The sequence below is a fragment of the Zea mays genome, chromosome 2 (genome assembly GCF_902167145.1).
Source record: "Zea mays cultivar B73 chromosome 2, Zm-B73-REFERENCE-NAM-5.0, whole genome shotgun sequence".
Lineage (NCBI taxonomy): Eukaryota > Viridiplantae > Streptophyta > Magnoliopsida > Poales > Poaceae > Zea > Zea mays.
The window spans coordinates 113,405,868-113,477,956 of record NC_050097.1 but is presented as its reverse complement, the minus strand read 5'-3'; the positions used below and the strand labels follow the sequence as shown (position 1 = coordinate 113,477,956).

The 72,089-nt window shown below is 44.2% G+C and overlaps 1 pseudogene; it reads right to left on the bottom strand.

The window, feature by feature from the left end:
• Positions 1–23,665: 23,665 nt before the first annotated feature.
• Positions 23,666–45,147, bottom strand: LOC103648861 (alpha-L-arabinofuranosidase 1-like; annotated as a pseudogene).
• Positions 45,148–72,089: the final 26,942 nt, after the last annotated feature.

Sequence of the window (72,089 nt, the reverse complement as noted above, 5' to 3'; positions counted from 1 at the left end):
TGAAGCCTTTGAACTGTCTCTCGAGACTGCGGACAGCCGCGAGGTACTGTGCAAGTGCGAGGTCCTTTGCTGCGTAATCTTTCTCGACTTGGCCGACAACTACTTTGGAGTCTGTTCTGATTATGCAGGTGGTGACACCAAGTGCCCGTAGCTTGCGAAGGCCGAGGATGACAGCTTCGTACTCTGCTACGTTGTTGGTGCATCTATCGGACTCCAAAGCAAAGCTAAGACGTGCTTCATATCTGTGCTTGACTCCTGTGGGTGAAGTAATGACTGTCGCTGCGCCTGCCCCCGCATGGCACCATGCGCCGTCGTAGTGGATGGTCCACGCCTTCTCTGTAGACATGTCCGGTTGCGTTATTGGCCCGGTCCAATCGACGATGAAGTCTGCCAGGACTTGTGACTTGATGGCTGTCTTGGGCTTGAAGGTGATATGGTAGCCGGAAAGCTCGGCCGCCCACTTGGCGATCCAGACAGATGCCTCCGGATTTCTGAATAATTCGCAGAGTCCCCTGTCCGAGGTGACTCGCACCTTGAACACTTCAAAATAGTGGCGCAACTTGCGCGAAGCCATAACGACTGCGTAGGCGATTTTTTCCAGTTCCGTCATGTTGCATTTGGATGTCATGAGTACTTCGGAGACGTAATAAACTGGACACTGCCTGGTCGTGCCCTCTCTGTCCTGCTCTTGAACCAGCGCTACGCTGACCGCGCGCGGCGAAGCTGCGACGTAGAGCAACAGGGGTAGCGAGGGGTTGGGGCTTGTAAGAATTGCCAGCTCTGACAGGTGCTGCTTTAGTGACGCGAAGGCCGCCGCTTGCTCTGGTCCCCATGCAAAGTCTTTTGCACCGCGTAGCGTTTTGAGGAAAGGTAGGCTTCGCTCGGCGGACTTGGAAATGAATCTGTTGAGGGCGGCCAATCTGCCTGTCAGTCGTTGGACGTCTCTGGCTGACTGCGGGGGCGTCATGTTGATGATAGCCTGGATCTTGCTCGGGTTGGCTTCGATCCCGCGGTGCGACACCAGGTAGCCCAGTATTTTCCCCTGGTGAACGCCGAAGACACACTTTTCAGGGTTTAGGCGAAGTCGTGCGTCCCGCATGTTCGCGAATGTTTCTGCGAGGTCAGTCAGGTGGTCCTCTTTGCTTTTGCTGGTGACGACGATGTTGTCTACATACGTAAATATGTTTCTGCCGACTTGGCTCTCGAGCACTGTCTTGGTGAGGCGAGAGAACGTGGACCCAGCGTTCTTTAGTCCCTCCGGCATTCTGATGAAGCAGTACATGCCGAAGGGTGTTATGAAACTGGTGTTGGTCTTGTCTTCCTCCTTCATATATATCTGGTGATAGCCGGAGAAGCAGTCAAGGAGTGACATGACTTTGCAACCGGCCGCGCTATCAACGATCTTGTCGATCCGAGGCAGGGGGAAATTGTCCTTGGGGTAGGCCTTGTTGAGGCTGGTGAAATCAATGCACATTCGCCACTTGCCGCTCTTCTTTTGCACCATGACTACGTTGGCGAGCCACGTAGGGTAGGCAACTGGTTCGATGAAATTGGCCTCAAGCAGGCGGTGTACCTCGGCCTTGGCGGCTTCTGTCTTCTCATCTCACATTTTGCGCAGCCTCTGCTTCTTCGGCCTCACCGAAGGGTTGATGCCCAAGCTGTGCTCAATAATAGTGCGACTGACTCCGACCAGGTCGAGGGCGGACCAGGTGAAGACGTCCTTATTTTTGGAAAGACAGGAGATGAGTCTCTCCTCGTCATGCGAAGTAAGGTCCTCGCTTATGATGACTGTTTGCTTGGGTGTTGCCTGGTCAAGGGGAACTGTCTTCATCCCATCATTGCTTTGCAGCTGTGCCTTTTCATGCCCGTTGGTGGTTGGGCGGGTAGCCTCGGGGACCTCACGCTGCGCCGTGAGGCAATGCACGCTCCTTTGCCCTGGAACGAAGTCTCTTTCTATGTTGCGCGTGGCCTGCTGGTTGCCATGGACTGTGATCACGCCTTGCGGGCCCGAGATTTTCATGCACAGGTAAAGTTCATGAATGGCTGCCTCAAACTTGTTGATGGAGCCCCGACCCATTATGGCGTTGTACGGGTACACCATGTCGACGATGTTGAAAGTGACCTGCTCACTTCATGCATTGGGTGCTACACCGAAGGACAGGGGTAGCTCTATTTTGCCCACGGGGAAGGTGCCCTTGCCGCCGAAGCCATATAAGGGGTTGTCCGAAGGTTTCAGCAAGCTGTGGCTGATGCCCATGCGGTCGAAGGCGTGGAGGAAAATGATGTCTGCCTGGCTGTCGTTGTCAACTAAGACTTTGTGTAGGTCCCAGCCTGCCACACTGCAGTTAATGACCATGGCGTCGATGTGGGGTGTGCTGCGTAGGTCGACATCTCTGCGTCAAAAGTCCACGACACATGGGACCACTTTGTCTACACGACTAGACCTGTGACGGTGACGTGGTTGACGCTGCGGTAATGGCCCCTCTTCTGTCGCTTCGTGTCGAAGTCGACGCTGGACCCCCCAGTGATCATGTGAATGACTCCGCGATACGGCTGATCAGCGAAGTCTTCTTGCTTTGGTGCTTGAGGGTGGTTTGGGTGGTGGATGTTTGGCTGCTGCGGGGGTGGAGGTGGGAGTGGGGGAGGTATGATTTGTACCTCCTGGTGGTGTTGGTATGCGTGGTTGGGTGGATGTTGTGCGGGGCCGTGGTTGTATGGTTGTGGGAGTTGCTGATATGTGTGCACGACAACTCTTGGGTTGTCGGCTGGTTGTGCCCGAGACATCCTATCCCTAGTGGCCTTCATTTTCGAGCAGTCCCTTGTTGGGTGCGCACAGTCTTCACCGTGAAACAAGCAGTAAAATCGGCGCGGCTATTGCGCTCGTCCTCGGCCCCGACCACGAGTTCCATTGCCGCGGCCCTGGGGGGATAATCTTGGCGGTGAGGGGCCTCACCAGCGGGTTGCTGGTTGGTGATGTTATGTACCTGCTGCTGACTGTGGCCGTCCCGACCGAAGTCTGACTGCGAAGGTCTTGTCGATGTTCGGCTGGACTGCGGAGGGTCCTTTGGTTTCCTCTGGGACTCGACCTTGCGTTGGTGGAGCTCTTTGGATCTGGCATATTTTTCAAACAACTGATACAGCTCTTGGAGGTTCTTGGGTGGATCCCTGATGTAGTGGCTGTAAAGGACGCCAGCCCGAAGGCCACTGATGGCGTAGTGAATGGCGATTTGGTCATCAACCGAAGGCAGTTGTGACTTGAGGGTCAGAAACTTGTGGTAGTACTCCCGTAGAGTCTCTCTCTCCAGCTGCTTGCAGAGTGACAATTCGACCAAGGCATCGGTGTCTGGGCGGTACCCTTGGAAGTTGAGCAGAAATTTGTCCCGGAGACTTCTCCAGGAGTCAATGGACAACGGGGGCAACCTGGTGTACCAGGTGAGAGCGGGGCCTTCGAGGGCGATGATGAATGACTTGGCCATCGTGGCGTCGTCCCCTCCGGATGATGCAACAGCGACTTGATAGCTCATGATATACTTTGCTGGGTCAGTGCTGCCGTTGTACTTGGGGTAGGTCCCTGCCCTAAAGTTGGCAGGCCATGGTGACACTTGCAGTTGCGGCGCCAGGGGGCTCCACTCGTCAAGGTAATTGATGCCTTGGAAAGCTGCAGCGTGCGGGATGAAGGGTCCGCGCTGAGGAACGAATAGGTCTCCGACTGGCGCGCGCTGCTGGAGGGGCAGGCCGTGTTGCAGATCATGTTGGCCTTCGCGCTGTAAGAGCGCAATCTCCTACTCAAGCTCCTGAGCCCTCTGCTCCTCATCTCGTATCATTTGGCACACCTTGGCCTGCGTAGAGTCACGTTGGCGCTTGGCCTCGAGGATTTCCTTCTGCTTCTGGAGGTTGCGGTTTTTGAGGCACAGGGCCCGTAGCTGTAATTGTTCTTCTGCGGAGACGCCGAGGACCTCGTCGTCCTCTGCTGCGTCCTCGCCCTCTGGTGGTGCGAAGCCTAGGGGTGGCACTTGTGGCTGCCCTTCGGAGCTGCAGGTGTGAAGGGTGCCTTCAGGAGTGTGTTCATCTTCGCCAGCTCCTTGGTGGGTGTTATCGGCGAGGGCCTTGCCCTTTTTCTCAGCTAACGCTGCCTTCGCTGCTTCGTCGACGGATGGGGCTGCCTTCGAGTTAGCTCTTTTGGTTGCCATCGCGGGTGGTTTGCTCGTAGAACAAACGGTGGGCGCCAATGTTGGAACTTGTGTTCCGGGCAGGTTGATTCCAACGGGGGAGTGAGAGAGATGTGAACACAGTTTAACTTGAGGCGGCAATTGCTCTGTTAATCCAGCCTCTCAAGGGCACTATACGAGGGTATTTATAGGTGCCTGAGTGCCCAACGTCTCAATGTAAGGACGCATGTGCCCTCAGGCACCCGGTCTATCCCCAGAATATTCCTGTAAAGGAGGGTTACAGACTGTCATTACAGAAAAGCTGTTACAAATCGGGCCCATAACACACTTATCCGAGCGGGGCCCGTTACAATGGGCCGAATCCCACGTGGGCCTCCAGGCAGAGTGAGGACGTGGGATGGGGCGACATCGCCGTAGGCCTTTGTCCTGTAGCGTAGAAGACGAAGGGTGGACCTTGCCGGTTGTTCTGCTTCCTGTCGGTGCAGCGAGACAGACGAAGGGTGGACCTCGCCGATCTTTCTGCTTCCTGTCGGTGCAGCGAGATAGACGAAGGCTGGAACGGAGGGTAGCGTCTTCACCTTCGCCCCAACATCCATCAAATGTGATACCTTATGAATATTTCTCATGAGTTTTGAGGTTTTAACCTATTTGGGCTTCACTTACATCCCTAAGCCCTAACTCAGGGTTAAGTACTCTACCCTAGGGTTAATCACCCATCAAGTCACCTCATCACAACTTCTTTGAAATTTTACCTAGTGAATGCATTATAGGTGTAACAATCAATATGAAATGCCAATGCACATGATGTCATGCTCAAGTTTTAGTGCCAGTAACACCAGTGGTGTTACAGCCCCAGACCCAAAAAGGGAACGATTCTATCTGGGTTATAATTGACCGTCTTACCAAGGTAGCTCATTTCATTCTAGTAAAAACTACCTTCGGGGGAGCCACCCTTGCCCGGATATACCTCAAAGAAATAGGCAGACTTCATGGCATTCCACGAAGAATAGTGTCAGATAGGGGAACGCAATTCACCTCAAAATTTTGGTTGAGCCTTCAGCAAGCTATGGGCACCAAGCTAGACTTCAGCACCGCCTACCACCACAAGTCAGATGGACAGACAGAAAGAGTCAACAAAGTCCTCGAGGATTTATTGAGAGCTTGTGTGTTGACCTTCAATAGAAACTAGGAGTCCAGTTTGCCGTATGCAGAATTTTCATATAACAATAGTTGCCAGGCCAGTATCAAGGTCACCTTTTGAAGCCTTGTATGGAAGGAAGTGCTAGACCCCTCTGATGTGGTCTAACGTAGGGGAAAAGACCCTAGAAGGACCTGCCTTCATTAAGGAGGCAGAAGAGAAAGTTGCCCTAATCCGCAAAAGACTACTCGAAGCTCAGAGTTGGCAAAAGAGTTACGCAGACAACAGAAGGAGAGAACTCAGTTTCAAGGAAGGAGATTTTGTTTACCTCAAGGTCAAAAGATTCCAAGCAAAAGGGAAGCTAGCTCCGTGATTCGTCGGCCCCTATCATATCATCGACAGAATAGGGCCTGCAGCTTATCGCCTTCAATTGCCAAAGTCCATGTCAGATATCCACAATGTATTTCATGTATCTCAGCTCCACAAATGCTTGAAAGTACTAGAGAGTCACATCGCAGAAGTGTTAGTTTAGATTCAGAAGGATCTGCAGTATCGAGAAAAGCCAGTGAAGATTCTTGATTCAGCCATCTGAAAGACCTGAAACTCAGAAGTAAGGCTCTGTAAAGTCCAGTGGAGCAGAGAAGGAGAAGAGGAGGCTACTTGGGAGAGTGAGGACTCTTTGAGGAAGGAATACCCTTACCTTTTCTCAGACCCAGTCTGAATCTCGATGGCGAGATTCTTCTAAGTGGGGTAGGTCTGTAACATCCCAATTTTGATTCCGAGGTTAGAAACCCTAAACTCCTAACCCCCCTTATTATCTCCTAAGACCCCATCTCACGAAGCATCTTACTCATCATATGCATGCACCATTATTTCTAGTAGCACTTCACATAGAATATTTCATTTTGGACACCTAGGAAATTTATAAGAATTTTTGTTTAAAGAAAAAAGGGGTTAAATAAAAAGAAATAGGAAAAGAAAAAGAAAAAAAGGGAAATTCCCCCCTCGACTGGGCTGAATCCGGCCCAAGCCTCCTTCCCTTCTCTCTCCCGCGCGCCCACTCCTCCCCCGCCCAGCCCACGCGGCCCATCTTCCGTGTGCTCGCCCGCGCGCCGTGCCCACCCCTCCCCCGTTGACCGCCCGAACCCACCCGTTAGCTGCGCCCTCTCTTTCTCCCTCGCACCCGCTCTTCCGCTGACAACCGAGTCCCGCTCGTCAGCCCCTCTCTCTCGCTCGTGATAAGCCAACGATGCGATCGTGGCTGGCCACCGCTCGCCCCGTCTCCTCGCCATTACTCACCCACCAGCAAGGTTTGGTGCCTTGCGTCCCCACGCTTGTGACCGAGCCATCCCGTCACCACCGCCTGCCTGAGCCATCCCGTTGCCACCACTGTGCGCCATCATCGCCATCGCAAGCGTTCCTCGCCGGTGCATGCCACCTCCTCCTCCCCCCTCTCCTCAGTCGCCTATAAAAGGACCACCCCGAGCCCTTCATCTCCTCGCACCAGCCTCAGCCACTCCCTCCCCTTCCCTGGACCCAATCGAGCTCGGCGCCGTCATCTTCCCCCTCTCCGGTGAGCCTCTCTTTCCCCTCTCTAGTGTCTTCAAGTCTAATTGTTATAGTTCATGAGCTCTGTCACTTCGCCACAAACACAGCGCGCCCTTCTCCTTCTCCTATCGCGCCCAGAAACCCCACCGACGACCTCACCGCCGCGTGAACCCGCCACCTAGCCGTGACCGGCCATCCCAAGCGCCTATCGGTCAAATTTGACCCCTCCACCATGACCCCCTACCCCTACCCGTGCATCGCCACCTCCCCAACCACTCGGAACAGGATCACCGGCGGAGAACCGCCGTCGAGCTCCGGCGACCGATTTTCCCTCCTGGCCAGACCCCCCGTCTCGTCCCCCCTAACGTTGTTTCCCCCTACCCCTCGCTGGCATGTGGGCCCGCGCCCACAGCGCCGTCCCCGCGGCACTCCCGCTGGCAGGCCGAGTTGGGCCGGCCGCCCGCGTGGCCACACGCGCGAGCGCGCTCGCTGGGCCGAAATCCCCCCGGCCCAGCTAACCAGGAAATCTTTTTCCTTTTTCCTTTTCCCTTTTTCTTTTCTTATTTTTCATATATATGTTGATATTTTATGCACCAAAAATAGTCCAAATATTCTCTAGGTCACATAATAATAATATTTGAAACTTGACACACTTTGCTAAGCCACAATGATTGATGTAGTGTTTATTGCCTATTTGTGCTAGGCGAAGAGGGATCCGACCCTTCAGAAATCGTAGCTCCGGAAGAAGGACAGGAGCCCGACCTCTCGGAAATAGACCTTTTGTGCCAAGAGAACTTTGACGAAGGCAAGTCCATTCTTCCCTTGATGCATGAATTACCTACTCTTTCTACCACTGCCTAAGACGGGAATAAGGGTTGGGTCCTTTGCATTGTGAGTCGAGAGATGGCCTACATTGAAGAATATCTTTTGGTTACAAAATGTGGGTTGAGGAAAATGGTGGTTTTTCTAAAAAGGAAAATATTTTAAAAAGTGTACGATGAAGGGTATTCACCCTTATCACCTTTTGAGTGGGATAGTCAGGGACTCCCTAATTTAGGGGAGGGCCTCAAGTGTTGGCTCAGCCGGGTTAGGTGTGAGCAGGAAGGATTGTCCCCTCATATAAGGACTAGTTTGTCATCCTTCACTACCTGTACTCATGACAAGTACAACCACTCGAGACTGTATGGGCAGTCACTCAATCCGAACTTGTACGGTCCAAACCCCAGGGTTATGATGGTTGGGGAACACCGGGAGGATAAGGAGGGGGAATGTTTTGTCCGGTTTGGGTATGGCGGTGGCCTGACTTCTTCCGGTATAACCGTTAAGGTAAGGACGTGCAAGGAAGGAAAGAGATTCGGATTCGGGTCTCATTGGCCATGAGACCGTAGAGCCAACTAGTGGGTAAAGTGTACCCCTGTGCGCAGAGTTTGAAACCTATTCGAATAGTCCATGTCCACTGGTATGGATGAGTCTGGTGTGGTATGGCAATTAGTGTTTTTGATCTCCGTAAACAGGGAAGTGTGTGTGGGTGTTTTTGGAAATAAAAGTAATACCACGGGAGCGGGAAGCTCAGTGGTGGTTGAGTGTGAAAATGTGCTACTTCTCTCTCTAGGGTAAACGATCAAAGTATAGCCTTTCTCTGAAAAAGAAAATAGTGACTTCAACTCCACCATACCAAGCACGTATTGTATAGGTCTCTATCTCTTTACGGGCGGGATGGGCTTGAAGAATACCTAGTGTATTCACCTAGATTTATTTATTTATGTTTTTCAGTAGCTGAAGACTTTTTTCCGCTATGTTCGACTAGAAGGGGGCTGTGTCTGCACCCAGTCTGCCTGTGGCTTGGGCTAGATGATCTTCCATTGTGCCTTTGTTTCCAGGCTTGCTAGAGCTTGTATTTTGGTATTGTAATAATTGTTATCCGAAACTCTGTACTATTTGAAGAAAGGAATGTGTTTACTAGCCTCCTAGGACTAGTAATTGTTTCACATTTGAGTCCCAAAGGATCGGGACGCTTCACGCCGCGACCGCCGTCAAGCTCAGGAACGCGAGCAGGAACTAGCCGAACAAGATGCTAGGCTCCAGCGGGAGAATCTGGTCCTCGCCCGAAACTTGTACCCCGACTTCGCACGAGCATTGAACACGCCGAGCGAAGTTGGAGGAGTACTGGCGCAGATAGCCGATGGCCTCCCGTGAACCCTAGACGCGGAGGGCTATCGACGGGTGCTTACTCGAGCGGCCAATCATCTTCTACCTCACCGAGGATGAGCGGGCTCAAGACCTCATAGGCAAACGATGAGCTCATAAGCAACGAAATTGTAAATATCTCAAGTCAAAAGATTAGCTCGTAAGCAAGAACCAAGAACCTTTGAATCAATTATTTCAAAATCAACTCAAAGATTGGGAGCTTGTGGGGGTGGATATCCCCCGGGTCCATTCGAGGGCAAAAACTTCGCTCGGGGCCACATGACAGTCGCCCCTCTATGACATCCCGCCGTGGGCCGGGCAAAGGGAAACGGTGGAAGCGGGCCGACCCAGGAGCATGATGGGTAGGTGGAAATAGCCAATGGGATGATACTTGATGCACTTAGGAAAAAGGTGTCCGACAATAGCAAAAAGTTTGCAGCGAAATGGATCAGAGAACTACCATATGTAGTTTGGAGCCTGCGAACCCAACCAAGCTGGGCCTTGCATGGAAACACTTCGTTCTTCATGGTATATGGATCAGAAGTAGTGTTGCCAACGGATTTGATCTTTGGAGCACCTAGGCTAACATTTGAAAGTATAGCTAAAGCAGAAGCAACCAGACTGGATGATGTTGATATATTAGAAGAAGAATGTCTGAACGTTGTCATCCAATCAGCTAGGTACCAACAAACCCTGAGGCACTACCATGACAAGGTATTACAGTACCGATCCTTCGCAATAGGGGACCTAGTGCTCCGCCGGGTGCTGACGGAAGAAGCACGACACAAATTGTCACCTCCATGGGAAAGACCATTCATCATTGTAGAGGTCACTTGGCCAGGACCCTACCGACTTACCAAGATGAATGGAACTAAAGTGGGAAACTCGTGGAATATTGAGCACCTCAGGAAATTCTACCTGTAGCACTACATCAGAACTCCACCCGACAAGCTGCACTTTGTAAACAAAAGGTTTCATTATCAATAAAGCTTCTGTGTTTGGCCACACACAAACTCCCAATTGGCAAGCAGTTTAAGTCGAAAATGACTTAAATCAACACAAAATACTTGCATATACATAACTCTGGGTGATTACTATACCCTACTAACGGAGCAATTAGCTTAAGTCAGAAACGTCTTAAGTCGGTGCGACATGCTCACGCTTACATAACTTAGGGTGATTACTATACCCTACTAACAGAGCAATCGACTTAAGTCGGAAACGTCTTAAGTCAGTGTGACATGCTCACGCTTACATAACTTAGGGTGATTACTATACCCTACTAACGGAGCAATCAACTTAAGTCGGAAATGTCTTAAGTCGGTGCGACATGCTCACGCTTACATAACTTAGGGTGATTACTATACCCTACTAACGGAGCAATCGGCTTAAGTCGGAAACGTCTTAAGTCGGTGCGACATGCTCACACTTACATAACTTAGGGTGATTACTATACCCTACTAACGGAGCAATCAGCTTAAATCAGAAATGTCTTAAGTTGGTGTGACATGCTCACGCTTACATAACTTCGGGTGATTACTGTATCCTACTAACGGAGCAATCGGTTTAAGTCGGAAACGTCTTAAGTCAATACGACATGCTTACGCTTACATAACTTAGGGTGCTTACTATACCCTACTAACAGAGCAATCAGTTTAAGTCAGAAACGTCTTAAGTCGGTGCGACATGCTCACGTTTACATAACTTATGGTGATTACTATACCCTGCTAACAGAGTAATTGGTTTAAGTCGGAAAAACCTTAAGCCAATACGACACACTCATACACATATGACTCTATCGTGTGCCATCTCAACAAAAAATACCAACTCAATGAAAAGTGTTTTCTGTTCGAACGAATCAAAATTTGTTTTCACTACACAATTATTGTGCAGGAGCGTTCTCGCAAGGGACCTTGCCAGCAGGATCACCAGAAGGAGAATGTTTACTCGTACCAACGGATGCAGCGAGCACGTCAGCAACAATGTCTTCAGGCACCACGACGCTAGGTCCCTTCATCAGTATTCGACCGACACGAATAGCTTTGTCCATCGCTTTGTCGCACGTTGCTTTCATAATACCACGGTCATCCTCTAAGACCTTGATGTCGCGACGAGCAATTTCCAACTCCTGTGAAACAAGTTTCTTTGAAGCACACAACTCTCTGATGACAGAATCTCTTGAAGATAGTAACCTATTAAGTTGTGACACTTCATTCTGAGAAACCTTCAACTTGTCCCTATGGCGGTCAAGCTCCGACATAGTAAAGCGATGACTCCTCTCCAAAGTAGTAAGGGAGTCGCTGGCATCATGGTACAGTTTGTCCAGACTATCACAGGAATCAAGAAGTCTTTGCATCTCCTCCTACAGAGAAGAAGAGTACTAAACATCCAAGCAAAAGCGCAAAATAAAGGTATTGTGAACAATCAAAAGAATCTACCTTATGGGCTCTCTTCTCTGAATCAAGCTGGGCATTCAAGGAAGAGTTCATGGTTCAGGCACCATCCAAGAATGCAGAAACCTAATTCAAATCGGCTTGACTCTGAGCACACCTCTCCTCAGTGTCGGCACATTGTCGAGTCAGAGCTAGGAGAGCAAGGGGAAAAGGTACAAGGGGTAGAACAAGGGAGCAACGAACACCAAAGAAAGCTATCAACCCACTAGCCGATGTTCCAGTCTTTCCGGTCATCTATCTATTTCTGAAGCAGGATAGGATACCACTGCAGCAAGGATAGAACCTGATCGAGGACTAATGTGACCATACCAGCATCGTCAACCTTGTTGAACATTCCTACTGGACCTATCACTCGAAGACGAGCAAAACAGATACAACAAGAGGTGCACGTGCTACTTTACAAATTTAAATTAAACACTAATGATAACTTTATGCTACCTAAGTCGTGTATGTTGATTTTGCTTAGGTTCACCAAAGAGGAAGGACAAAACATATCAAGGGCGAATCAGAGAAAAGAACTATGTTTGAGTCAGTACAGCGTGATAGAAGCGTCTAGAAGAAACAGTCATATCTTTTGATTCCCAAAATCTATGAAGGCCCATAAGTACATCTTGGAAAGCTATTGAAGTCTAGTTTCCAATGCTTCTAAGGCCGACTTAATCAGATCTCCCAGCAAGGCAACCGACCTACTTTAGTGGTGACTAGTCAGATGGTCAACAAACTGCTTGATGACCAAGTTTCAATATTAAACTGCATCATTCTACGAAGTTTCATTAGGCATGCTATACATGGTGAGAAAGCTTATCAAGTTAGATTTCCAACGCATCCAGCCCCACACCATTTGGATATTCCTAGGAGAAGTTATTATCAAAATACTGAAGGCTGTGCAGAAGTCAAATAGCCACGCGGAATCTAGCTCTAGACATCTCCCGAAGAGACCCCTTCACATTAGCACGTTAAAATACTTTCTTTTCATGTTTATACCTATCTAAAGCTGGTTGTAGCTAGTATAAATACCCCCTATGTCTATGATGTAATACAACTTTGATAACCTTTGATGATTTGATAATGCAAGTGATTACCGCAACCGAGTTGCTGAGTGTTTACTCTACCCTTGTTCTTCCTTGTTCTCCTGGACTTGTGAAGAGATTCCTCTGGGATCCACTAGTTCGTGCCTTATGAGTTCTAGTACGGCTGCCTTGCATTGTGTGGATTAGCTCTAGTTGTGTGGATTAGCTCCTCATATCAATAGCATCAGAGGCAGTCCTCGCATGCAATATAGTTTTTTTTACCAATGATAAATGATGCAACATCCTCCTGCACACTTCCTAGATATGCAGACAAACCATCAACAGTCTCCAACCTCCTAGTGATCACCCGAGTGATTAATGTTTGATATATATTGGAATAATGGACCACAAAATCCTACAGTTGCTACCGGATCTCTTAATGATCATGTAGTTCAGATGTTTAACTGAATGAGGCACCAATCCTGATACAAAGGCGCTAGGGCCACCAACACACACCAAGATCCTGCAGTTGCTACCAGATCTCTTAATGATCCCACAAGACAACCCTTTGTTTTCACATCTCCTAAATGATAGTTTGGAACTAATACAACACAAGAAGACAGTTTTACGTGCCTAATACATAGTTTGCAACTGATAACAAAAGCACTTAAACCACTGTGTAAACACTATTATATTTTGGACATAATAGTAAGTACATACATGAAAGTACAGTTCTAATCTCCCAGTAGTATTTTCTCTATTGTTTTTCCTCTAAAAACAATAACAAGATGATTACCAGGCCATGATTGAGAACTATGATAAACGACTTGTCCAACTTCAATACCAGTTTCCTCCCATGTTTCTCATCTCGCTGCCTCTTGTTTATACTCATAAAGAAGATAATGATCTTATTAGCTACAATATAGACAACACACTAGCTTGCATTAAGGATATGCTTCTGGTGATATTTAATAAGAAACTAAGCTCTCTTTTAGCTTCAGAAAAGGAATTGCTATACAAAGTTGTTTCTTTCAATATAAAAGTTACAACAAGAAACCTTGAGTTGTGTTGGGATATTTTAGTATATCACTATAAAGACTTGCCTTCATCCGCTTTACAGTGTCAATTGCAGGTTCTGTGAAGTAGCTATCATCTCTATGAAGAGCCACTGCATGCCCAATGAAATCTATCGTGTTATCATCCAAACCATATTTTATGAAAAAAGAAATTAGAACATAGGAGTATGACTAAACTGAATCCTATTTGGGTACCAGAACTTTTTAAGTTCTGAATAGATAACATCGTATATGAAGATAGGACCCCAAAATTTACTAACAAAGGGATAAAACAGAAGGATGCTCCTAATAAATAATTATTCATAGTTATATAGCATGTAACTGAATTGCCTGAATTCTAATGCCTATTTACTTAAGCAGTCAAAGGATGGCAACAATTGTCTAAGAATCACTTACTACATAGTAGAGTTTTGGTAGATTGCCCAACAGACATAAACGTTGCATCTCACTATTATGATTGGCTAAAGAAACGAATCCATGTCATCACTCCAAATAAGAAAAGCAAATTCATGGCCACTTGATAGGGTAATAATTTTGTTGATCATGTCTTTTTACTGAGAATGTTCTCTGTTTTCACATTTATTTGATAATAGTTTTGGTATGGCTGTTATATGGTTACAGGTTATCGGAACATTAAATAGGTTGAACCAAAACTTTGCTAGACTATATGGTTATAAGCTGTGTTCCACTCACGCATGAAACCTACATTATGCAAATGCGTACAGACAAGTTCATGTTAAATTAAATCCAATTACTATCAGGAGCAAAAATAACTTTCCCTGGCCCAACTATCCAATCCAGTTGACAAACTTCTTAAGTCCGCCATGCACTACACGACCGCCTTCCCGATCAAGGACCAGACCAAAGCTTGCTGATACCACCAGGCAAGTTACAAATCATAGACAACACCCGATAACCAAGCTATAATTTTAGAACAAAAGGTTGCTATAAAAGAAAAAACACTAATAGTGTGACTGCTGGGGCGGGGTGCTTGGCGGCGGATGGGCAACCACAAGTTGGCGAGTGCGCGCGAGACAGAACGGGGCGTGGGTGCGGCTACTGGCATGAGACCGTGAGAGGGTTACCCCGAGGTTGTTCATCTCCTAGATCTTGTGAACTCTATACTCCACAGCCTACAAACGACAGACAACTGATTAGGAATCAAAGAGAGAACCCTTGGGGGATCTGAAAACAGAGAGACTTTCCTGCCAGCAAAGTTATCCATGTGAAAAAAGGAGGACGAAACTAACATCCACATGGAATAAATAATAAATTACAGAAAATAAAGAGGAGCATTACAAAAAAACACACCTGATCATGTGGCTGGTAGGAGAATACAAACCACGTGAGCAAACCAAGCATCTAAGACTTCACACAATCACTCAATAGGTATATGCCCATGCGTTGCTACAGAATTAATATGATAAAACACAATAAATAAAACATCAAATGTTAATACAATATTGGGTCAAACCCATTTATTCGTGGAGCCATTTAGTGGCGACCTCTTCGAAGAATTTTAAAAAATATGATGAAAACTATTTCATTTGATTATTTACAAGAAAAATAACATGGTATATTGAAAAAGAATTCCATTAACAGAAAGTACACGAACTCATACACGCTCACGGCCCTAAAAGAACATGTCTCCGGGTCCATTGCTTCACACCATCATTCAATAGATATCACACTCACTAACATAATCAACATTTGTAATGCTTTAAACATATAACAATCAACACCTCAACAATCATTCAATGATTTTTTACATCGTTTAGTTAAAATAAAGAACATAATAGAAGAGCATAGATTGTGGTCACCTAGATTTGCCTCGGTCAAATAGTGGTGTTAACTGAGTCAAGCCTTGTGGTCTACAAACAACAAAACAATTGACAATACAATAGTGGTAGGTCCTCTGAGAATTGAAGGTGGACAACATGTCCACTGTCTGCCCATTATACCACAGCAGTTCCAAAGTTGAAGAAAAGAGTTTTAGGCAATCTGTGGGGGACATATATCCCTCGGGTCCACTAGAAGGCAAGAAGGCCTCGCGAGAGGCTTTGGGCCTGTTACCTTGCAAGGCCACCCCTTCGTGAGCCAGGATAGAACTACTGGCGGAGTGGGCCGACACGAGAAAGAAGCAGACTCGGGCCCAAGCAACCCGTCAGACTTGAGCGCTATCCATAGCATCCACCCGACTTTCCCGCATGCAGCACCCTTGAATGTCGGGATGGATTAGGGATAAGTCGACAATATTATAGGAAGATTAGTTCAGTCGGTTCACTATTATTTAGGTACACATCATCATCACATACGCATGTAGTGCCCCATGGCCGAATATATAAGGCCTAGGGGGTACCCCATCATTTCAATCAACCATCTACCTATCTCACTAGTCTTACTCCATCCTGGAGACTTCCCTTGTAACCTACCACATAAAGATCCACACCAAGAAGTAGGGTATTATGCCTCTCCAAGCGGCTCGAACCTGTAGAAAATTGCCTGTCGTCTCTCGTGCATCCCGCACGAACCATTGAGTTACAGTCAACAACACTGTCCTACCCAAAAGCACCGCGAGGGGTAACCCTGGGTGTGCGGTCGGACTCTAAACACTGACAGCTAGCGCGCCAAGTAGGGGGTGTGTCGTTTACCCAAGCTAGCTCAATGGTCGTTACTTCCCAATGCAAGATCGCTCTTCGCCCTGGATCCGTGTTCTGCTTTAGAACCATCTCGTCCATAGCAGATGAGAAAGGAATTCTGCACCACGTAGCAGATCCGCTGGAGAAGAAGTTTTCCCCAGAAATCCCCAGGAAAGTCGGAACAAGACAACGGATAGCGTAGCCTCCTGCGCCTCAGGCGCAGACTACTTCTTGCAAGCCAAAAATCAGGAATTTACCTACTCGAAGAACTCCACTACCCACTTCGCCCATAAAGGAGTGGACACGGATTACAAGAAAGAAAGAAGCAAGCGTTCCTAGAAAAGGGACGGAGCTCCGCCGAGTTATCTTCCAGCACCTTCGCCCTCAAAGGAGGACGGAAAGGAGCTCACCATCACAGCAACTCCTTTCTACCCCGACATCCTCTTCATTGGGGGGATATTGGAATCGTCTCCCATCTCCGACGATGAGCCGACTGTGCAGGGGGAAGAGCCTCCCTAGCGTGAAGCATAGCGACGAAGGAACATGCGCCGGAATATTCGGCGACATCATGAGGCTAGGGAGCGGGACCCAGCGTAGCCCGTATCTCGGGATGAAGTTTCAGAAGTGGGAGAAACCTCCGATGAGCGAGTATACCGGGAAAGGCAGAATTCTTGCCGACGTGATCGCCGACAAGCTCAGGACCGAGATCGAGAACAAGCCGAGCAGGGCGCAAGGTTACGCCGAGGGAATCGCCTCTTTGCTCGAAACCAGAACCCTGACTTCGCCCGCGCAATGAACACGCCGAGCGAAGTCGGAGGAGTGCTGGCCCAAATAGCTGATGGCCTCCCGTGAACTCCAGACGCTGAAGGCTATCGGCGGCTGCTTACTCGGGCAGCTAACCACCTTCTGCCTATTGCTCGTCCCCCGAGCGACCTATGACACGCCATCAACAGTCGGCGGGACGCGCAGAGCTCCATCAACGCTTCACGTGACCGACGACACAAAAATGAGATAAGGCGCCATGAGGAGTATGATCAGGACCACGACATCTCGGCTCAAAGTCACACCACCCGAGTTGAGTCGGCTGCGGCCTCAACTAGTGGCCCGATCCGAGAACGGTTGAGACGACACATCACCGACTCCCCTCCCCGGGACCGACACCATGAACACCGACAGGAAGACACATGTGGAGTCTCCGCGCTTACTCCGCGTCTCTGAGCCATCCAGTGGCCCCCCTAACTTCAAAGTCTCCAACGTCGACAAGTACGAGCCTAAGCAGGACCCCAGGGGCTAGTTGGCCGTCTACACGACCGCCGCCCGGGCCGCTGGGGCAATAGAAGACGTGATGACAACATATTTGCCCATCATCCTTGGGCAAGATGCACTACAGGGGCTATGACATCTGCCACAACACTGCATCGACGATTGGAGTGACTTTAGTCGGGGTTTCATTGCCAACTTCCAGTCCCTCTCTGACAAGTCGGCGCAGCCATGGGACCTCAAATCCATCAGGCGCCAGGGCAATGAAACACTTCGGTCATACCTCAAGAGGTTTCAGACCGTGAGAAATCGCATCCCCGAAGTCACTGAGGCATCAGTGATTGAAGATTTCTACCGGGGATCCAATGACTCGGCCTTCGTCCGAGCCATACTGCAGAAAGCGCCGACCACCTCCGAACAACTGTTTTGAGAGGCAGACCTCTACATCACCGCTGACGAGCGGGCCGAGGACCTCATCGGAGGAACGAAACCTACACCACCGGCGGCACGACATGACACGAACCAGCAACCTGACAGGCTCTGGGAGAAGAGGCCTCGTGAGGAGGTCCACGCCGCCGGACCACCCGTCGCTCGAGCCCGAGGTGCGCCCTGTGGAGGCGAACGGACACTGTATGACATCCTCGACGCCCAATGCCCATACCACAAGGACATGCGCCACACCCTGCGAAACTGCAGGGACTTCAAGCATTCCGTCGGACACGGCCGACCGTTCCAGCCTCTACCACCTCCCCCACCACGAGGAGGGCCCAGCGAGCCTAGGCAGCCTCAGCAACTAGAAGGGGGAGGGGGTGGAGCATTCCCACGCGTTGACAGGGAGGTCAATGTCATTTTTGGAGGACACTGGTCGCAGGAGAATAGAAGGCAGCAGAAGCTCAATGACCGGTAGGTCCTGGCGGCAACCACCAGTGCCCCAGCTCCTTATCAGTGGTCAGAGCACGCGATAACCTTCAACCGGGCGGATCAGTGGCTCAACTTCGACCACCCCGGCAAGTACCCGCTTCAGTTGATCTAGTGATCCGAGAGAGCAGGGTAAAGAAAGTACTAGTGGACGGGGGAAGTAGCATTAACGTTACCTTCCCTCGGACACTCCTAGCCTTGGGGGTTGCACTCAAAGACCTCACCGAGTCAGATACACCCTTCTTCGGTATCGTGCCGACCGAAGGGGAGTACCCACTCAGGCACATCTACATGCCCGTCACCTTTGGGACTCCGGAGAACTACAGAACTGAGTTCCTGAGGTTCAAGGTGGCACGTTTCGACTGTGGGTACAACGCCATCATAGGCAGGCTGGGACTGGCAAAGTTCATTGTCATTCCACACTACTCATACATGATATTGAAGATGTCGGGACCTCAAGGAATCATCACCGTGCGCGCTAACTTCCAAGGCACCGCAGAGTGCTTTCGGGGAGCCATCGAGGCAGCTCTCACTGCCGGATCCCCAGCAGCTCCCCCCGTGCAGGCGGACACCAAGCCGGAGGAAGACCTCACAATACCCACTAACAAAGCTCAAGCCGTGACCTCTATATGGCTGACTGAGGAGACTAAAAGGATCAACCTAGGATTCGCCGATGAGCGCAAGACTGCCATCATCAGTTCCAGCCTTGATGACAAATAGGAAAGCACGCTCGTCCGATTCCTACAAGATAACTGAGACGTATTCGCATAGCAACCTACGGATATGCCAGGAGTCCCGAGAGGACTGGTCGAGCACAAATTGAAGGTCTATCCTCAAGCAAGGCCAATTCGACAGAAGCTACGTCGTTTCACGCCTGATAAAACAGAAGCTATTCGTGCCGAGCTAGCTCGCTTAGTGTTGGGGACTTGTTCTCAAATGCTAGGAATCAAGAACAAGGCAACAAAGAGATGTTAAATATTAAATACCCTTCGTCCGCTGAATCATTACCTCCTCAAGGGTTTAATGAACTTCGGACGAAGGTCACAAACATAACATTATGAAGGTAATAAAAATAATATAGAACGATGCGAAATGTAGATTATTAAAGATAAATACGTTGGAGATAAATGTCATCATTCACATATTTATTGTTTGAATTTGAAATGTTTGGATACAATGATCAAGGTATGCTTATACCTTCTCCTTGACAAGCAATAATTCCCGAGTGATGCTCTTGCAATTACAAAAATGTGTGAACAGTAAAGGAATACTGTTCACTATTTATAGGCACATGACACAGCCTGTGAGGAATTACAATCATGCCCTTCATAAAAGTTTACAACAATGACTCGGACCCCTACAGGCTAAAAGGTCATTCTATCTTTAAGTCGGTTCGACCCTTCACCTTCGGATATGTTATATCCCCGAAGCTTCATGAACAATACCTTCGTCGTCAGTACGAGCAGCTTCAGCCGCAGCTGTTTCTTTCTGCAAGACCTTCGACGACGAAGCATGGTCCCAACACTTAGTGACTGCAGGGTTCATTAGGGAGGTGCTGCATCCTGAGTGGCTAGCAAATCCTATTCTTGTACTAAAAAGAATAAAGTGGATTGGCGCATGTGCGTCGACTATACCGATCTCAACAAGCATTGTCCGAAAGATCCCTTTGGCCTCCCTAGAATAGATCAGGTAGTTGACTCGACTGCTGGCTGTTCTATGTTGTCCTTCCTAGATTGTTGTTCTGGATACCATCAGATCAGCTTGGCAAAAGAGGACGAGGAGAAGACTGCTTTCATCACCCCGTTTGGAGCTTTCTGCTATACCTCCATGCCGTTCGGCCTCAAGAACGCGGGAGCAACTTACCAGAGAGCCATCTAAACATGCTTAGCCGATCACTGGGGCAAGCGGGTGGAAGCCTACGTCGATGATGTGGTAATCAAAACAGAAAACTCAGAAAACTTCATCGAAGATTTGCAGCTGGTCTTCAATAGCCTGAGGCGCTACCGGTGGAAGCTCAACCCAGAAAAGTGTGTTTTCGGAGTACCGATAGGGAAGTTACTCGGATTTATTGTAAGCCACCGAGGATTGAAGCTAATCCGAAAAAATTGAGGCCATCATGAGAATGGAAGCGCCACGATCACAGAAAAAGTTACAGAGGCTTACTGGATGCATGGCAGCCCTAAGCAGATTCATATCAAGGCTAGGCGAGAAAGGCATGTCATTCTACAAGTTGCTCAAAAAGATGGACAAGTTTCAGTGGACCATAGAGGCACAAGAAGCTCTAGAGGCACTGAAAAAGTTCTTGACTGCACCACCAGTACTCAAGCCACCACGCCGAGCTACGCCGAATCAGCCGGCGGAAGATCTGTTGTTATACATCTCCTGCACGACTCACGTGGTAAGCACCGCGTTAGTAGTCGAGCGGACGGAGGAAGGACATGCATACCTGGTGCAGCATCCGGTCTACTTCATTAGTGAAGTCCTTGGGCCCTCAAAGATAAAGTATCCTCAAGTCCAAAAGTGTCACACCCGGTTCCAGGGGGTAGAACCGAGCGCATAGCATATGTCTGCCAGGATCCATTTCCACACATATGTTGACGTCACAATCAAAAGACAATGCAATAAAAGCGTAAAGAGAGTAGAATACTTTATCACATCATCTGAATCATTGTATCTTTAACAAGTATCACATCAAAGTAAAGCGGAATTTAAATAACAGGGGCAATCTCCCACAGGAAGATGACCGGCGTATCGTTAGACTTAGAATTCATCATCGTCAATATCTCCATCAAAGTCTCCAGCATCACCCTCTGATCAAAATATTAGCAAGGGTGAGCTCACTTATGGTCGGGGCTCAGCAAGTGGGGGAAAAATAATGCAGGTATAACAAGGTGAGGCTAAGGTTGAGCAGTAAGCATTTTAGTTGGTCAATATTTTATTAACAACACCTGTCTTACTAATAAGTGTGAATCCCAAATATCCCATTTAATCAAAGGAATATGAATATAATAAAAACACTTAAGTGCACCCACTTAAGCAAATCATTGGCTGATCATTGTATCTCAATTTAATTCCATCTTCAAGTTCAATTGTCATGTGAGGAGTCTAGGTCGCTCTTAACCGGGAGCACGGTTGATATATCAGTTTTACACTCTACAGAGGTGGTACAACTTTACCCACAAGCCATGTATCCCATCTAGCCCGGGTTGATCGGACCCTTAAACACTGTCGAGGTGAATGGCTAGGGATCCATTATGAGGCTTTCACAAAATACACTTAATACGAAGCAACCCGCTAAGGTTTCTAAAGCCGGTGGTGGTGACCCCCTGGGTGAGGTACCTTAGCCAAGAATACGTCCCCATGATAACATGGGCTGCCAGCACCACCGCTCCCCCTCTTGCCCATATTTCAGGTAAGGTTGCGAGGCACTAAGCATATAAAGCTAATTACCAAAGCCAGAGCCATGATAGCACTCGTGGTTGCACTGTTATCCTAGGTGGTCACTCCATGTTCCAATTAATATGAAATAATGCCGTTTTAACCATCGGGTTAACGCCATAATTGCCAATTTCAATTTTGGAACATTAATACCAATTAATGAGTGACATTAAAATCATTAAGTTGAGCGGTAGCACAAATTTGCAAAGCTTAATAATTTCTCAGGGTAAACAAGGAATACAGTTGGTAAATCTAGGAAATCCTTAATTAGGTAAAACCCATCAAATTATGCAGTATATCAAAAAGTAAACATTATTATATGCAATGATTGGGTACAAAAAGAATATGCAGACGGAGAATCCACTTGCCTTGCTCAAAAGCGTCTTGCGGATCGTCCTCGAATGAATTCGGATCCTCTACCACAAAATCAGCTTCTAATAACGTCGTACGTTGCCATACAAAGAGAAAACATACACCAATAAATAAATATGCACCATTACATAAACATACACCATTACATACACATTAACACATCACACTTATCACACCTTAAATACGTCCTAAACGCGTAAATACTTATTAATACAACTAGGTGTGTGCCCGTGCGTTGCGATGGAAGTTAAAAATTAGTATAAAACATAGATATAGAACGATAAACATCAATATGATAGTTAGGTGCCCGTGCGTCGCAACGATTTCACTGAGATCGCAAGTCACCCACAACAAGATTATCATGTATTCCTAGATATGGTTGCTTCATATCACTTCATTTACCAATGCAAAGAAATTTCTAGACATCCTCATCAACATACCCATTCATATGAACTCCATAAAGTAAATAAATTAATAGCAGGAAAGGGCAACTTAAGCAAGTGTCAACTTTTGTGCTAAACTTTTGATGATTTATGTGTAATAGCCAACAATTGGTGTGACCTTTAATGACAAGGAACACTGCCGCATCTTATCGTCACGTGCATTGAGCATGGATAGAATAGCGTCCCTTTTGAGGATGTTGGTTGGCACACCTTTTTCTTGAAAGATGTTTTCATTTCCTGACTAACTGTCTTTTCCATTCAACATTTAATGATGAAAATTGTTGTATAATCAAAAATTTCATACAATTGTCCCGTAATTAAACTACAAAAATATAAAAATTTAAAAATATATAGGTATATTTTATTATTTGAAAACATGTTAGACATAACAGTACATAACCGTACCACCCTATTCAAAATCAGGGATTACAATTTCGTTTTGTATTTTTCAAATAACGTTTTGCTCTTATATTTTAAAATTTTAAATCGAAAACCAAACCGGTTTTTGTTTCCCATTAGTAGCGGGAATTACCGGAAACACAATAGCGGGAATTACCGGAAACCGGTTTTTCTCGAGCGAGAAACTCATCCCTGTTTGGATTATAAGGATTTTAGAAAAATTATACAAAAATTTTCCAGGAATATTTGAGGGGTATGAGTGTGTTGTTTGAAAAAAAAATCAGATCAGTTCTGCATAGGTATACTGTACGTGCTCTAAAAAAGAAGAGAATGTCAGAGTGCCGAAACTGAGAAGAACATAAAAGAAGTTTCCATTGCCAGGGCTCGAACTCGGGCAGACTACAACAGATGTGTGATATCCGAGGAAAGGTTCTTTTATACCTTCACTACAGTTGTAGAAACCATTTTTTGAATCTCATGTACAACGATCCATACACTGATACAAATAAGCAGTTGTACGTACTTCATAGTAATTCACAGATATCGTATTTTGTATTGAAGCCTTGGGGACCCGTATCGGTATTGAGTATTGTGGGCACGCACATCTCACACTATTCATAACCTTGGATGGAGGCTCGACCCTGAGACTGAAGGCATCGTCTGGTCTGAGTCCAAGAGGAGATCAAATGAGGTCAGGGAGTATAAGTTCAATATAACACCCATTTGCTTGCCCACGTTGGTTATTGGACTGCAGCCGGCACCACCTATAGCACAAGAATTCAGACATCACAACACAACTAATTCAAGGGGTAATCATTACCGTATTGCTCTTAGTTGCCATGCATTGTATCAAATCAACAGTATCAAACCTTGTCGGGCTGTTGGAAGGAGTTCTCATCCCGCAGCCAACCCGACGTGAGAACTGTCTTTATAGATCCAAATGTCTGAATATCAGTTTCCAACCTAGTTACAGATATATTCAGACTAACAACTTTGCTTCCAAAATTTACATCCTGCAAAAGAAATTTTCTTAGCCGAGTTATTTTTTTCATTTTTATTCGCAGAGCTAAGGTCCTAAGTAAGAGAAAGAGATTACCTTTATTTTCATGTAAGTGTTCCCATCATGTGGGTTATTCCAAGTGATAGCAGATGTGACCAGTTGGTCGTAGTTCGGTAGTTGAATAGTGGACGGATGAAGTGTAGCGCCGCTTGAATCTTTGAAGAAGACCCGCATCCAGTAATTTGGACATCCATAGTGCTGCCATGAGTTAAAGACTATAGCATCTGGGTTCCACCTATCAAGCGAGCAGTATTTTTTGTTAAATATTGATGACATCGTCAAGTACACACACAGTTACCATGTAGAAGTAAACATTCACATTTACCTTTGGTCATTGCCGTTTACAAAGAGTGGAGCACAACTTGCCATCTCAACCACGTCGCTGCATAAAAAAAAGATTCAAATCAAAACAGATAAGTCTGCAATACAATCTACCATCAAGCAGGAGCCAAACTAGAAATAACGTTACAAAAACCTATTCCTTTCTAATCCAATGAGAAATGCAGCTTCAGCTAAAGCAGCTATTAGTGTTCCTCGGCCAGCATCATTTCCAGTTACAGCATATTCACTAACAATTGCATGCAAAATACGAATTATGTAGGACATTACTAGCCAGTTGTAAAAGGATGACAACTGAGGTAGCAATAACAAAGCAAGTACCTTGGGCCCGGTACGGGCTGTGTGATCAAACATTCTAGATTTGGAAAACATATCACCTGATGAAGAATAGACCTGAAGCATAGCAAATGTTGGGGACTTGTTCTCAAATGCTATGAATCAAGAACAAGGCAACATAGAAATTGTTAAATATTAGGGTCCTTCGTCCTTCGAAGCATTATTTCCCTCGGGATATAATGGATTTCGGACGAAGGTTATGAAAGGTTATACCTTCATAAACACAACAAATAATGAGGAAGGGTAAAAAATATATAAAATAATTTGAATATATGATTATCATTATTAACTCATATCTATTTCATTACTGTAGAAATGATAACGAATTACAAATGTACCTTTGGCTCGAAGAAAAGCAAAAATATCAGCGTGATGCAAAAACAAATGCCCAATGCGTGATTACCGGAGAGCACGTGAACAGTACTGAGGTACTGTTCACCTATTTATAGGCACAATTCACAGCCTGTATATAATTACATTCATGCCCTTTACAATGAACTATAATAATGACACAAAATATCATGGGTCTTTAAGTCATTTCATCTTTAAGTCGGTTCACCCCTTCGTATTGAGACATGTCACTGTACCGAAGCTTTATAGTTGATAGCTTCGGCGCTGTTTTGGAGAGGATCTGCCGAAGGTGTTTATTTCTTTAGGATCTTCGGCTACGAAGCATACCCCCAACAGTAGCCCCTTTGCGGCGCTAGATCGTTTTTCGTAACGAGCTTGATCCGTGAAAAATCTTCTAAGCTTTGGGATGCCGAAGATCCGAAAAACACCTTCCCTAAGCTCGTTGACGAGAAACGATTAAAATAATCGTCGGACGCGCGACCCATCTTGCACCGATTACACTCTTGCCAGCGATTCACCTTCTCGAGCTATGTGGCCCACCGTTCAGTGAGCGCGGGTGACTGTTTGCCCGGTATTGGAGACCTTGCCAATTTACCTTCTCACCTACAGCACTATATAAATAGACGGGTAGGTGTGAAGTTACCACAACATTCATTGGTATTGTACTGTTTTGCTGCCAAATTTTTAGTCATAGCCGAAGCTTGATCATTGTGCTCACACAAAATCTGCTTCGGCGCAAGTGTAAGAGCTTCGGAAGAAACAAAAAAGCCAATTCAAAAAATTTCAAGTAAGTCATAATCAAATGGTCAGAGTTCGCTCTACTGCAAGAATCGATCACGAGGGAGACGAAACCGAAGCTGTGGAAACTGTTCCTATCTCGGAAGCAATGAAGCGATCTAGGCAGGTAACACCGGAAGACGTCCCTGCTGCTGAAGCAGAGCAAGCAGATATTGAAGAGACCGACTCTGAAGATGATTACAACATCGCAGTGCCGAGCAAGCCTAGCCACCTAGACTTCGGAAAGTCGACCATCTCCAAAGCTGATTTTCCTAAGATGGTGAAGTCGGGCTACTTTAACGAGGATAAGAAAGGGTTGATTCGCTTCGGTGGAGAAGAAACTACTCCGAAGCCACAGAAAGATGAAATAGTGATTTTCAAGAGTTTCCTCAAGGCTGGTTTGAGATTTCCTTTGAATAGAATGATTGCCGATGTGCTAAAAAAGTTTGGGATCCATTTTCATCAACTAACTCCTAACGCTATTGTTAGGCTTAGTGTTTATATTTGGGCTCTCCGAAGCAAGGGGGTGGAACCGTTTGCCGAAGGTTTCTGCCGGGTGCACGAGCTACATTATCAAACCAAGGCCAGAAAGGATGGGTTACATGAAAATTTTGGTTGTTACAATTTTGCCTATCGGAAAACTACAAAATTTCCTGTGATCAGCTACCGAAGCAAGTGGCCGGCAGGCTGGAAATCGGAATGGTTCTACGTCAAAGTTGATGACGACAAGGAGAAGCTGGTCCAGAGTCCGCTTGAACTGATCTTCGGAGAAACCAGACCCCACTGCAATATGACACCAGAAGGTCCAACCCAAACTGCGTTGACTGAATTTAGGGTTATCGCAGAGCATATTGGCACTAGAGATTTAGTGCAGGAATTTCTGGCTTACAAAATATTTCCAACTATGAAGGAATGGGCTATGCCGAAGCTTGAAAAAGAGAAGAAAGAGGGGGAGCTTGTCCGACTGCCCTACCACTATAAATTCAAGAAATATTTCAAAACACCCTGCCAAGAATGGCTCGAAACAATCGAAGCAATGTGCACTGAAATTCTTGGGAACTATTCTAAAAAGGAGGATCAATTGATGACAGCATCCTTCGGCACCCGGCCGAAACGAAGGCTAAACAGAGTGCTTGATGCTATAGGTTTTGAATATCCCGATTATGAGCGACTCGACAAGGGTGTCGAAGGGCAGAAAAGGAAAAGAGTAGCTGGCGCTTTGATCCAAGACGACGAAGATCAATCAAAAAAGAAGAAAGAAAAATTTGAATCAAAAGTGTTAACTTCGAAGAAAAGAAAGGAATCAATCCCGGAACAGAAATCAATTGATGAAGAAGAAAAGGCTCCTGCGACATCTTCTGATGCTGAAATAGAGGAAATTCTAAAGGTAATGACTGAAACTTTGCCTGTCAAACTAAGTCCATTGGGGCTTCATCTGACGAAGCTTTTTCATAATGAAAAGGAGCCCGCACAGGCAAAGGCATCTAGGCCAAAAAGACAAAGGATTGTTACCGTGACCGAAGTGATTGAAACGACACCACCAAGAGCTCCAACTCTGAAGATGCCAGCAATTGAAATCATGACAGATACTGAAGCTGTACCTTTAGAGGCTGCCGTAGAAGAGGCCGGAGCCGAAGATGCTAACTCCGAAGGTATTAATTTAGAGAGCGTAGCCGCTGATATAGATAAAATGCTGCAAAACATGGCCGCTGAAGAAACTGTTGCAGCCACCGAAGAGACCACGGCTGCCAAACCCGAGAAAGGAGGAATAACTGAAGATACCTCGGAAGATGAAACTTTTGACTTCCGATACCTAGTTGGCTAGGAGCTGACTGAAGCTGAAAGAGAGGAACTAAAAGAGTATGCTCTATCTTGTGGATATCGGTCGGGGGCGCTTCTCTTTGGTGGTATTGATGATGAAGGGATAGGCTGTATACGAGACCAAACCGGTGCGAAGGTTGCCGGTACTTTATCGAAGAGTATCGGCTTCCCGAAGCTTGAAGCAGATATCAGCCGCTATCGTCGACAACATATTGTCAGCAGTTTATTCTATTCTAATTTCAAGGTAAACATTTTGTGTCTATCTCTTATTACTTGTGGTACGAAAATATTTTCTAACGAAGGCTATTTGTCCACAGAGCATGCTTTTGAGCAAGGCATTAAAAATGCAACAAGATTTAGAGGATAAAAGGCAAGAAGTTATAATTGAAAATTTAGAAAACAAAATAAAGGAGCAATCTGCTGCTATTGAGAAAAAAGACCTCGAGCTACAAACAGCCAAAGGCTTATTAGTGGATGCTGAAGCAAAAATAACAGAATTAAATTCGAGGCTTCTTTCCCAGTCAGAAAATTTTGAACAAGAGAAACTGAAGCTTGATGCAAGGCTTGAAGCCGAAACTCAAATAAATTTGGAATTGAAAGAATCTTTGAAAAATCTTCAAAATAAATACTTGGAGTTCTGCACTCGATGCATTCATCAGCTAAAGCAAGTGTTCCATTTTGTCGGAGCTAGTAGTGAAGAGTTTACTCCTTCAGCCGAAGACCTGTCTGGTGCCTTCGAGCACATTGAAGGTGATATTAATGACCTTGATGAAGTTATAGCTGGGCATAGCGACTTTTGTGCCCTGGCAGCTTCTCGGGGTACAACTGTTGCTTTTTTGAAATCTAGCTGTGAACACGGCAAAATTGTTAATAGACCCAACTTCAGCCTGTCACCGGCAGACTTAGATGATGTTCCAAATCTGGCTCGAAGTATTGCAAACAGATTTATAAAGTTAGTATGGACAAAGGGTGGTCGGAGCAAAGCTGGTGACGCAGCTCGGAGTCACCTCAAGCTGGTAACAAAATCATACCTTATTCTTACCTTTTCCTTTGAATTTTTGAATTTGGCTTATAATACTTTCGTACAGATTGACCAGGCCGAAGCTACAGCTGCAGAGTAGAAGAACGAAGCTCCAGAGATAGTGTCGAAGCTTGCATAGTCTTGTAAAAGTAGCTCAAAAAACTCCTGTAATAACTTGGATAAAATATGATGTAATCTGAGTTTTACTTTGTAATATAATCTTACTTTTCCGTCCATGTATGAAATGCTTTGGTGTGTGTAATACTCAAAAGTGCAATAATGAGAATAGAGATAATCTCAGTAATTTGTGACCTCTACTTATCATCACATGTGATCAGCCCTAGTTATAAGTGGATAATTAACACAAAGAACACATAGATAGCCTGTGCATCATGCTGGAGTTTATTTGATTGTGCATTTGTGGATGATAAAAATAAAAGCATCAATAGCAATGTAATAATGTGCTCATGACATCCAAACCCTAAATTGAAAACAAAACCATGAAAATGGAGAAGGAAAGGAATAAATATTGTACAATGCAAAATAAATATATAAATAAATAAATTCCTCTCATTTTTGGGTATGATAAAATTGCACTTATGATTTGTGGATAAAATTTGACACAAGGGTGGAATTTAAATTTGAAATGGAAATATGAATTTGGAAAGGAAGAAAAGAGATTAGGAAATAAAAAGGAAAAGGATTAAAACCTGCCTGGGCCACGGATTCCCCCTTTTCGGCCCACTATTCATTCACACCCGCGCGGCCCATTCCAGCCTCCGCGCGCGCGCTCGGACCCGCTGCCACAGACAGCGCGGCCCCACCTTGTCAGCCGCCTCCAGCTACGTTGCGCCCGCGCTTGGTCATCGCCGTGGTGCGCTGCCGTGTGGGCCCCCTCGCTGACGGGTCTTCTTCTCCGTGGGACTCGCGTGCGGGCGCAACAGAACACTGTCGTGATCCTCGCGGGCGTGGGCGGCCTTCCTCCAATCCGTGCCAGGGTTTGCGGGGGGATAAATTGGTGCCCCCTGTGCCCCTCTCCACTTCTCCGTCGACCTCGTGAACCCTCTGGTTCGCCTCGCCATCCTCCTCTCCCTGCCCTCGCAACCACCGCCGTAGCAGAGAGAGAATCGCGTGCCGCCGAGTGAAGGGAGGTGGCAGTAGGAGCGCTGCCGCAGAAACTCGCCGCCGGCTAGATTCAAGCGCCAGCGAAGACATTCGGGCGTTGTTCTACTCTCGCGGCAGCTGGGGGAAGATCCAATTGGAGGGGCACCAGCTGCAATCGGGGGAATTGCTTGCTGACTGGCCAACCTCGCCACCATTCGCGACTCGCCCCGCATCGAGTGCTTCACGTCGTGTCTGCTGGTAACCTCCATCCCTTAGCTGCGTCATGTTCCTTGATCGGTGGAGAATCGCCTCGCGCCCAAATTTTACGTGAGTAGACTCCGGTATTGCTCGACGTCGTTACAGCCCGCCGTGAATTCGCCACATCCGTGGCCGAGAAACTCCATGGCGGGTAGCTGCGGGCAAAGCCCCGTGGAAACCCCCCCATTGCGCCCACTTCAGTTTGCACCAGGTTGCGCGGGGGATTAGCTCCGGGAAGCGGGGGATTGGATCCGGCGGGTGCGCCACCGCGCGGCGGGGTTGAGGCAGGGGTGACAGGGCACCGTTGGATGCACGGCGAACGGCCCAGATTAGACATTGGGGACCGGTTGGGTTAGGTTAGCGTGAGCCGTCCATTTTGGATCGGATGTACGAAATTAGAACACGGGAGCATACGTTTTAAACCGTCCGATGTGAATCCACCGTCTCGCGCAGCGTACCGGTTCGCTTAGACTTAGTTTTAATCTGGCGCGTCGGTCGTTGATCCAACGGCCGAGAATCGCCCGTAGCCCTTCGCCGTGGCAATCTTTGTAAAGAGCCCCTTTATGTTTTCGTAAATAACCCGCGGTCCTCGGTCCTGTTTCCCTGAGTCTAGGGAATAATTGTAGAATAACCCCTGCGTTTTCTGATAATTGAGGCCCTGTCCTGAGAACTCGAAAACCAGAGAATATAAATGGAAAATAGATTTTTAATATGAAAATAATTACTAGAATTTGATAAATTCATAGTAAATTCATTTTAGCTCCAAATTAATCCATTCCACTTCCTATAATTTTGTAATATTATTTTCTATCATTTAGTGTCTCTGTTTTGACATGAACTCAGTTAGAAAATTAATTTCTCATCTAATCCTATTTTAATCACATTAAACCTTAGGAAATTCATAACTTGAATTCTATAACTCCAAAATTAATGATTCCAGTTCCTGTGATCTTATTTTAATGTATAGTATATTACTGTATATTCTATTTCCATGTTTGATGTGATGTTAATTTATGCTATGCTATGTATGTATTGTGTTGATGCGAGTAGACGAGCAAGCCACTGTGGAATCTGAGGTTCAACAAGTTGAGATAGCTGAGCAGGAGCTCGTTGAAGGCAAGTTGTGCCCTTGATCACTTCTTTTACCCATTCATGTTCTTATTATTCATAATGATCTGCATAGGATAATTTTGCTGGGACCCAATAGGATACCCTAGATTTTGACTATCTTTATACCTTGCTTCACCACTGGTTTTACTACTAAGTTTTTGGGTAGTACATGCTATTGCTTTATGTGGATTTGGGTATAGAGATATTCATCACTCATTTTTACACTTGTTATTATCTGTTCATTATTTTATGTTCATGATAAGATCATTATGTTAATGGGAACATGGAGAACCACCCGGGAAAACAGTGCTACCACAAGGGTATAATGGGACGCCCTTGGCTGATTAACTAGGAAAGCTAGTGGAGGGCTGCCTTACCCGAAAGGGGCAAGGGCAGTAGGGGAGTGGTCAGTGTAGGGAGGTCCTTGGGTTGATTTTGCTGCGATGGCGGTCAGGCAAGAACCCTGCACTGGAGCTTCCTATAAACTGTAGCGGGTAGTCTGAAGCTAGTGGAACTTTGTAAAGGCCTCGTAGTGGTACCCTGCCTCGCTTCCTTGGTAGAGGTGTATGGAGTCTGATCAACTCCGTGGCAAATGGGTAACACGACTTGTGGGTAAAGATGCGCAACCTCTGCAGAGTGTAAAACTGGTATACTAGCCGTGCTCACGGTCATGAGCGGCTCGGACACTCACATGATTAAATTATGGAACTTAAACTTAACCTGTCATTTCATTGCATTTGAGATTATTTTATTATTACTTTTACTTATTATTACTATGGTTTGGTATTCACTTACACTTAGTAACTGCTAATAAAATTTTGACCAACTTATAAAAGCAATGCTCAGCTTCAGCCTTTATTTCATTGATCAGCCTTACACTACATGAACTCCCACCTTTGGCGAGTTCATGTCACATTATTCCCCACAACTTGTTGAGCGATGAACGTATGTGAGCTCACCCTTGCTGTCTCACACCCCCCCACAGGAGAAGAACATGTGGTTCAGGAGGAGCCACAAGGCGAGGAGTATGATCTGATCTAGGTGGCGTTTCTCAGTTGACATTGGCGCCGACGATCCTTAGTTCGTTTTATACTCATTATTTTTATTTTGTAATAAGTCTTCCGCTATATAATAAATACTCTGATTATTGTGACATTTATCTCTATACACTCTGTTATTATATATGTTGTCTTCTTGGCGCATGTATGAGATGCACCCGGCTTTGTTCCTTAAAACCGGGTGTTACAGAAGTGGTATCAGAGGAAATGTTGACTGTAGGACGAAACCTAGATAGAAATGGACAAAACCCTTAACTACTTATCTCATTCTGATTCATTCTATACTTACCTTACTCTGATTCTCTCTATACTTATCTTGATCCTGTCTCACCTTCTACTGTTCTACTCTGATTATTCTTACCTTCTCTACTCTGAGACAAGATGGATTTCACATCCTACATTTATGATCTTCTTAAGAGATAGGGAACCTAAGATGAAAATTAAAACTATTTTCTCTATTTAAAAATGTTGGTTGATTGTTCTGATGATCAATGCCTGATTTGCTTCTTTGATTGATTGAAATAGTATAGACAGGCATCTTAGCATGTACCACCATAAGGCAATGTATTAGCTTTAGTGGATAACACACTAATCTACTTAGCTAATAAATCCCCCGCAGTAACATTTCTCGTAATTACTCGCCTTGTCTACAATTCTTCCTTTCTTACCCTATATTCCTAACCCAAATGTGCTACCCCTATACTGTTAGAAGAGAGCAGTATAGATTTGATCCTTGGTATGTCATGGTTAAGAAAGGCAAAGACAGTTTATACACTGTGCTAAAGGAACCATAGAACTCACAAGTTCCAAAGGAGAAAGATTTGAAGTTGGAATTGCAGTAACTACCGCCACCAGACTAGCGGCATTCTTAGTAGATGGGAAGTTTGTTGGTGTCAACATCCATGTGGTTAGAGATTTTCCGGATGTCTTCCCAGAAGAGTTACCAGGGATGCCACCATATAGGAAAGTTGAGTTTGTCATAGATCTCTTACCTGGGACTACTCTTACTTCCAAACGGCCATACGAGATGTCCGTAGAAGAGTTAAAGGAACTTAAAAAGCAGTTAATGGAATTAGAAGAGGCCGGGTACTTTCGTCCGAGTTCTTCACCTTGGGGAGCGCCGGTTCTGTTTGTACAGAAGAAGGATGGATAACAGCGGATGTGTGTGGATTATTGGTCCCTTATTGATGTTACCGTGAAGAACAAGTATCCGTTGCCCCGTATTGAGGATTTATTTGATCAGATGAGAGGTGCTAGAGTATTCTCGAAGATTGATCTCCAATCCGGTTACCATCAGATGAGGATTAGACCATCGGATATTCCTAAGACAGCATTCTAGACTCGATATGGATTATATGAGTTCACTGTTATGTCATTTGGATTAACCAATGCACCAGCTTATTTCATGAATTTGATGAACAAAGTGTTTATGGAGTATTTGGACAGATTCGTCGTGGTGTTTATCGACGATATTCTGATCTATTCTAGGAATGATAGTAATCATGATATTGGAGCTACAGAAGCTACGATCAACTCTATGTCAAGTACAGTAAATGTGAGTTTTGGATTGACGAGGTTCCATTCCTTGGATATATCATTTTTATTGGAAGGATACCAGTGGATCCTGCTAAAGTTAAGGAGATAGTGGCGTGGAGCATACCCACTATAGTTACGAAGATTTGGAATTTCCTGGGATTAGCAGGGTATTATTGGAGATTTATTGAAGGATTTTCTAAGATTGCTAAGCCTATGACTTCGCTTTTGGAGAAGGGCAGAGAATTTAAGTGGGACGAGAAGTGCCAAGAGAACTTTGATCAATTGAAGAAGAGATTAATGTCGCCACCAGTATTGGTTATGCTAGACCTACAGAAAGGATTTGATATTTATTGTGATGCATGTGGCCAAGGCTTAGGATGTGTGCTCATGCAGGAAGGACATGTGATTGCATATGCTTCTCGTCAGTTACGGAAACATGAATTGAACTACCCCACACATGATTTAGAGTTGGCAGCAGTTGTGCATGCACTGAAGATTTGGAGACACTACATTATGGGAACTAAGTGTCAAGTATATACGGATCATAAGAGTTTGAAGTATATATTCACTCAGAAGGATCTCAACCTTAGGCAACGCCGTTGGTTGGAGCTTGTTAAGGATTATGATTTGGAGATTCACTATCATCCAGGCAAGGCGAATTTGGTTGCAGATGCCTTGAGTCGGAAAGAGCATGTTCACTCCGCTTTTGTTGTCCAACTACCTGATGAATTAGCAAAAGACTTTGGGAGACTCAATTTGGGAATTGTTACACACACTGAAGGAGTCACCAGTGAGTTGGAACCTACCTTGGAGCAAGAAATTCGTAAAGGTCAGATTGGAGATGCCAAAATTCAAGAGATTAAGGATCTTATTACTGAAGGTCGAGTTCCGGAATTCACGGAGGATGAGCAAGGTACTATATGGTTCAAAGATCGGATATGTGTTCCAGAGATCGATAACCTCTGTGAGGCTATATTGAAAGAAGCTCATGATTCTGATTACTCCATCCACCCTGGAAGCACTAAGATGTATCAAGATTTGAAGCAAAAGTATTGGTGGTATGGACTGAAAAGAGATGTGGCTGCTCATGTGGCTAAGTGTGATGTATGTCAAAGAGTCAAGGCCAAACATCAAAGACTCGCTGGACTATTGCACCCATTGAAGATTCCTGAGTGGAAATGGGAAGAAATTGGTATGGATTTCATTGTTGGACTACCCCGCACTCCAGCAGGATATGACTCTATTTGGGTAATTGTGGACAGATTGACAAAGGTGGCTCATTTTATACCTGTGAGGACTAATTATACGGGAGCCAAGCTAGCAGAATTGTATATGACTCGGATAGTTTATCTACATGGAGTGCCTAAGAAGATCGTGTCTGATCAAGGATCACAGTTTACTTCTCGGTTTTGGAAGAAGTTGCAAGAGAATTTGGATACAAAGTTGAATTTTAGTTCAGCCTACCATCCCCAGACTGATGGACAGACAGAGAGAACTAATCAAGTGCTGGAAGATATGTTAAGAGCTTGTGCCCTTAAACATGGTGGAAGTTGGGAGAAGAGCTTACCCTATGCTGAGTTTTCTTATAATAATAGCTACCAGGCCAGTTTGAAGATGTCACCATTTGAAGCTCTGTATGGTAGAAAATGCAGGACTCCACTGTATTGGGATCAGACTGGAGAAAGATAATTCTTTGGGCCTGAACTTATACAAGAGGCAGAAGAACAAGTTCGAATGATAAGAGAAAATTTAAGAATTGCACAATCCAGGCAAAAGAGCTATGCTGATAATAGGAGAAGACTACCGGAGTTTAAGGAGGGTGATCACGTGTATCTGAAGGTGTCATCGATCCGGGGTATGAGGAGATTTAAAGTTAAAGGAAAGTTGTCCCCTCGCTTCATTGGACCTTTCTTGATCTTAAAGCGAGTGGGAGAAGTTGCATATCAACTAGAACTACCCGATCACCTGTCAGATGTACATGATGTGTTTCATGTGTCTCAGCTAAAGAAGTGCCTCAGGGTACCTGAGGAGCAGCTACCACTGGAGGACCTTAGTGTTCAAGATGATCTGACCTATGCTGAGTACCCCATCAAGATTTTGGATACATTGACTCGAGTCACGAGGAATAAGGTTATAAAGATGTGCAAAGTGCAATGGAGCCACCACAGTGAAGATGAAGCAACTTGGGAAAGAGAAGAAGAGCTTCGTATAGATTTTCCCCACCTTTTCCCTAGTTCTTCTTAAATCTCGAGGACGAGATTATTTTTAAGGGGGGTAGGATTTGTAATACTCAAAAGTGCAATAATGAGAATAGAGATAATCTCAATAATTTGTGTCCTCTACTTATCATCACATGTGATCAGCCCTAGTTATAAGTGGATAATTAACACAAAGAACACATAGATAGCCTGTGCATCATGCTGGAGTTTATTTGATTGTGCATTTGTGGATGATAAAAATAAAAGCATCAATAGCAATGTAATAATGTGCTCATGACATCCAAACTTTAAATTGAAAACAAAACCATGAAAATGGAGAAGGAAAGGAATAAATATTGTACAATGCAAAATAAATATATAAATAAATAAATTCCTCTCATTTTTGGGTATGATAAAATTGCACTTATGATTTGTGGATAAAATTTGACACAAGGGTGGAATTTAAATTTGAAATGGAAATATGAATTTGGAAAGGAAGAAAAGAGATTAGGAAATAAAAAGGAAAAGGATTAAAACCTGCCTGGGCCACGGATTCCCCCTTTTCGGCCCACTATTCATTCACACCCGCGCGGCCCATTCCAGCCTCCGCGCGCGCGCTCGGACCCGCTGCCACAGACAGCGCGGCCCCACCTTGTCAGCCGCCTCCAGCTACGTTCCGCCCGCGCTTGGTCATCGCCGTGGTACGCTGCCGTGTGGGCCCCCTCGCTGACGGGTCTTCTTCTCCGTGGGACTCGCGTGCGGGCGCAACAGAACACCGCCGTGATCCTCGCGGGCGTGGGCGGCCTTCCTCCAATCCGTGCCAGGGTTTGCGGGGGGATAAATTGGTGCCCCCTGTGCCCCTCTCCACTTCTCCGTCGACCTCGTGAACCCTCTGGTTCGCCTCGCCATCCTCCTCTCCCTGCCCTCGCAACCACCGCCGTAGCAGAGAGAGAATCGCGTGACGCCGAGTGAAGGGAGGTGGCAGTAGGAGCGCTGCCGCAGAAACTCGCCGCCGGCTAGATTCAAGCGCCAGCGAAGACATTCGGGCGTTGTTCTACTCTCGCGGCAGCTGGGGGAAGATCCAATTGGAGGGGCACCAGCTGCAATCGGGGGAATTGCTTGTTGACTGGCCAACCTCGCCGCCATTCGCGACTCGCCCCGCACCGAGTGCTTCACGTCGTGTCTGCTGGTAACCTCCATCCCTTAGCTGCGTCATGTTCCTTGATCGGTGGAGAATCGCCTCGCGCCCAAATTTTACGTGAGTAGACTCCGGTATTGCTCGACGTCGTTACAGCCCGCCGTGAATTCGCCACATCCGTGGCCGAGAAACTCCATGGCGGGTAGCTGCGGGCAAAGCCCCGTGGAAACCCCCCCATTGCGCCCACTTCAGTTTGCACCAGGTTGCGCGGGGGATTAGCTCCGGGAAGCGGGGGATTGGATCCGGCGGGTGCGCCACCGCGCGGCGGGGTTGAGGCAGGGGTGACAGGGCACCGTTGGATGCACGGCGAACGGCCCAGATTAGACATTGGGGACCGGTTGGGTTAGGTTAGCGTGAGCCGTCCATTTTGGATCGGATGTACGAAATTAGAACACGGGAGCATACGTTTTAAACCGTCCGATGTGAATCCACCGTCTCGCGCAGCGTACCGGTTCGCTTAGACTTAGTTTTAATCTGGCGCGTCGGTCGTTGATCCAACGGCCGAGAATCGCCCGTAGCCCTTCGCCGTGGCAATCTTTGTAAAGAGCCCCTTTATGTTTTCGTAAATAACCCGCGGTCCTCGGTCCTGTTTCCCTGAGTCTAGGGAATAATTGTAGAATAACCCCTGCGTTTTCTGATAATTGAGGCCCTGTCCTGAGAACTCGAAAACCAGAGAATATAAATGGAAAATAGATTTTTAATATGAAAATAATTACTAGAATTTGATAAATTCATAGTAAATTCATTTTAGCTCCAAATTAATCCATTCCACTTCCTATAATTTTGTAATATTATTTTCTATCATTTAGTGTCTCTGTTTTGACATGAACTCAGTTAGAAAATTAATTTCTCATCTAATCCTATTTTAATCACATTAAACCTTAGGAAATTCATAACTTGAATTCTATAACTCCAAAATTAATGATTCCAGTTCCTGTGATCTTATTTTAATGTATAGTATATTACTGTATATTCTATTTGCATGTTTGATGTGATGTTAATTTATGCTATGCTATGTATGTATTGTGTTGATGCGAGTAGACGAGCAAGCCACTGTGGAATCTGAGGTTCAACAAGTTGAGATAGCTGAGCAGGAGCTCGTTGAAGGCAAGTTGTGCCCTTGATCACTTCTTTTACCCATTCATGTTCTTATTATTCATAATGATCTGCATAGGATAATTTTGCTGGGACCCAATAGGATACCCTAGATTTTGACTATCTTTATACCTTGCTTCACCACTGGTTTTACTACTAAGTTTTTGGGTAGTACATGCTATTGCTTTATGTGGATTTGGGTATAGAGATATTCATCACTCATTTTTACACTTGTTATTATCTGTTCATTATTTTATGTTCATGATAAGATCATTATGTTAATGGGAACATGGAGAACCACCCGGGAAAACAGTGCTACCACAAGGGTATAATGGGACGCCCTTGGCTGATTAACTAGGAAAGCTAGTGGAGGGCTGCCTTACCCGAAAGGGGCAAGGGCAGTAGGGGAGTGGTCAGTGTAGGGAGGTCCTTGGGTTGATTTTGCTACGATGGCGGTCAGGCAAGAACCCTGCACTGGAGCTTCCTATAAACTGTAGCGGGTAGTCTGAAGCTAGTGGAACTTTGTAAAGGCCTCGTAGTGGTACCCTGCCTCGCTTCCTTGGTAGAGGTGTATGGAGTCTGATCAACTCCGTGGCAAATGGGTAACACGACTTGTGGGTAAAGATGCGCAACCTCTGCAGAGTGTAAAACTGGTATACTAGCCGTGCTCACGGTCATGAGCGGCTCGGACACTCACATGATTAAATTATGGAACTTAAACTTAACCTGTCATTTCATTGCATTTGGGATTATTTTATTATTACTTTTACTTATTATTACTATGGTTTGGTATTCACTTACACTTAGTAACTGCTAATAAAATTTTGACCAACTTATAAAAGCAATGCTCAGCTTCAGCCTTTATTTCATTGATCAGCCTTACACTACATGAACTCCCACCTTTGGCGAGTTCATGTCACATTATTCCCCACAACTTGTTGAGCGATGAACGTATGTGAGCTCACCCTTGCTGTCTCACACCCCCCCATAGGAGAAGAACATGTGGTTCAGGAGGAGCCACAAGGCGAGGAGTATGATCTGATCTAGGTGGCGTTTCTCAGTTGACATTGGCGCCGACGATCCTTAGTTCGTTTTATACTCATTATTTTTATTTTGTAATAAGTCTTCCGCTATATAATAAATACTCTGATTATTGTGACATTTATCTCTATACACTCTGTTATTATATATGTTGTCTTCTTGGCGCATGTATGAGATGCACCCGGCTTTGTTCCTTAAAACCGGGTGTTACAGTGTGGACGAAAGTAATACTTTTGAGCCATAGGCGAAAAACACCTTCCCTTCTTTGCGTACACAGCGAAGCATAAAATTGCCTTCCTTTTGTATCCGAAGCATGTTTGTACGTTATGCTGATGATGATCCTATGTATGTCTAAGTGAATGTTTATGAATGCAAATGTCATGATGTAATGTATCGTGCAAATTAATGCTCAAATACATATTCGAAGCCATACTCCCTTGAGAATGACTCAAACCTTCTTTGCCGCTTATTTTTCGGCTTCACCGTTTATTTTTCGGTGTATTAGCGCTGACTTTTCGCTGCAAGCCTCCCTTAGGAGCTTCTTCGCCTTTTACTTTCGGCGGAATCAGCGTTTATTTTTCGCTGTAAGCCTCCCTTAGGAGCTTCTTCGCCTTTTACTTTCGGCGGTATCAGCGTTTATTTTTCACTGTAAGCCTCCCTTAGGAGCTTCTTCGCCTTTTACTTTCGGCGGTATCAGCGTTTATTTTTCACTGTAAGCTCTGCATTCCCTTGGGAACGACTTTTGAGCTTCTCTCTGTTTTCTTTTCTTTTTCCATTGCACTCGATGGTGCGTTGTCAGCTTTTACATTTACATTTTTGGGGGATATCACTCTTATAGAATTGAAATAAGGAAAAGAAAAATTACATGTTGTGGCCCCATTAAAAACCTTTCTCCCCCTTTGGAAAGGAAAAGGGTGCCATAAGGAAAAACTAAAACAACAATAAAAAATAAAAAAGATTACATCAGGTTACACATAATACCGCCGAAGCTCATCCGCATTCCATGATCTAGGAATGTCGTTGCCGTCCATATCCTTTAATCTGTAGGAACCGGGTCTTGACGAAGATACTACCAGAAAGGGGCCTTCCCACTTTAGCTGTAGTTTGCCCACTGTGTCTGGGTTGGCCACTCTTCGAAGCACCAAATGTCCTGGCTTAATGTTCTTCAACCGAACCTTTCTATCACACCATTTTATTGTTTCGGCTTGGTATTTATTGATGTTTTCCATAGTCTGAAGCCTGATCCCTTCTATAGCATCTTTGTCCATAGAACAATCAGCTTCGTCTTTCGCCGAAGCCACTGTTCTTATTGATCCTGCCTTAGCCTCTTCTGGGGTTATTGCTTCATCACCAAACAACAATTTGAATGGTGTAAAACCTGTTGACCTTAATACTATTGTGTTGTGGCTCCACACCACTTTAATTAATTCATCTGGCCACTTTCCCATTGGCTGATTGAATATTAACTTCATTATTCCTGTCATTATGATGCCATTAGCCCTTTCAACTAGTCCATTTGATTCCAGATGTCGAACTGACGCAAAATGGATCTTTGTGCCAATTTGTTCACAAAATTCTTTGAAAGCTTCGGAATCAAACTGCGTTCCATTGTCCACAGTGATAACCTTTAGCACTCCGAAGCGACAGACAATGTTTTGCCAAAAGAACTTTTGAACAGTAACCGAAGTTATTGTGGCTAAAGGCTTTGCCTCAATCCATTTAGAAAAATATTCCACTGCCACTACAACATATCTTAAATTCCCTTGTGCTGGTGGTAGCGGACCTAACAAATCAAGGCCCCACCTTTGCAACAGCCAAGTGGGTTGTATTAACTGAGTTAGAGACGAAGGTTGTTTTTTATCTCTTGCACATTTCTAACAACCTTCGCACTTTTGGACTAATTCCGCTGCATCCGAAGCTGCTTTTTGGCCAATAAAATCCTTGGCGAAAAACTTTTCCCAGCAAAGGCCTAGATCCAATGTGAGATCCACACAGGCCTGCATGTATTTCCTTCATCAATTCTATACCTTCAGCTCTGGATAAACATTTGAGTAACGGAGAGCAGACCCCATGCTTGTACAGCTCCCCTTCTATTATTACATATGGACGAGCTCTTGCCTCTATTCTCTTGTTATAAGCTTCGTCATCTGAAAGGAAATTACCCTTAAGGTAGGAGATGATCTCAGTTCTCCAGTCTTCACTATAAACAGGAGATATATTGAGGACCGCTCTTTCAAGAAGTTCAACCGAAGGTGCTTTTATTGTTTCAAAAAATACTTCCGAAGGTAAGGGCAGCCCTTGTGCTGCTGACTTGGCTAGCAAATCAGCATGCTCATTTTCTCCTCGAGGAATATTTTTTACAGAAAACCCTTCAAAAGAAGCTTCAATCCTTCGGACCGTATCTAGATACTTCTCAAGCTTCGGGTCTCTTGCCTTACAACTCTTGTCAATATGACCAGAGATAACCTGGGAATCAGTTTTAAGAACCGCCCTTCTGATTCCCATTGCCTTTAGCTTCCGAAGGCCCAAAAGTAAAGCTTCGTACTCAGCAATGTTATTTGTGCAGCTAAAATCAAGTCTTGCTGCGTAGCAAGTTTTAACTTTGGAGGGTGCGACCAAGATAGCGGCTGCTCCTGCTCCGAAGGTTCCCCAAGAACCATCGCAAAATACTGTCCATGCTTCGGCATCTTTATTTGCCTCTTCTACCTGAGCCCCTGGCGTCCAGTCAGCAATGAAGTCAGCTAACGCCTGGGACTGAATCGAAGATCTGTGTACATAATAAATGCAGAATTCATTAAGTTCCGCAGCCCACTTTCCAATCCTTCCAGTAGCTTCTCTATTTCTCATAATGTCCTTCAATGGTTGTGAAGAAGGTACAATTATATTGTATGCTTGGAAATAATGCCAAAGCTTTCTAGAAGCCATCAAAACAGCATATAGCACCTTCTCCAATTCTGTATAATTTTTCTTTGATAAACTAAGAACTTCAGATACAAAGTATATTGGAGCTTGCTTCTTGACTTGCCCTTCAAGCTTCTCTTGGACAAGTGTCGCACTTACCGCTGAGTGCGAGGCTGCCACATATAACAACAGAGGAGCCTCTGGCGTTGGTGGAGTTAGCGTTGTTAGGTCTATCAAATATTGCTTCAGCTCTTCGAAGGCTCTCTGCTGGACCGGTCCCCATTGAAAAACTTCGACTGACTTCAGCACTTTGAAAAATGGTAAATTTCTCTCTGCTGATCTAGATATGAATCTGTTGAGAGATGCCAGTCTTCCTGTCAATCTTTGAGCCCCCTTCTTTGTACTGGGTGGTTCCATTCGAAGGATAGCTTCGATTTTATTTGGATTAGCCTCAATCCCTTTTGTTGAAACTAGGCAGCCAAGAAATTTCCCTTTCTTCACCCCGAAGACACATTTTTCTGGATTCAACTTTAAACCGACCTGTCTAAAATTAGCGAAGGTTTCCTGCAGATCAGTAATGTGATTATCTTGCTTCGTGCTTTTTACAATGATATCATCAACATAAGTTAGCACATTTCTGCCTATCTGAGATTGAAGAACCTTCGCTGTCATTCTGCTGAAGCTTCCTCTAGCATTCTTGAGCCCCTCAGGCATCCGAAGGTAACAATATGTTCCACTAGGGGTTATGAAGCTGGTCTTCGGCTCATCCTCCTTCTTCATCCAAATTTGATGATAGCCTGAATAACAATCCAGCAGACTCATAAGCTCTGATGAAGCTGCTGCATCAACTAAGGAATCTATCCTTGACAATGGAAACTCGTCCTTCGGACAGGCCTTGTTGAGATCAGTAAAATCGATACACATCCTCCATTTACCATTGGCCTTTTTTACCATAACAGTGTTAGCCAGCCATTCTGGGTATTTTACCTCTCTGATAACTCCGGCACTGAGAAGTCTTTTCACTTCATTCCGAGCACCCTCGGCCTTGTCATCAGACATCTTCCGAAGCCTCTGCTTTCTGGGTCTGAAGGATGGATCAACATTAAGCGAATGTTCAATAACATCCCTGTTAACTCCGCAAAGATCATTAGCCGACCATGCAAAGACATCTTTGTTGTTGAACAAGAATCTTATCAAGGTTTTCTCTTGTTCCTCAGACAATTGAGATCCCAGCAGCACCTTCTGCTCTGCGATATCTTCGCATAAAAGCATGGGTTTCGGCCGATCGGCCGAAGCAGCCTTTCCCCTTTTATGCTTGTACTGCTCACAAGCTTCGGCTTCATCTATGTTGTGGATTGCCATTGAATCAGTCCAATTCCCCTCGGCCTTTCTGGCGGCTTCCTAACTCCCATGAATAGCAATAGGTCCCTGATCCGAAGGTATCTTCATGCAAAGATATGCTGGATGAAAAATTGCTTCGAAAGCATTGAGTGTTCCGCAACCAATGATAGCATTGTAAGGATACTCCATGTCAACAATGTCAAACACAATTTGCTCAGTCCTTGTGTTGTTGACGAATCCGAAGGTTACTGGCATGGTGATCTTACCAAGTGCTACAATCTGTCGCCCTCCGAAGCCACAAAGAGGTTGCGTAGCATCATGAATCTTGTCTTCGGGCTCTTGCATTTGTCTGAAGGCCTTAGCAAATATGATATCTGCTGCACTGCCTGTATCAACCAAAACATTATGGACCAGAAATCCTTTGTTCACACAAGAGATAACCATAGCATCATTGTGTGGATAATCCTTGAGCTGAAGATCCTCTTGAGAAAAGGTAATTGGGATGTGAGACCATCTTGATTTGATGAAGGGTCCTTGTACCCCTACATGCTGTACTCTTCTCTGTGCCTCCTTCTTCTGTTTCTTGTTTGCCGGCTCTGAGCATGAATCGCCTGTTATCGGGAGAACCAGCTTCGGGGCCGAAGCAGTTCCAGCTTGATTCTTGACTGAAGCCATCAGCTCAAAAAAGTGGAAGTGAGTTCACCGGAGGTGGGCGCCAATGTTGGGGACTTGTTCTCAAATGCTATGAATCAAGAACAAGGCAACATAGAAATTGTTAAATATTAGGGTCCTTCGTCCTTCGAAGCATTATTTCCCTCGGGATATAATGGATTTCGGACGAAGGTTATGAAAGGTTATACCTTCATAAACACAACAAATAATGAGGAAGGGTAAAAAATATATAAAATAATTTGAATATATGATTATCATTATTAACTCATATCTATTTCATTACTGTAGAAATGATAACGAATTACAAATGTACCTTCGGCTCGAAGAAAAGCAAAAATATCAGCGTGATGCAAAAACAAATGGCCAATGCGTGATTACCGGAGAGCACGTGAACAGTACGGGGGTACTGTTCACCTATTTATAGGCACAATTCATAGCCTGTATATAATTACATTCATGCCCTTTACAATGAACTATAATAATGACACAGAATATCATGGGTCTTTAAGTCATTTCATCTTTAAGTCGGTTCACCCCTTTGTATTGAGACATGTCACTGTACCGAAGCTTTATAGTTGATAGCTTCGGCATTGTTTTGGAGAGGATTTGCCGAAGGTGTTTATTTCTTTAGGATCTTCGGCTACGAAGCATACCCCCAACAGCAGATGTCACCTCTACTGGGAAAAATATTATCTATGAGAAAACCAAGCAAGACAGTCATTACATGGACATCAAACAAATCAGTTGGGTTGTCTGATGAAATAGCAGATCTATCACAGCTTGATATGATTTTGATGTCTGGATAGGATGCTTTTATTGCAGAGTAGAACTTCACAATAGTATCACATACTTGTTGGCGCTGTCCACTTATATCGTTCATGGGTAGTTATCAAATTGTAAGCACACCTTGGAATATATAGGCGCCAATCTTCTTCAGCCAGTTCAAGTTAGCACATATATGTATGTATGCTTATTTGTCAATATGATAGAATACTAAGTCTACATATATAATATATGATGTCTATATAGGCGCCAATCTTCTTCAGCCACACCCTAACCACCCGCACCCTTCACCCTTCTAGAATCCACTACCCACAGGGATCCGCCAAAGTCGTCGATAGCACGACGGCACTTATTGGCATGTCGGAGGCGCACGACGCGGCAGGAAGCACACGATCTCGAGCGTTGGAGTTTCTATAACATCATTCTCCATGGTATTATTTTGTTAAATTAAGAACTTCTAGGGATGCCAGTGCTTGACAAAGAGAGAATATATCTTGAGAGGGAACCAAAATGTTTGACACACAACAAATGAATAAACAGTTAAACACAGAAGCACAGGGGATATGCTACATGCATTTGGTAGTACCACCAACACTATTTCTCTTATTGCTTTGATGTTATATAAAGCCACAACAATTGTAAGTATAGCAACTGAAGTAACAAGAATCATTCTGTGGGAGTTCTTACTTGCCACTATGAGAATAGATTGCCAGTTAAGTCAATAAGTTTGATCTCTGGTACATGCAAAAAAATAGTTGTCAGAACAAATGGAAACTTAGGATTTAATAAGTCCCTGAAGAAACAAATTATAGCAGAACGACCTGCTCTAAATGCTAGACACATTATGGCTTATTTATAATAAAAATAAGTAGTAAAACTATAGATACTAACCTACATGATTTCTGTCAAAATGTAACAAGCATGCTAATGCAGGTAAGGTAGAGACAAACCTGGTTCTTGGAGATCACGTGTTTTGACTCGAAATATTGAAAAGAATAATCCAGAAACACCTATATGTGTTTCTATTATCACGAGATGCACATGGAAGCTGATATATGAGAAGGAACACTAACCATGATCATATTGAGCCTGTTTGACATCACGTGGAGTCCACTCATACATGGAAAGGAAATATTTGGCCCTTATTTTGTGGAGTCCACTGATACATGGAACACTATCAAGTAACCTTGGCTCTACAATCTCCCAACTTCTCTGGCTGCTAACAGTCATCACTTTGATTCAATGTGTCATTCACTAAAGCATCACATAAGATCAATGATATTTGTACCAAGACACCATTCAGTACCTTGATAGTTTCTTTCTCACCGTGTACCCGGAGTGTTGGCACCTCCTCGACTTCCCCGCGCTCAGGCTCCGGCCGTTCTACCCCCGGCGCGCTCGTCTTCGCTAGCGCCGTGGAGCCGTTCTACCTGCTCTTCGACCTATTCTGTCTCCTGCCTTGTTCCTTGTTGAGATCACACGCCTCGTTCTTTCTATTTGCCACTTAGAAAGATGTTCGCATGATTCGAAAAGGGGACAGAGGACAGCAAGTACCTTTTCTTTGGTAACATGAGACAATATCAGATTTGATAAATGGTTTATGCCACAATTGATACATGCAACTACCACAAGGGCGGCCACAAACAAACTAAACTGCTATATGCCAGCATGATCAGAGACAACTACATAGTACCTAAGGTTGTAATAATAAAATAAACAAAGTAGAATTTACATACATACCTAATAGGTCACATGTGGCAGTATTAGATGTTGTGTCCAAAATTTTTGGAGGCGGTTTCAGGGTAAATCTGAGGTGGTTATGTAAATCTGTGCTAGATCAAAGGAGCAAATTCCACAGCAAGAATATGAGAGTCCACATGAATTGCATACAAAAAAACCTTGTCGAACACCACCCAAAGGTGATTCAGTGGGGTATTAGATTAAATGGGACAAAAAGGCCAACTCGAGAAACACAGAAAGTAAAGCAACATTCTTTACATATGTAAATTAATAAAGTATGAAATGTTTTATGGTAAAAAGAGTTACAAAAAGGCTAACTCGAAGCGCCCACATCGCAATTCGAGAGGGGGCAGAGAGAACCACAAACCAAACAAAAACAAAACGTGGAGTTACCTAGCGCGATATAACCTATGGAACCTCTTATTCCAATTGAGCTTTCTGAATTTTGCATAGCTTTTCCTACTGTACCTAAAGGTAGGATTCTTGATATTCCAAAATCGCCAATCTTGGCGCTCATGTCATCTGCAAGAAGAACGTTGCTTGGTTTCAGGTCGCTGTGGACGATCGATGGATGGCTGTGGTTGTGAAGATAGTCGAGCACATCGAAGATGTTAGCAGCTATGCCAAGTCTTTCTGAAAGGCTGAGGGTGTTTTCTGCAGTGGGGTTGCTCGATCGGGGATGGATCCAGTCGTCTAAGCTGCCATTGGCCATGAACTCAAAAACCAACGCCTTGAACTCTTCGCCTTGTGGACCAACACTCGAGCAGTAGGTGACGATCTTCAGGAGACAGCGATGGCGTACCCTTCTCAGAGTCTCACACTCGGCCTCGAAACTCTTTGAAGATCCTGATTGCTGAATGTTGAACACTTTTACGGCTACGGTTGCAGCTACAGGTTGCTGCTGCACCTGCACCTGCACCTTCGTCTTCCTCTTCTAGAGTACATATGTAAACAGAGCCGTATCTTCCTCTGCCGAGAAAGTTAGCCTCTGAAAACCCGCCAGTTACACTTGACAATGTACGAAACTCTCTGAAACTGTTTGTCGTTAACTGCAGATATGACTTCTCTGTTTCGCCTTTATTTCAGCTTGGTCTGGCGTACAAGAACAAGAACAACAGCCGAAAAGATGGGCACGGACAGGGGAGAACCTGGGGCCAGAGGCGGGCCTTCTTAGAGATGGCGGTAAGAATGGCCCAGACGTCGGGCTCCATCTCCTGGATTGGTTGGTCCGCGAACTTGCGCGCCACGGCGCACACCTTGTCGGGAGTGACCTTGGGCGGCGTGGGCACGGAGCAGGACACCTCGTCCTTGGCCACCGTCTTGGGCATCACCATGAGGTCGCCGCATGGGTCCGGCACCATCGCGCAGGGAAGGTGAGTCGGATCCGGGTGGATGGAGGAAGCGTCTGGAGTTCCTCGCGGCTGAGATTGTGGGACGCGATATTTGGAGGATGCGGCGGCCACGATTCTTGGCATGGAGTTCCTCGGATGTTGCGGCCGGGATTGTGGGCGATTCACGGCGGATCAATCATGGCTACCATGGATGGAAGTGTGATTTGGTAGATCGAGTTCCCTGGCGCCAGGATGCGTGATTTGGGAGATTGAGTTCCCTGGCGCGGCTGCCATGAAGGGGGAGTGGGCGTGGCTGCCATGGATTGGCGTGATTTGTGGGAAATCTCGTCGATCCATCTCGCGCCAGCAAAGGGGGAGCGCGGGGCATGCGGGTAGCCATGGATGGAAGCCCAACGCGTGGAGAAGAAAGTGAGGCATGGAGAAAGGCAGAAAGCGCGGCGTGCGGGTGGGAGGCAGTTTTGGCAGAACCGTGCACCATCCGCCTATGTGAACGTCTACATTAGACACTTAAGTAGTAGTAGAGATTATATCTATTATTGTGAGTCCTAAATGGTGAATTTATGAGTGGGTGTTATAAATATAGTTTAACCAGTATTAATCTGTATTAACATCATCAATGAAAATAAATGATAGTTATCATCTTTAATACTAATAAATAAATTAATAGCTTTTATCTTTTTATTCCTAACTTGAAATGTTGAGTATGGCTAAAAATGAATCTATTAATATTAATATTCTAAAAATCCATATAAATTACTAATTGGACTTTTTATAACATAAGCGGGTTATTTTGACATAAACATGTATTTTACTAACTCTAAGAATTTAAGTGCTATATTCGCGAACATGTTTATTTTGGCTAGTAAAAATCTATTTTCCATACTACCGGTGGTATTTTCTCTTTTCTTTCTAAAATAAAAATATTAATAATATAATCAGTGATAAATCATCTAAAAATCCTATATTGTTTATATGACATGAGTTCTATACTATTTTCCAAATCCATTAAAATGAACCTATGACTCTAATTCCCCAAATAGTTTCTAAAATTCATTGTGACCAAATTTTAACTACAAAATTTCCTATCTAGTGTTTTTATCACCAACGTGTGACTACTAAATTTTAATCATATTTCTCTCTAATCCAAAAATCATCGCATCGACTAACATGAACCATCACGGTGTACTAATAATCGCATATCTCTACCAAAAATTCCATAACGCACATACACATGAATTGTGGATCACACATGTTCATATTACAACAAACAAAATATACAATTCATGAATCGAATCAAAAGTATTTTGAAAATACACAAATTAATTTGGTGTTGTCTTCAACCTTGGGTTCGTGCGTGTGAAGGGGAGGACTCGATGGGGTTTCGGCCGGGTGGAGAAGAGCAGGGGTTCGGTCTTCGGATGGCGGGTGCGTGGCTCCGGCGATGAACGGCGAACTCTGGCGACGAATGGCGAGCTCTGGCGACCACGACGAACTTCGGTGACGAACGGCGAGCGAGAGAGTGCGAGGAATGAGAGAGAGCTCGGGTAGGGGAGGATGGAAGAGAGAGCTCAACATATTTATAGAGAGCAGGAGAGAGAGAAAGGGACATCGGGTAGCTTCAATGGGGCGCTGTCGGTTTCAAGGAGAGTAATGGGGGGAGTAAAGGGAGGAAAATGGATGCAAATGAATCTCCATAACTCGCGAAGAAGAAACAGACGCGTGGAGCTTCGGACGCCGCGGGCGCGGTCGGCATTGGTCCTGGCACGGTCGCGGTCGGGGTCTTCGGCGGTGGTCGGCTCGGTCGGGGTCGGGTCCGGGGTGGCGCAGGTGTCGCGGCAGAGGCAAGGCTCAGCGAGCGCGGCTGGTGTCGGCCCCCTGGCACACGTGCAGTGCAGGGTGGCCACGATGTCGTGACTTCGGTCGGGTGCACGTGGAAGAGAGCAGGGAGGAGAGAAGAGAGAGAAAGGGGGAGGGAGAAAGAAATGGCTCCTGGCGCGTGCGATAGAGAGAGAAGCGAGGTAGAGGGAGGGAGATGAGAGAGTTAGGGAGGGAGAAGGAAGCACAGGCGGTGGCGGCTGGCTTGGAATGCCAGGCGCGCGCATTAGGGTTTGGGGTGGTTGGGCCCCTGTGGGTCGGTTAGGTTAGGTCTTTCTTTTTTTTCTTTTTTTTAAATTTCAAAATGAATTTTGAAATAGCTCAAAAATTCATATAAATTCACTTTAATTATTTATAAATAAAATACTTGTTTTTAGACTAATAACTATTATATTATTTATTTATCATATTAATTACTAGGATTTATTTTAAGAAGGATTGCTATAAAACATCCGATCATCAATCATGTGCATACAAAGAAAAAAAATGATTCAAAGTGCAAATAGATAATTAAACACTTAAAAAAATTATTATCCTAATTACCATAATAACTAAATTTATTATTTTTAGTTGATGGCTTTTATGGTGTTACAAACCTACCCCTCTTAAAAAGAATCTCGTCCTCGAGATTAAGAAACTTCCGAGAATAACTGGGGAAATTCTACTCTGAGTTCATCTTCTCTTTCCCAAGTGGCCTCATCTTCCGAATGATGACTCCACTAAACTTTGCACATGTTAATAACTTTACTCCGTGTAATTCTGTGAGATGTTTCCAGAATTCTGATAGGGTACTCCGAATAAGTCAAATCCTCATTAACATTTAGTTCTTCCATGGGTAACTGTTCTTCTGGTACTCTTAAGCACTTCTTAAGTTGTGATACGTGGAATACGTCATGCACATCCAATAATCTATCGGGTAGCTCTAACTGGTAGGCTACTTCACCTTTTCTTTCCAAAATCTTGAATGGGCCAATATAGCGAGGAGATAATTTTCCCTTAACTTTAAACCTTTTCATTCCTCTCATCGGTGAAACTTTAAGGTATACGAAGTCTCCTACTTCAAACATCAACTCTCTTCTTCTATTATCAGCATAGCTTTTCTGTCTTGACTGTGCTGTCTTCAAATTTTCTCTAATAATCTGTACTTGCTTTTCGGCTTCTTGGAGAATCTCTGGACCAAATACTTGACTTTCTCCGGTCTGGTTCCAATAAAGCGGTGTTCTACACTTTCGTCCGTATACTGCTTCAAATGGTGCCATCTTTAGACTTGCCTGATAACTGTTGTTATATGAAAATTCTGCATAAGGCGAACTTTTATCCCAGCTTCTACCATGCTTTAGAGCGCAAGCTCTTAGCATATCTTCTGTCACACCCGGCTCTAGGGGGTAGAACCGAGCGCATAGCATATGTGTGCCAGGATCCATTTCCACACATATGTTGACGTCACAAGTGAATATATCAAAAGACAATGCAATAAAGGCGTAAAGAGAGTAGAATACTTTATTACATCATCTGAATCATTGTATCTTTAACAAGTATCACATCAAAGTAAAGCGAAATTTAAATAACAGGGGCAATCTCCCACAGGAAGATGACCGGCGCATCGTTAGACTTAGAATTCGTTGCCGTTAAAATCTCCATCAAAGTATCTGGCATCACCCTCTGATCAAAATATTATCAAGGGTGAGCTCACTTATGGTCGGGGCTCAGCAAGTGGGGGAAAAATTAATGCAGGTATAACAAGGTGAGGCTAAGGTTGAGCATTAAGCATTTTAGTTGGTCAACATTTTATTAACAACACATGTCTTACTAATAAGTGTGAATCCCAAGTATCCCAATTAAACAAAGGAATATGAGTATAACAAAAACACTTAAGTGAAACCACTTAAGAAAATCATTGGCAGATCATCGGATCTCAATTTAATGTCCATCTTCAAGTTCAATTATCATGTGAGGAGTCCAGATCGCTCTTAACCGGGAGCACGGCTGATATATCAGTTTTACACTCTGCAGAGGTGGTACAACTTTACCCACAAGACATCTATCCCATCTAGCCCGGGTTGGTCGGACCCTTAAACACTATCTAGGTGAATGACTAGGGATCCATTATGAGGCTTTCACAAAATACACTTAATACTAAGCAACCCGCTAAGGTTTCTAAAGACGATGGTGGAGGCCCCCTGGGTGAGGTACCTTAGCCAAGTATACGTCCCCATGTTAACGTGGGCTGCCAACACCACCGCTCCCCCTCTTGCCTATATTTCAGGTAAGGTTGCCAGGCACTAAGCATATAAGAGCCATGATAGCACTCGTGGTTGCACTGTTATCCTAGGTGGCCACTCCATGTTCCAATTAATATGAAATAATGTTGTTTTAACCATCGGATTAATGTCATAATTGCCAATTTCATTATTGGAACATTAATATCAATTAATGAGTGACATAAAATTATTAAGTGGAGCGGTAGCATAAGTTTGCAAAGCTTAATAATTTCCCCAGGGTAAACAAGGAATACCGTTGGTAAATCTAGGAAATCCTTAATTAGTTAAAACCCATCAAATTATGCAGTATGTCAAAAAGTAAACATTATTATATGCAATGATTGGGTACAAAAAGAATATGCAGAGGGAGAATCCACTTGCCTTGCTCAAAAGCGTCTTGCGGATCGTCTTCGAACGAATTCGGATCCTCTACCACAAACTCAGCTTCTAATAACGTCGTACATTGCCATACAAAGAGAAAACATACACCAATAAATAAACATGCACCATTACATAAACATACACCATTACATACACATTAACACATCGCACTTATCACACCTTAAATACGTCCTAAACGCGTAAATACTTATTAATTCAAGTATAGTTATTATTGTGAGTCCTAAATGGTGAATTTATGAGTGGGTGTTATAAATATAGTTTAACCAGTATTAATCTGTATTAACATCATCAATGAAAATAAATGATAGTTATCATCTTTAATACTAATAAATAAATTAATAGCTTTTATCCTTTTTATTCCTAACTTGAATTGTTGAGTATGGCTAAAAATGAATCTATTAATATTAATATTCTAAAAATCCATATAAATTACTAATTGGACTTTTTATAACATAAGCGGGTTATTTTGACATAAACAGGTATTTTACTAACTCTACGAATTTAAGTGCTATATTCGCGAACATGTTTATTTTGGCTAGTAAAAATCTAATTTCCATACTACCGGTGGTATTTCTCCTTTCTTTCTAAAAGAAAATTATTAATAATATAATCAGTGATAAATCATCTAAAAATCATATATTGTTTATATGACATGAGTTCTATACTATTTTCCAAATCCATTAAAATGAACCTATGACTCTAATACTCCAAATAGTTTCTAAAATTCATTGTGACCAAATTTTAACTACAAAATTTCCTATCTAGTGTTTTTATCACCAACGTGTGACTACTAAATTTTCGTCATATTTCTCTCTAATCCAAAATTCATCGCATCGACTAACATGAACCATCACAGTGTACTAATAATCGCATATCTCTACCAAAAATTCCATAATGCACATACACATGAATTGCGGATCACACATGTTCATATTACAACAAACTAAATATACAATTCATGAATCAAATCAAAAGTATTTTGAAAATATACAAATTAATTTGGGGTTGTCTTCAACCTTGGGTTCGTGCGTGTGAAGGGGAGGACTCGACGGGGTTTCGGCCGGGTGGAGAAGAGCAGGGGTTCGGTCTTCGGATGGCGGGTGCGTGGCTCCGACGATGAACGGCGAACTCCAGCGACGAATGGCGAGCTCCGGCGACCACGACGAACTCCGGTGACGAACGGCGAGCGAGAGAGTGCGAGGAATGAGAGAAAGCTCGGGTAGGGGAGGATGGAAGAGAGAGCTCGACATATTTATAGAGAGCAGGAGGGAGAGAAAGGGACGTCGGGTAGCTTCAATGGGGCGCCGTCGGTTTCAAGGAGAGTAACGGGGGAGTAAAGGGAGGAAAAACGGATGCAAATGAATCTCCATAACTCGCGAAGAAGAAATGGAATCGCGGAGCTTCGGACGCGGCGGGCGCGGTCGGCATTGGTCCTGGCACGGTCGCGGTCAGGGTCTTCGACGGTGGTCGGCTCGGTCGGGGTCGGGTCCAGGGTGGCGCAGGTGTCGCGCCTGGTCTCGGCAGAGGCAAGGCTCGGCGGGCGCGGCTGGCGTCGGCCCCTTGGCGTGCGTGCAGTGCAGGGTGGCCGCAAGGTTGCGGCTTCGGTCGGGTGCGCGTGGAAGAGAGAAGGGAGGAGAGAAGAGAGAGAAAGGGGGAGGGAGAAAGAAACGGCTCCTGGCGTGTGCGATAGAGAGAGAAGCGAGGTAGAGGGTGAGAGATGAGAGAGTTAGGGAGGGAGAAGGAAGCACAGGCGGTGGCGGCTGGCTTGGAATGCACGCGCGCGCATTAGGGTTTGGGGTGGTTGGGCCCCTAGTGGGCCAGTTAGGTTAGGTCTTTCTTTTTTTCTTTTTTTTTTAAATTTCGAAATGAATTTTGAAAGAGCTCAAAAATTCATATAAATTCACTTTAATTATTTATAAATAAAATACTTGTTTTTAGACTAATAACTATTATATTATTTAATTATCATATTAATTACTAGGATTTCTTTTAAGAAGGATTGCTATAAAACATCCGATCATCAATCATGTGCATACAAAGAAAAGAAATGATTCAAAGTGCAAATAGATAATTAAACACTTAAAAAATTTATTATCCTAATTACCATAATAACTAAATTTATTATTTTTAGTTGATGGTTTTTATGGTGTTACAAGAAGTTGTTGTACGCGGTACTCCTAACCACCCGCAAGCTCTGTCACTACTTTGACGACCACAAAGTCATAGTAGTCACAGGATTTTCAATAGAAGATATTCTCCACAACAAAGAAGCTATTGGAAGGATAGCCAAGTGGGCGTGCGAGCTGGGAGCTCACGACATAGAGTTCCGGCCCCGCACGGCAATATAGACTCAGGCGCTGGTGGACTTCGTATCAGAGTGGACTGAACACCAGGTCCCAGACAACCCAGAGGTTACCGAGGTGTGGAGAATGTACTTTGATGGCTCATTGAAGCTGCAAGGAGCGGGTGCAGGGATTCTCTTTATTGCTCCAGGAGGTGAGCAACTCAAGTATGCACTCCAGCTACTATTTCCAGCATCAAATAATGCAGCAGAGTATGAAGCACTGAGCCACGGGTTAAGCATCATCGTATCACTCGGCATCAAGAAACTGATGGTATATGGTGATTCGCTAGTGGTCATAAGCCAGATAAACAAAGACTGGGATTGCGCGACTGACTCCATGGGCAAGTACTGCACAGCTGTGCGAAAACTGGAGGACAAATTCGAAGGATTAGAGTTCCATCACGTGGAAAGAGACCGCAACGCAGCGGCAGACGCGTTGTCGAAGCTGGGATCCAGTCAGGCCCAGGATCCACCTGGGATCTTCGTCCAAGAAATATCACAACCGAGCATCCTCTCGGATCAGGTGGAAGAGTGCAACACCTTGAGCCAACCAGAGTCGGACCCTAATGACTGGAGAGAGCCTATCATCAGGCATATAAAAAATGAAGAAGAACCAGATGACAAGGCTGCAGCAGAACGTATCGCGAGGTAGTCGGCCCACTACACCATCATAAGGGGCTTACTGTACAGAAGAGGTGCGACAGGAATCCTCATGAAATGCATTCACTCGGCTACCGGGAAACAATTGTTAGATGAAATCCATGCCGGGCAGTGCGAACTACATGCAGCGTCAAGGACTCTGGTCGGGAAGGCTTTCAGATCCGGTTTCTATTGGCCAACAGCGAAGAGCGATGCTGCCGAGTTAGTCTAGAAGTGTGAGGCATGCCAATTCCTATCAAAGCAGCTGCAGACCATTGCAGTAACATGGTCGTTCGCATGCTGGGGGCTGGACATGATCGGACCTTTCAAGAAAGCTCAGGGAGGCTATACTCATATACTAGTTGTCATTGACAAATTCACAAAATGGATAGAGTACAAGCCAATCACTTCTTTGACCTCAGCCAAAGCGGTTGTTGGGGACTCGTTCTCAAATGCTATGAATTAAGAACAAGGCAACATAAAATGTTAAATGTTAATGCCCTTCGTCCGCTGAAGCATTATTCCTTTTAAGGATTTAATGAACTTCGGACGAAGGTTAAGGACGATACAATTACGAAGGTTGAATCTTCGTAATTGAACTCTAATAGATTATATAAAATAATACGAAATATGAAGCATCAAAGATAAATAAATTATAAATGAACAACATCACTTTCATATTATATCAACTTAATGTATTCAAATATTAGATACATTTATACCTCTGCCTTGGCAAAGATTAATTCCCGAGTGATGCGATTGCAATTACAAGAATGTGTGAACAGTAAAGGAATATTGTTCACTATTTATAGGCACAAGACACAGCCTGTGAGGAATTACAATCATGCCCCTCATAAAAGTTTACAACAACGACTCAAACACTTATGGACTAAAAGGTCATTCTACTTTTAAGTCGGTTTGTAATTCCGAAGCTTCATGAACACAACCTTCGGTCATCACGTGCAGACAGCTTCAGCCGAAGCTGTTTCTTCCTGCAGGACCTTCGGCGACGAAGCATGGTCCCAACAGCGGTGGATTTTATACAAGACATAATATTCAGGTTTGGATACCAAACAACATCATCACTGACCTGGGATCCAACTTCACCTGCTCCGAATTCTTCGATTTCTGCAAGCAACGGAGCATCCAGATTAAGTACGCATCAGTGGCACACCCAAGAGCCAATGGCCAAGTAGAAAGAGCCAACAGAATGATACTGGAAGCACTCAGAAATAAAGTATTTGACAAGAGTGAAAAGCTTGCAGGAAAATGGATCAGAGAGCTGCCATACGTAGTCTGGAGCCTGAGAACTCGACCCAGTCGGGCTCTGCATGGAAATACCCCATTTTTCATGGTTTATGGATCAGAGGCAGTGCTGCCCGCCGACCTAATCTTCGGGGCGTCGAGGTTAACTTTTGAAAGCATAGCCGAAGCAGAAGCAACCAGGCTAGAAGATATCGATGTGCTAGAGGAAGAACGATTGAACACAGTAGTTCAGTCGGCTAGGTACCAGCAGACCTTGAGGCGCTACCATGATAAAGCTGTGCGGCACCGATCCTTTGTAGTGAGAGACTTGGTCCTTCACCGAATTCTAACGGGGGAAGGGCGGCACAAGCTATCACCACTATGGGAAGGGCCATTCATCATATTAGAGGTCACATGACCGGGATCATACCGGCTTACTCAGATGGACGGCACAGAAGTGGGGAACTCATGGAACATAGAACACCTCAGAAAATTATATCCTTAGCGAGACCTCAAAATTCTTGAAGGAACATTGTACTCTGTAATCTGAGGACTTCATCATCAATAAAGTTTTCATTTTCCAAAGGCATTCAGACTCTTGACTTACAGCTGACTTCGATTGGGCTTGGCTTGAAATCAGCACGCTTACTTGACTTAGGGTGACCACAATACCCTGCGAATGGAGCAATTGGCTTAAGTCGGCGATGACTTAAGTTGGTGCGCCATGCTCATGCTTACTTGACTTAGGGTGACCACTATACCCTGCTAGCGGAGCAATCGGCATAAGTCGGCGATGACTTAAGTCGGTGCGACATGCTCACGCTTACTTGACTTAGGGTGACCACTATGCCCTACTAACGGAGCAATCGGCTTAAGTCGGCGATGACTTAAGTCGATGCAACATGCTCACGCTTACTTAACTTAGGGTGACCACTATACCCTACTAACGGAGCAATTGGCTTAAGTTGGTGACGATTTAAGTCGGTGCGACATGCTCACGCTTACTTAACCTAGGGTGACCACTATACCCTGCTAACGAAGCCACCAGCTTAAGTTGGTAACGATCTAAGTTGGTGCAATATACTCCGACTTACTTCACTTAGGGTGACCACTAGGCCCTACCAGCGAGGCGATCGGCTTAAGTCGGAAAACGCCTTAAGCTAGCACAGTATACTTGCATTTGCGTTGTTTAGGGTGACCACTGTACCCTAATAGCAGAATGGCCAGCTAAGATTAAAAGCACTTTAGAAAAAGAGAACATCTTACTTGCTAGTGCTAGGGGCATTTTCTGGCACACTGTTCACAGAATAATCGAGTCCTAACACAACTGTCGCGTGCACATAGAATTCATATTATATCTATCGTCCAAAGAGATGCTAACTCGATAAATAAAGTGTTTTACAGGACATCACTATGTTGAAACATCTTTGTAGACAGTATCCTTCGCAGGAGCAACAGAAGAAGAGGGACGGCTTGCAGCATCAGGCACGGCCCTGACATCAGCAACAATATCGTCAGGCACCATGACGCCGGATCTCCTCATCAGGATCCGTCCAGTGCAAACGGCTTTATCCATAGCCTTGTCACGCTGGGCCTTCAAGACGGCGCAGTTGCTCTCTAGAGTTTTAACAGCAAGTTGAGCAGCATCTAGCTCCTGTGCGACAAGCTTCTTGGAGGCGCGCAGATCCTTGATGGTGGAGTCTTTGGTTGACAGCAATCGTCCAAGTCGCAGAACTTCGTCTTGAGATGCCTGCAGCTCATGGTGGTGATGGTTTAGGTCAGACATGGTGAAGCGGTGGCTCCTCTCCAAGATGGTCAAGGAGTTACTGGCATCACGGTACAGCCTGTCTAGATTGTCGCGAGAAGCAACAAGTGCTCGTTTCTCCTCCTGCAAGCAGAAAACAACATTCAGCATTAAAGCAATAATAACAGAGCAGGGTTAGCCAGGGAAGTTTACCTCATGTGCCATCCTTTTAGAATCAAGATGGGCATTCAGAGAAGAGTTCAGAGAGCGTGCACTATCCAGAAAGGTAGAAGTCTGGGCTAAGTCGGCCAGACTCTGAGAATACTTCTCCTCAAGGTCAGAGCATCATTGAGCCATATCTGATAATGCAGCTAAAAGATAATGTGTGATTAAAGATAAAGTTAATCAATTGAAGCAGCTAGAGAAATTGTGAGCTCACTAACCAGCATTCGATGCCTTTAAATCATCTATCTGTTTCTGGAGCAGCAGAGGGTTCCACTGCATCAGAGATAAAGCTTGGTCGGGAACAGCAGCACCGCAAGACCTCAATTGGGCGGATACTCCATCAACAAAATCCTGTGGTCATAGACAGATGAGCAGAAGAAAGATAATTCGCCAGTATGAACAATATAGAGCAAAAGGCTAGCTCACGTGGAGATTGGAAAGGAATAGTGGAAGACCCAAGGCAGGAGGAGCTGGTTCATGGCTCGATGAGGGAAGATCAGCAGGAACATTCTCGAGAGCACTACCTAGGGTGACTTTTAGCCCCACCAGCAGACAACAGGCTCCTGGTGTCTGGCTCGCCGACCTCTAAGGCGACTTGGCTAGTTAAGGCTATAGAAGCACGTGCTGCCGTCACCTCCTCAGACCAGATTGGGGATGACCCGATGTGGATGGACATCCATGGAAGCATTAGAGAGAGAGCATGCCTGAACATCCTCAGGGGCTGGATTATCGCTAGCACTACCCATAGGGTCTGGGTCGCTACCGGCAACACCCTCAGGGGCTAGGTAGCTGCCAGTGCCACCCTCGGGGGTTGGGTCTTCTGCAGCAGCCACTTCTAAGGCTGAAGGCCCCTCAGCCACCTCCATGGGAGTCGAGTAACTCGAATCAGTGTCTTTGCATGGAAGACTGCCCTCCAAGGTCGACGATGCATGGGACACCACCCGGGTTCCCTCTTGCTCGGCAGAATCAAGCAATGAAAGCCCACCATTTGGGATCTCTGAATAGATGGCTGGGATGTCAGCTTTAGGAAGGATACGATAGTATGTCTTCAAGAATGACCTCTTCTAGTGCTTGATCAAAATCTGATATCGAAAGCCCCTGAAGACTGACAAGTGCCAACATAGATGGGGAGGGAATATCGCTACCCCCATCGCTGCCTCTATAGTAACAGCTGTTCTTGCGGATTAGTGGGATCTCTTCTTCTTCTTCCTCTTCATCCTCGTCAAACATGCCACCAGTAGCCTGCACATTATCACAACCTTTGGTGTCAACCTTGGGAATGGCGTCCACCGAGACATCGTCAGGGATCGTTACAGAAGGACTAGCATCCTAATCCAAGCACGACAGTCACCAAAGTCGCCTCTTCTTCTTCTCCTCGACAGGTGCAGTCGGGCGGTTCACTTGGCGTGAACGCTTTGGGCAGGCACCTTCAGGTTTCCAAATCTCCACCTCTTCGCCAAATTCTTGCCCAGTCGTGATGGCCATCGGCTCGGTGCGGGTAGAGTCGGACGATTCCCTGGCCAGCAGGCTAAGCACGACATCCATCTCAGCATCATCAGTGCTGACTGGCATCTCAAAGTGAGTTTGCCTCTCAGCCTCGGGAAGACTCCGAAGTGGAGCATTCAAGGCCTCAATGTCCTCAGGAGAGGGTCGCACTCTATGACCCGGGCTACCGTCACGAGAAGAAGGGTTGGAGACAAATTTAGAGAATGGCCTATTTGGCGGCAGGTTCCACGTAGAATAGGCTACAGGAGCACCAGCATTCGAGACTCTGCCCTCAGAATCATGTCCAGTCGGCTCAGCAAATCTTCATTGGGAATCCTCTTGTTTGTAACCCAGGTGGAATCATTGACACTGCTATATAAGTAGGTGGGGTAAATTCTGTCCTTCAAGGGTTGAATGTTTTTGAAGACGAAGTTAGCAATCACATCTTCAGCAGTCAGACCCCCATCCTTCAGCAAGCAGATCTCAGCAAGTAACACTTTGGCCTCTGTAATCTCCGAAAAAGTAGGAAATTCTACCTAGCTAGGTGTGCGAATGTCTGGTTGCGTCCCCGACTAAGGGGGAGTGTCACACCCGTTTCTAAGGGCAGTAGAACCGGGCGCATAGCATATGTGTGCCATGATCTATTTCCACACATATGTTGACGTCACAAGTGTAATATATCAAAAGAACAATGCATAAGAGCGTAAATAACGATTATATTAACATATTACACTTCAATCAGACATAATGTCTTAACCTTTATTCATCAAAGTACAACGAGCATGGACATCCATCCACAGGAAGATGACTGAGGGTATCACTAGACTAGCATCCATGGAGCTCAGCATCATATCTTCATCTGCAACTTCTGATCAAAATTAAGCAAGGGTGAGCTCACTTATGGTCAGGGCTCAGCAAGTGGGGGGAAAACTAATGCAAGTCTAACAAGGTGAGGCTGAGGTTGAGCAGTAAGCATTTTAGTTGGTCAACATTTTATTAACAACATCTGTCTTACTAATAAGTATGAATCCCAAGTATTCCCATTAAGCAAAGGTACAAGAGTATTTCAAAAACACTTAAGTGAAACCACTTAAGCAAACCATTGGCAGATCATTGGATCTCGATTTATTTTCATCTTCAAGTTCAATTATCATGTGAGGAGTCCAGGCTGCTCTTAACCGTGAGCACGGCTGATATATCAGTTTTACACTCTGCAGAGGTGGCGCATTTTTACCCATGAGTAGCGATTCCCTTCTTGCCCGGGTTAGCTAGACCCGTATTCACTTCCGAGGTGAATGGCCAGGGTCTCACTACGAGGCTTCTCCCTAGAATCCTCGTTACGCAAATGCTGGAAATGGTCAAACTGCATAAGGCACACCTACCGTAACCAACTTATAGTCTGGACCACAGGGTAAAGCTTTGGGAACTATGCCCGTATCTAATCTGCCTGGGCCGGTACTATAAGCGCTTGCCAGATGCCCCCGTTCCGGTCGACCACGACCAACACCCAACATAAGACTTCCCTAGTTATTTAGCCAAGACCAGAGCCATGATAGTCCTCATGGTAGCACTGTTTTCCCGGGTTGTCACTCCATGTTCCAATTAATATGCAATAATCTTGTTTAACCATCGGGTTAACAACAATAGAGTAAACTTACCATTTGAAACATTAATATCATAAACAGGAGTGACTGCATAAAGTTAAGTTGTAGCAATAGCATAGCTACGAAGGTAAAGTATAATACCCAGGTTTGATCAAGGAGTAAGGTTGGAAAGGTTATCTAAATAGGTAACCCGTCAAATTATGCATATATATCCAAAAGAATAAACTTTATTAAATGTATTGTTTGGGATCAAACAGAGTATGCAGAGGGAGAAGTCCACTTGCCTTGCTTATTGAAAACTTGAGGTTCTTCCACGGAATAACACTTGATTCTCAACTACTAGATCAACCACTGAATATCACACAAACAAACAAGAAGAACAAACACCATTCAATAACATACAACAGTCACCATACGTAAAGCTAAAAGAAAGCCTAACGAAAAGGGCGTTCGCTTTTCAAAAACATTACACGCAAGGGTTATAATAAAAAGGTATTCTTTTCAAAAATGTGTGATCTACACTTTATAAAACAAGACATAAGCTTAAAATATCTTAATTAAAATATACAAATATTAGGTTCACTAATTTAATCTTTTATAAAATGTTACACGCGATACGTCTAAGATAAAGGATTTATAAGACAATAAAACACGTTATAACGATATTAAACATTTTTAATCTTTTAGAATAGGTATAAGTTATATATATCTAAGGTTAATGGGCTACTAATCGCGTTATTAATTTTAGAAGCATTATGAAGCATTTTATAAATATTGTTAACCAATTACTTATGACAAATTAAGATATAAGTCTAAATAGATTTTATGTGAAAAGATCATTATTATTAAACACATATTTATGGAAAGTTATGATATATGCCTTAAATGAACTTTTGTGTAAAAGATAATGAACATACAACTATATTTTATTTTTATTAGAAAGCACATGGCCTATATTATTATATTCGAAGTTATAACATTTTAAGTTTAAAGAACCTAAACTCTTATTACTTTATTTTATCCTCTAGGAAAAACTAAGTGATTTGTATATAATGTGCACTAAATTCTATGAAATCATTAATCATGCCATAAATCTATTTAAGAACAAATTGATTATAAGTTTGACTAATAAATTATGATAAAGGATAATTAATCTATTAATTATCTTTAATTCTATTATAGGGACAAATAATCTAAATGATCTAATTCATTAGAGAGGAAATTATGTATAAACTATCATTTTAGTTTATAAAAGTAATGACCCTTGTTATCTTTTAATTAAGAAAATATAAATAATCTATTAATTTATCTTCTATTTTTATTAAGAAACATATGTCTACATATTCATTTAAGTTTCTATTTAACACGACTATTTTTAAACATCTATACGAACCATGTTAAATATGATATCTATTAAAAATGTCATTTTAAACTAGAAATAAATTATCTACTTCATTAGTAAGAAACCTATATTTACCAACATAACTACCAATTTTATTAGAAAAGTATGAGTGCCTAAGTTATTTTAATATTATTATAAAATTCTACTATTTCGGTTTCCTGGATTCTTTTCTAAATAGATTTTATAAGTATAACTAAAATTGTTTATTTAATTCTTCTAACATTAATATTCTAAAAATTAATTGTAAATTACTAAATGAGACTTTTAATAACATAATCATGGTTATTATGACATAAATAAATGTCTTACTAATTCTAAGTACTTAAGTGCCACACTTATGAATTCATTTATTATGAATAGTAAACTATATCTTTATTTGACCGAAAATACGTGGCCTAGTATTTCTTCTATTTCTTTTATGCAAATAAGTTTATACTTAACATACTACTAACAATTATCGTTCCACCCACAAAAGTAAAATCAAATCTCTAAACGTTTTCTAGTATGAAAATCACTGAGGTAGTGAATAGTGACCGTGTTCATTTTTAGAACTATAAAATCATACACATTCTAAAATATTGTCGCAAGGTTCGATTTTTGTTACACGTGTACATCGGAAATCTCTAAATCATACACGCGAATCGTCAAGTCACATAATATTACAACGATAATTCACAAATTCATAAATTAATTTAACACATGATGTAGACGATAAATTAATGGGTTGGCGTTGTCTTCAACCTTGGGTGAACGGATGACGGTGAACGGCTCGAGCGCGTGTCTAATCGAAGAGTTGGACGGGGTTCGGGCACGTCTCCGGCGAGCAGGAGAACGGGGCGTGGTCGTCGGTGGACGGCGAGGTACGACGGCGAGCGGCGTGGACGAACTCCGGCGAGTCTCCACAGACGGTGGGGCGGACTGCGATGGCGTGGTTGAACTCCGGCGACGGCGTGGGCGAGTAAGAAATGTGAGAAAGAGAGAGGGAGCTCGGGGAGGAGAAAACTCGTGTAGGGGGGAGCAAGGGCTCATCGGATTTTATAGAGAGAGGGCAGGAGAGGAAGGGTCGGCGTCTTCAAGCACCATGAATGGCGTCCATCAATGGGGAGAGGGAGTAATGGGGAAGAAGAAACGGTCGCAGTAAACTCCATTAACGCGGAAGAACGGACGCGACGTGGGGCTTCGGGCGCGGCGTGCAGGGGCGCGGACGTCGAACTTGGCGCTGCCTGGCGAGCGGGTGCAGAGGCACGGCACGCGGGGTCGGTCTTCGGCTTCGAGGGATCGCAGTCGGGGCTGCACGGGGTGGGGCACGGCTCGGCCGCGGTTGCGGCGCGTCGGGTTGGCTCGGGTCGCGCCTAGGCGCGGTGCTCAGGGCGCGTGGGTGGCTTCGGTCTCTGGCATCGGCGTGGTCGCGTGGCTTGGCACGAAGTCGTGCAGGGCGTCGGGCTAGGCTCGGTCGGCTCCAGGCGGGACGCGTCCGCGGGCGGGCGTCGGGCGCAGGTCCTGCAGGCGGTCTGGGCGAGATTGTAGGGAGGGGAGAAGAGAGAGAGCCGAGTGGAAGAGAGGAGAGAGAAGGGAGCGCGTGAGAGAGACTAGGGGGCGGCGGCGGCTGCCAAGGGAAGAAGAAGGCAGGGGCGCCGGCTGTTAGTTGGGCCAAATGGGCCTTAGGGTTTAGTTAGGTTAGTGTTTTTTTTTTGTTTTTTTCTAATTTCGAAATACAAATCTAAATAACCCTAAAAGTTATAAAAATTAACCCAAAATTATTTATAAATAAAATATTAGTTTTTATTTTTTTAGACTAATTATTATATTATTTATTTAGATTTTTATTTAACAAGAAATGTTATTCAACATTCAAAAACCAATCATGAGCATTCAAAAATTATCCCAAAGGCAAATAAATAACGAACACTTAAGAGAAAATTAATTACCATAAATATCATTATTAATTAAATGTATTATTTTTATTTAATGATTTTCATAGTGTCACAAATCTACCCCTCTTAAAAAAAATCTCGTCCTCGAGATTATGAAAGGCTAGCACGAAAGCAAGGGAGATACATGGTTTATTTGCTGGTTCTTAGTTCTCATTGAACTCTTCCAAACTTAAGGAACTTCCTTACTTCTTTGCTCCAAAATGTATACTAATCAAGCGACCTTCATCATTATACTTATAAAATAGTGGGTCTTCTGAACTATTGCTTAGGTCATGCTTGGCAGCTTTCTTCTCTATTCGGTCTAGACGCTTTTTGGGACATTCGCGAATAAGATGTCCTTCGTTTTTGGAGTAGTAGCAAGCACCTCTTGCTTTGAGTTCTTTGCGAGTCAACTTTGCTTGACCAACAGGGGGTGAGGGTTGATTGGGTGTCTGTATCTCATGTAGCTGAGCCTGACTTGCTTCTTCTGTTTGGGTATCCATGTGTTTCGTGGCTTTTGCTTGTGGTTGAGGTGAACTAATCATGTATCCAAACATTTTTCTATTCATTTTGTTGTTCTTCATTCCATTCATCGAATATCTCGGGGACTCATTTTTCTCGTTCATAGTTGTTAAGGTAGGAATATTGTCGGTGGCATCATTTACTTCATTTCCATTGGGGTTCATCATCTGGTTAGAGAGTAAAAGAGATAGTGAGACAAGATTACATAAGAGGCTTGTACGATATGAAGATAAAGATTTAACACAACTTTTTGATTTCCAATATTAGTCAAGGAACAAGGGTGGTTTCATATTTCTCCTAGCTTCATCATACTACAAGAGCGTACAAGTGTTATAATCCTTAACAAAGATCTTTTGAACTTATAGATTTCAGAGCTTGATATCCAAATCATCTTTTTGATCCAACAATATTTCTTTGAGCACAAATTGAGAGAAAGACTTGAGCGGGACTTTAGGGCAACTAGAGTATCACATTGTTTGCATATAGCAGACGACACCACACTTTATTTTCTTTATAAAGAGGCAAAACACAATAGGTGCGAAAGATTCTCCAAATTTATTCATATATTACTTAGCACCATTACAAATCTTGAAAGGGGCAACACTTTGACATTTTTTTGAGACATACTCGTTCTTCTAGCTAAACGATATATTATTCTTCCTTGATAGATGTACCAATCTGAGCTGGAGGTCGATTGTCTTCAACTACTATTCTTTCTCCAGACGGGGTTTCCAAACACATGGTTCTCTCAATATGTTGGATTACTGCCTTAGTTCTTTGTAACCAATTCTTCCCAAGAATCACATCCTTTCCCATTGATTCTATCACTAGGAGATCAGCTGGAAAATCTACCCCGTTGATTTTAACACTTACATTCGGACATATGTAGTTTACTAACATTTTTCCTTCAGATGTACTGATGGTCTTCCTTGATCTCAAGGGACACTTAAAGATATCGTACTTTGTTGCAAACTGGGCACTGATAAGAGAATGTGTTGTACGAGGATCATACAACACGGTGGCGATGATTGTGTGAATGACTAGTGTTCCAAAAATTACTGCATCATCATATGGAATGGTTCCCGTCACTGCATAACTTATCCTTCCTGTGGACTCTTTCCGTTGTTTATTCTTTGTTGATGCATAGGTTTGAGGGTGTTGTCTTTTCTTTTGGACCTTATTGATCTCCACATCCTTCTTAGGGCAACCATTAACAAGATGGCCGGTATCACCATAGCCAAAGCAAGCACGACTTGATAAGTTACATGGTGGAGTTGTCTTTATGGTGTTGGTAGAAATTTCGGTGCATTTTTGTTCATATTCCATGTCTGGAGACTGAGATAGCTTCATCTCGGAGGTGATCTGTAGTGAACTCTTCTCTGGACAATTACGGAAGTAATGACCTTCACGTCCACATTGATAGCAAGCTTTTCTTGAAGTTATTTCTTGACTTTTTCCATGTTTTCCTTTTTGTTTCTTGGACCTGATGTGACGACGAGGCTGAAACTATGTGCAAGTAATAGTCCATCCATCAATGTAACACTCCTGTGTTTCTTCTTGGGGCTGGGCATCCTTGTGATGTTTCCTTTTTGGCATACTTTGCAATTCATCAACTGACAGTGCATTAGGTACGAGAGAATCTGCTATTAGATGTTCTTAGGGGGACATCTGTCTGTTTATGCCAGAAAATAAAATCATGTTCTTCCGTTTTGTAGTTTCACTTTCGTTTGTACTGATCTGATGACAAGGAATTCCATAATACTCGCAACAACAACATGTTCTAGGGTTACTTGTCTGTTGGTTTGGTTGTGCATCCTTTTGGGTCTTGAATTTCTGTTCATCAGCTGTTTTATTCATAGTGTTGTTTTGATTTGCCAACACACCACATTCTTTGCATTTAGTGACATCACTTGTCGTTGACATTCCAAGGTCTGACATCTGTATGGGTATGGCAAGGAAGGAAGGGACGAAAGGGTTGAGCAAAGACAGATTATAGAGAGCAGAAAAAACCCATCTATCCAAGGTTTTACCTAGCTAACTGATGCCATTGTGGACAAAAATCACACAATACACCAATAATCATTACAAATAAGCAAATCAAACATGAACACAAAGGACAATGAATTCAAACATACCAGCACAACACAATCCAATTCTACTCATTCAACCAAAACAAAAGGGTGAGACAAGGTTTGGAATAAGAAAGATATTATAAAGTCAAGGAATCATATTAGAAATATCGAGTTAGACAAGACATATTTGTTGGTGGCCAAGAGTGAAATAAGCTAACCATGAACTATTAAAGTGAGGATAAATGATACAACCAAGGATATAAAGTGAGTTAGGGAGAAAGCATTATCAAGGAGAAAAGTAGAGAGGCAAAGGTTTAATATATCAATGTAGATATTGCGCAAGGGTGGCAATACAATGGCACGAACAAAAGTATAAGAAGCCAAGGGTTATATAGCAATATCAGGGATTAGAAAACCACTATGATATAATATCGCATTGCCATTACCGATCTAGTTGAAAATCTTAACACTATAAAACTATCCTATCAACCTAACCAAGAAGAATGGTAATACATCCAAGAGATCTATAACAAAAACTTTTTGCAGGGCGGGGATAAGACAGAGAATGGGGCATCGTCGATAGCTTCGAGAGGGTTTCTTCTGGCAAACTTCGCTTCAAGTTCCGCAATCCTAGCTTGATCATCTTGCAATGCTTCTGAGTAGAATCTTCTGATAGACCAAAATCAGACTAGAAGAGTTGAAAATAAAAGAGACGAGTTTTGATATAAAGTAAGTTTTTATGGAGGAAAATATATCAAGCTTTGAAAGACTGACTGGGCTTTCCATTTCTAACTAATCTAGCGACCTACGGTCACATTGCTTTGACACCACTTCTGTCACACCTGTTTCTAAGGGCAGTAGAACCGGGCGCATAGCATATGTGTGCCAGGATCTATTTCCACACATATGTTGACGTCACAAGTGTAATATATCAAAAGAACAATGCATAAGAGCGTAAATAACGATTATATTAACATATTACACTTCAAACAGACATAATGTCTTAACCTTTATTCATCAAAGTACAGCGAGCATGGACATCCATCCACAGGAAGATGACCGGGGGTATCACTAGACTAGCATCCATGGAGCTCAGCATCATATCTTCATCTACAGCTTCTGATCAAAATTAAGCAAGGGTGAGCTCACTTATGGTCGGGGCTCAGCAAGTGGGGGAAAACTAATGCAAGTCTAACAAGATGAGGCTGAGGTTGAGCAGTAAGCATTTTAGTTGGTCAACATTTTATTAACAACATCTATCTTACTAATAAGTGTGAATCCCAAGTATTCCCATTAAGCAAAGGTACAAGAGTATTTCAAAAACACTTAAGTGAAACCACTTAAGCAAATCATTGGCAGATCATCAGATCTCGATTTATTTCCATCTTCAAGTTCAATTATCATGTGAGGAGTCTAGGCTGCTCTTAACCGTGAGCACGGCTGATATATCAATTTTACACTCTGCAGAGGTGGCGCATCTTTACCCATGAGTCGCGATTCCCTTCTTGCCTGGGTTAGCTAGACCCGTATTCACTTCCGAGGTGAATGGACAGGGTCTCACTACGAGGCTTCTCCCTAGAGTCCTCATTACGCAAATGCTGGAAATGGTCAAACTGCATAAGGCACACCTACCGTAACCAACTTATAGTCCGGACCACAGGGTAAAGCTTTGGGAACTATGCTCGTATCCAATCTGTCTGGGCTGGTACTATAAGCGCTTGCCAGATGCCCCCGTTCCGGTCGACCACGACCAACACCCAACATAAGACTTCCCTAGTTATTTAGCCAAGACCAGAGCCATGATAGTCCTCATGGTAGCACTGTTTTCCCGGGTGGTCACTCCATGTTCCAATTAATATGCAATAATCTTGTTTAACCATCGGGTTAACAACAATAGAGTAAACTTACCATTTGAAACATTAATATCATAAATCATTCCATAAATCTAAGTGATTTGTATATAATATGCACTAAATTCTATGAAATCATTAATCATGCCATAAATCTATTTAAGAACAAATTGATTATAAGTTTGACTAATAAATTATGATAAAGGATAATTAATCTATTAATTATCTTTAATTCTATTGTAGGGACAAATAATCTAAATGATCTAATTCATTAGAGAGGAAATTATGTATAAACTATCATTTTAGTTTATAAAAGTAATGACCCTTGTTATCTTTTAATTAAGAAAATATAAATAATCTATTAATTTATCTTCTATTTTTATTAAGAAACATATGTCTACATATTCATTTAAGTTTCTATTTAACACGGCTATTTTTAAACATCTATACGAACCCTGTTAAATATGATATCTATTAAAAATGTCATTTTAAACTAGAAACAAATTATCTACTTCATTAGTAAGAAACCTATATTTACCAACATAACTACCAATTTTATTAGAAAAGTATGAGTGCCTAAGTTATTTTAATATTATTATAAAATTCTACTATTTCGGTTTCCTCGATTCTTTTCTAAATAGAATTTATAAGTATAACTAAAATTGTTTATTTAATTCTTCTAACATTAATATTCTAAGATTTAATTGTAAATTACTAAACGAGACTTTTAATAACATAATCATGGTTATTATGACATAAATAAATGTCTTACTAATTCTAAGTACTTAAGTGCCACACTTATGAATTCATTTATTATGAATAGTAAACTATATCTTTATTTGACCGAAAATATGTGGCCTAGTATTTCTTCTATTTCTTTATGCAAATAAGTTTATACTTAACATACTACTAACAATTATCGTTCCACCCACAAAAGTAAAATCAAATCTCTAAACGTTTTCTAGTATGAAAATCACTGAGGTAGTGAATAGTGATCGTGTTCATTTTTAGAACTATAAAATCATACGCATTCTAAAATATTGTCGCAAGGTTCGATTTTTGTTACACGTGTACATCGGAAATCTCTAAATCATACACGCGAATCGTCAAGTCACATAATATTACAACGATAATTCACAAATTCATAAATTAATTCAACACATGATGTAGACGATAAATTAACGGGTTGGCGTTGTCTTCAACCTTGGGTGAACGGATGACGGTGAACGGCTCGAGCGCGTGTCTAATCGAAGAGTTGGACGGGGTTCGGGCACGTCTCCGGCGAGCAGGAGAACGGGGCGTGGTCGTCGGTGGACGGCGAGGTACGACGGCGAGCGGCGTGGATGAACTCCGGCGAGTCTCCACAGACGGCGGGGCAGACTGCGATGGCGTGGTTGAACTCCGGCGACGGCGTGGGCGAGTAAGAAATGTGAGAAAGAGAGAGGGAGCTCGGGGAGGAGAAAACTCGTGTAGGGGGGAGCAAGGGCTCGTCGGATTTTATAGAGAGAGGGCAGGAGAGGAAGGGTCAGCGTCTTCAAGCACCATGAATGGCGTCCATCAATGGGGAGAGGGAGTAATGGGGAAGAAGAAACGGTCGCAGTAAACTCCATTAACGCGGAAGAACGGACGTGACGTGGGGCTTCGGACGCGGCGTGCAGGGCGCGGACGTCGAACTTGGCGCTGCCTGGCGAGCGGGTGCAGAGGCACGGCACGCGGGGTCGGTCTTCGGCTTCGGGGGGTCGCGGCCGAGGCTGCACGGGGTGGGGCACGGCTCGGCCGCGGTTGCGGCGCGTCGGGTTGGCTCGGGTCGCGCCTAGGCGCGGTGCTCAGGGCGCATGGGTGGCTTCGGTCTCTGGCATCGGCGTGGTCGCGTGGCTTGGCACGCGGTCGTGCAGGGCGTCGGGCTAGGCTCGGTCGGCTCCAGGCGGGACGCGTCCGCGGGTGGGCGTCGGGCGCGGGTCCTACAGGCGGCCTGGGCGAGAGAGCAGGGAGGGGAGAAGAGAGAGAGCCGAGTGGAAGAGAGGAGAGAGAAGGGAGCGCGTGAGAGAGACTAGGGGGCGGCGGCGACTGCCAAGGGAAGAAGAAGGCAGGGGCGCCGGCTGTTAGTTGGGCCAAATGGGCCTTAGGGTTTAGTTAGGTTAGTGTTTTTTTTGTTTTTTTTCTAATTTCGAAATACAAATCTAAATAACCCTAAAAGTTATAAAAATTAACCCAAAATTATTTATAAATAAAATATTAATTTTTATTTTTTTAGACTAATTATTATATTATTTATTTAGATTTTTATTTAACAAGAAATGTTATTCAACATTCAAAAACCAATCATGAGCATTCAAAAATTATCCCAAAGGCAAATAAATAACG